Raw genomic sequence first — 57,288 nt, forward strand, 5'->3', positions numbered from 1 at the left:
GCCCGGCAACCACCACCATCACCGTCGCCGGCCACAACGTTTACCGCCCGGCAACCACCACCATCACCGCCGCCGGCCACAACGTTTACCGCCCGGCAACCGCCATCGCCGCCGCCGGCCACAAAGTTTACCGACCGGCAACCGCCAAGGAGGCGGGCGCCGGAGCACTCAGCGGGCACGCGGGGGCGGTGAAACGCTCCGCGCAACTGCCCCCACCGTGGAATCCACCGCCCTCTGCTGCTCCGTCCTCCTCAGCTGCTCCACCTCCTGCCTCAGCAGGCGGACAGCCTTGGCCTGGGCGCCCTCCCCGTCGGACACCTGGGCCTGACCGCCGGCAGAAGGAGGGCACAAAAGCGGGGTTGGAGTCGCCATGAAAGTTGGACCGTTTGCCGCGGACGTCAGTGCCTCTCAACGGATGACGAGTCGCTCAAGATGAAGCGGAACCGACGATATCGACTTGCTACTCCTTCGACCGAGGACGAATGCTGACGAGCGGGCGAGCGAGCGGGCGGGTGAGCGGTGATAATGACAATTCCCTGGCTCCCGCCCTGAGTGGATGATAGCAGCGCCAACAGCCAATCAGCATCAATCAAACTCAGCCCCACTGAGTGGATGATAGCAGAGCCAACAGCCAATCAGCATCAATCTAACTCAGCCCCACTAAGTGGATGATATCAGAGCCACAGCCAATCAGCATGAATCTAACTCAGCCCCACTGAGTGGATCACAGCAGAGCCACAGCCAATCAGCATCAATCAAACTCAGCCCCACTGAGTGGATGATAGCAGAGCCACAGCCAATCAGCATCAATCAAACTCAGCCCCACTGAGTGGATCACAGCAGAGCCACAGCCAATCAGCATCAATCAAACTCAGCCCCACTGAGTGGATGACAGCAGAGCCACAGCCAATCAGCATCAATCAAACTCAGCCCCACTAATTGGATGATAACAGAGCCACAGCCAATCAGCATCAATCAAACTCAGCCCCACTGAGTGTATGACAACAGAGCCACAGCCAATCAGCATCAATCAAACTCAGCCCCACTGATTGGATGATAGCAGCGCCAACAGCCAATCAGCATGAATCTAACTCAGCCCACGAAGTGGATCACAGCAGAGCCCAACAGCCAATCAGCATCAATCAAACGCAGCCCCACTGATTGGATGATAGCAGTGCCAACAGCCAATCAGCATCAATCAAACTCAGCCCCACTGAGTCGATCACAGCAGAGCCACAGCCAATCAGCATCAATGAAACTCAGCCCCACTGATTGGATGATAGCAGTGCCAACAGCCAATCAGCATCGATCAAACTCAGCCCCACTGAGTGGATGACAACAGAGCCACAGCCAATCAGCATCAATCAAACTCAGCCCCACTGATTGGATGATAGCAGCGCCAACAGCCAATCAGCATCAATCAAACTCAGCCCCACTAAGTGGATGAAAACAGAGCCACAGCCAATCAGCATGAATCTAACTCAGCCCACTAAGTGGATCACAGCAGAGCCAACAGCCAATCAGCATCAATCAAACTCAGCCCCAATGAGTGGATGATAGCAGCGCCAACAGCCAATCAGCATCAATCAAACTCAGCCCCACTGATTGGATGATAGCAGCGCCAACAGCCAATCAGCATCAATCAAACTCAGCCCCACTGAGTGGATTACAGCAGAGCCACAGCCAATCAGCATCAATCAAACTCAGCCCCACTGAGTGGATGATAGCAGAGCCAACAGCCAATCAGCATTAATCAAACTCAGCCCCACTGAGTGGATGATAACAGAGCCACAGCCAATCAGCATCAATCAAACTCAGCCCCACTCTCTCACTATCTCTCTCTCTCACTTGCTCGCTCACTCTCTCGCTCCCTCACTATCTCACTCACTCCCTCATTCTCTCTCTAACACTCTCGCTCCCTCACTATCTCACTCTCTCACTCGCTCGCTCGCTCGCTCTCTCGCTCACTCGCTCACTCACTCGCTCATTCGCCCACTCGCTCACTCGCTATCTCACTCTCTCACTCACTATCTCACTCTCTCACTTGCTCGCTCGCTCACTCGCTCTCTCTCTCTCACTCTCTCTCGCTCACTCTCTCGCTCACTCACTCCCTCACTATCTCACTCTCTCACTTGCTCGCTCGCACTCTCGCTCTCTCGCTCACTCGCTCCCTCACTATCTCACTCTCTCACTCTCTCGCTCACTCACCCGCTCATTCGCCCACTCGCTCACTCCCTCGCTCGCTCACTCCCTCGCTCGCTCACTCTCCGTCCCCGCACCTTGAGGGCCTCCACCTGGGCCTGCGCGAGCTCCAGGTCACGGGAGACGCGGGACAGATCCTCCCTCTGCCCGCATCCCCTCTCCCGCCGGAGCTCCTCCGCCTCCGCAACCGCCTCCACCGCCTCCTGCTCCCGGCGGGCGAGCTCCTCCACGCGCCGCTGAACGGAGGCCTCCCTCTGCCGCACCAGAGACTCACGATCGTCCAGCTCCTCCTCGTGCCTTCGGAGGAAAGCTTCAAGTTCACTCAGCTCCTCTCTGCTCCGCTGGACCGCAGCTTCCTGCTCCTTTACCGAAGACTCCCGGCCTTTCAACTCCTCTCTGCTCCGCTGGACCGCAGCTTCCTGTTCCTGTAGCGAAGATTCCCGGTCTCTTAGCTCCTCTCTGCTCCGCTGGATCGCAGCTTCCCGCTCCTTTACCGAAGACTCCCGGCCTCTCAACTCCTCTCTGCTCCGCTGAACCGAAGCTTCCTGTTCCTGTAGCGAAGATTCCCGGTCTCTTAGCTCCTCTCTGCTCCGCTGAATCGAAGCTTCCCGCTCCTTTACCGAAGATTCCCGGTCTCTCAACTCCTCTCTGCTCCGCTGAACCGAAGCTTCCTGTTCCTTCACTGAAGACTCCCGGCCTCTCAGCTCCTCTCTGCTCCGCTGGACCGAAGCTTCCTGCTGCTGTAGCGAAGATTCCCGGCTTCTGAGCTCCTCTCTGCTCCGCTGAACCGAAGCTTCCTGCTGCTGTAGCGAAGATTCCCGGTCTCTCAGCTCATCTCTGTTCCGCTGAACCAAAGCTTCCTGTTCCTGTAGCGAAGACTCCCGGTCTCTTAGCTCCTCTCTGCTCCGATGAACCAAAGCCTCCTGTTCTTTCACTGAAGATTCCCGGTCTCTCAGCTCCTCTCTGCTCCGCTGAATCAAGGGATCCAGTTCTTTCACCGAAGACTCCCGGCCTCTCAACTCCTCTCTGCTCCGCTGAATCGAAGCTTCCTGCTCCTTTACCGAAGACTCCCGGTCTCTCAACTCCTCTCTGCTCCGCTGAACCGAAGCTTCCTGTTCCTTTACCGAAGACTCCCGGTCTCTCAGCTCCTCTCTGCTCCGATGAACCAAAGCTTCCTGTTCCTTTACTGAAGATTCCCGGTCCCTTAGCTCCTCTCTGCTCCGCTGGACCGAAGCTTCCTGTTCCTGTAGCGAAGACTCCCGGTCTCTTAGCTCCGCTCTTCTCCTCTGAACCAAAACTTCCTGTTCTTTCACTGAAGACTCCCGGTCTCTTAGCTCCTCTCTCTGTTGCTGAATCAAGGGATCCAGTTCCTTCACCGAAGACTCCCGGTCTCTCAGCTCCTCTCTGCTCCGCTGGACCAAAGCTTCCTGCTGCTGTAGCGAAGACTCCCGGTCTCTCAGCTCCTCTCTGCTCCGCTGGACCGAAGCTTCCTGTTCCTGTAGCCAGGATTCCCGGTCTCTTAGCTCCTCTCTGCTCCGCTGGACCGAAGCTTCCCGCTCCTTCACAAAAGATTCCCGGTCTCTTAGCTCCTCTCTTCTCCTCTGAACCAAAGCTTCCTGTTCCTGTAGCCAAGATTCCCGGTCTCTCAGCTCCTCTCTGCTCCGCTGGACCAAAGCTTCCTGCTGCTGCTGCGCTGAAGAGTCCCGGTCTCTTAGCTCCTCTCTTCTCCTCTGAACCAAAACTTCCAGTTCTTTCACTGAAGACTCCCGGTCTCTCAGCTCTTCTCTGCTCCGCTGGACCGAAGCTTCCTGTTCTTTCACTGAAGATTCCCGGTCTCTCAGCTCCTCTCTGCTCCGCTGGACCAAAGCTTCCTGTTCTTTCACTGAAGACTCCCGGTCTCTTAGCTCCTCTCTGCTCCGCTGGACCAAAGCTTCCTGCTGCTGCTGCTGCTGCGCTGAAGACTCCCGGCTTCTCGGCCCTTCCGCGCGACGCCCGACAGAAGCCTCCCGCTCCCCCATCTCGCCAATGCGCCGCCCACGCCGCCGCCGGTGCTGCTGCTGCTGCGTCGAAGATCCCTGCTCATCCTCATCCTCATCCTCCTCCTGCTGCTGCTGCTGCTGCTGCTGCTCGGAATCGCCGCTTTTGCATTTCGAAGACGCCTCCCTCCGTGAGAGCGACGCTCCTCCATGTGTCGGCTCCGCCTGCCGTGCTCCAGGCTCCTCCCATGCTTGCTGTAGCTCCTCCTCCTCATGCTCCTGCGCCACTGTCCTCGAGGCAGCGAGCTGAGGGCAGGAAGGCAAGCGATATTTATTTAGATTTTTATTCAAGGCTTTCGTGACTGCAGCGAGTCACACTCTTGGTTCTTTGGGTAAAGCCACGTGGGGTGGACGAGAAAATAAAATGAGCATTTACATTATGAGACCTCCTTTGCCAGTAACAAGATATAGGAATAGGTTTTACCCTTTTTAACTGGCACAAAAACTGACACCTTTATTCAAGGCATCATGTTTGCAATAACCACAGCACAAGCAGTCAAAATGCAAACAAAAAAAGACAACTCTGATAATAATTATTATAATTATAATTATAATAATTATTATTATTAATTATAATTATAATAATTATTATTAATTATAATTATTATTAACTATAATAATTATTATTAATTATTATCAGAGTTGTCTTTTGTTTTATTATCAGAGTTGTCTCTTTTGTTTGCATTTTGATAATAATTATTATTAATTATAATAATCATACATTATTATCAGAGTTGTCTTTGTGTTTTATTATCAGAGTTGTCTCTTTTGTTTGCATTTTGACTGCTTGTGCTGTGGTTATTGCAAACACGATGCCTTGAATAAAGGTGTCAGTTTTTGTGCCAGTTAAAAAGGGTAAAACCTACTCCTAAAATAAAATGAATCGCTGTTCAGCTGTTCCGCTGATTGATTATAAAAAAAAATGTTGTCCTGCCTGCAGACGACCGCCATGATTTATTTTAGTTTATACCCACGTGACTTTGCCACAAGAACCCATGAGTATCGTGATTTTTATTTTTTTATTTTGATTTAAAACCGCACCTGATGATGACTGCTTGCTTGTGTTGCAGTCGAAACGTCGTGAGAATTCCATTGTTTTATATTTTTATTATTTTATTGTTTCCCTTCTACGCGGTGGTGACTTTACCGAAAGAACCAAGAATGTGATATTTATTTATATTTCACACGCACACAGGCAAAGGTCCCCCAGGTAGCCTTTAACAGGCTGTAGGGGCAAGTACTTTTAGTAGCGAGTAGCAGCATCTATAACACACACACAGACAAAGATCCCCCGGGTAGCTTCTAACTGGCTGTAGGGGCAAGTGCTGTTAGTAGCTAGTAGCAGCATTTATAACACACACAGACAAAGATCCCCTGGGTAGCCTCTAACTGGCTGTAGGGGCAAGTGCTTTTAGCAGCGAGTAGCAGCATCCATAACACACACACACAGACAAAGATCCCCCAGGTAGCCTCTAACAGGCTGTAGGGGCAAGTGCTGTTAGCAGCGAGTAGCAGCATCTATAATACACACACACAAACAAAGATCCCCCGGGTAGCCTCTAACTGGCTGTAGGGCAAGTGCAGTTAGTAGCGAGTAGCAGCATCTATAACACACACAGACAAAGATCCCCCGGGTAGCTTCTAACTGGCAGTAGGGGCAAGTGCTGTTAGCAGCGAGTAGCAGCATCTATAACACACGGACAAAGATCCTCCGGGTAGCCTCTAGCAGGCTGTAGGGGCAAGTGCTTTTAGTAGCGAGTAGCATCTATAATACACACAGGCAAAGGTCCCCCGGGTAGCCTATAACTGGCTGTAGGGGCAAGTGCTGTTAGCAGCGAGTAGCAGCATCTATAACACACACACAGACAAAGATCCCCCGGGTAGCCTCTAACTGGCTGTAGGGGCAAGTGCTTTTAGTAGCGAGTAGCAGCATCTAAAACACACACACAGACAAAGATCCCCCGGGTAGCTTCTAACTGGCTGTAGGGGCAAGTGCTTTTAGCAGCGAGTAGCAGCATCTATAACACACACACACAGACAAAGATCCCCCGGGTAGCCTCTAACTGGCTGTAGGGGCAAGTGCTGTTAGCAGCGAGTAGCAGCATCTATAATACACACACAGACAAAGATCCCCCGGGTAGCCTTTAACAGGCTGTAGGGGCAAGTGCTTTTAGTAGCAAGTAGCAGCATCTATAACACACACACACAGACAAATATCCCCCGGGTAGCCTCTAACAGGCTGTAGGGGCAAGTGTTTTAGTAGCGAGTAGCAGCATCTATAACACACACAGACAAAGATCCCCCGGATAGCCTCTAACTGGCTGTAGGGGCAAGTGCTTTTAGTAGCGAGTAGCAGCATCTATAACACACACAGGCAAAGATCCCCCGGGTAGCCTCTAACTGGCTGTAGGGGCAAGTGCTTTTAATAGCGAGTAGCAGCATCTATAACACAACACACAGACAAAGATCCCCCGGGTAGCCTCTAACAGGCTGTAGGGGCAAGTGCTTTTAGTAGCGAGTAGCAGCATCTATAACACACACACAGACAAAGATCCCCCGGGTAGCCTCTAACTGGCTGTAGGGGCAAGTGCTGTTAGCAGCTAGTAGCAGCATCTATAACACACACACAGGCAAAGGTCCCCCGGGTAGCCTCTAACTGGCTTTAGGGGCAAGTGCTGTTAGCAGCGAGTAGCAGCATCTATAACACACACACAGGCAAAGGTCCCCCGGGTAGCCTCTAACTGGCTGTAGGGGCAAGTGCTGTTAGCAGCGAGTAGCAGCATCTATAACACACACACAGGCAAAGATCCCCCGGGTAGCCTCTAACTGGCTGTAGGGGCAAGTGCTTTTAGTAACTAGTAGCAGCATTTATAACAGACACAGGCAAAGGTCCCCCGGGTAGCCTCTAACTGGCTGTAGGGGCAAGTGCTTTTAGCAGCGAGTAGCAGCATCTATAACACACACACAGACAAAGATCCCCCGGGTAGCCTCTAACTGGCTGTAGGGGCAAGTGCTGTTAGCAGCGAGTAGCAGCATCTATAACACACACAGACAAAGATCCCCCGGGTAGCCTCTAACAGGCTGTAGGGGCAAGTGCTTTTAGTAGCGAGTAGCAGCATCTATAACACACACACAGACAAAGATCCCCCGGGTAGCCTCTAACTGGCTGTAGGGGCAAGTGCTTTAGTAGCGAATAGCAGCATCTATAACACACACACAGACAAAGATCCCCCGGGTAGCCTCTAACTGGCTGTAGGGGCAAGTGCTTGAGCAGCGAGTAGCAGCATCTATAACACACACACAGGCAAAGATCCCCCGGGTAGCCTTTAACAGGCTGTAGGGGCAAGTGCTGTTAGCAGCGAGTAGCAGCATCTATAACACACACACAGACAAAAATCCCCCAGGTAGCCTCTAACTGGCTGTAGGGGCAAGTGCTGTTAGCAGCGAGTAGCAGCATCTATAACACACACAGACAAAGGTTTTCCAGGTAGCCTTTAACAAGCTGTAGGGGCAAGTGCTTTTAGCAGCGAGTAGCAGCACCTATAGCACACACACAGACAAAGATCCCCCGGGTAGCCTCTAACAGGCTGTAGGGGCAAGTGCTGTTAGCAGCGAGTAGCAGCACCTATAACACACACACAGACAAAGGTCCCCCAGGTAGACTCTAACAGGCTGTAGGGGCAAGTGCTGTTAGCAGCGAGTAGCAGCATCTATAACACACACAGACAAAGGTCCCCCGGGTAGCTTCTAACCTGCTGTAGGGGCAAGTGCTGTTAGCAGCGAGTAGCAGCATCTATAACACACACACAGACAAAGATCCCCCAGGTAGCCTCTAACAGGCTGTAGGGGCAAGTGCTGTTAGCAGCGAGTAGCAGCATCTATAACACACACAGACAAAGGTCCCCTGGGTAGCCTCTAACAGGCTGTAGGGGCAAGTGCTTTTAGTAGCGAGTAGCAGCATCTATAACAAAGACAGACAAAGATCCCCCGGGTAGCCTCTAACTGGCTGTAGGGGCAAGTGCTTTTAGCAGCGAGTAGCAGCATCTATAACACACACACAGACAAAGATCCCCCGGGTAGCCTCTAACTGGCTGTAGGGGCAAGTGCTTTTAGTAGCGAGTAGCAGCATCTATAACACACACACAGACAATGATCCCCCGGGTAGCCTTTAACAGGCTGTAGGGGCAAGTGCTTTTAGTAGCGGTTAGCAGTATCTATAACACACACACACACAGGCAAAGATCCCCCGGGTAGCCTTTAACAGGCTGTAGGGGCAAGTGCTATTAGTAGCGAGTAGCAGCATTTATAACAGACAGACAAAGGTCCCCCGGGTAGCCTCTAACTGGATGTAGGGGCAAGTGCTTTTAGTAGCGAGTAGCAGCATCTATAACACAACACACGGACAAAGATCCCCCGGGTAGCCTCTAACAGGCTGTAGGGGCAAGTGCTTTTAGTAGCAAGTAGCAGCATCTATAACACACACACAGACAAAGATCCCCCGGGTAGCCTCTAACTGGCTGTAGGGGCAAGTGCTGGTAGTAGCTAGTACCAGCATCTATAACACACAGACAAAGGTCCCCCAGGTAGCCTTTAACAGGCTGTAGGGGCAAGTGCTGTTAGCAGCGAATAGCAGCAACTATAACACACACAGACAAAGATCCCCCGGGTAGCCTCCAACAGGCTGTAGGGGCAAGTGCTGTTAGCAGCGAGTAGCAGCATCTATAACACACACACAGACAAAGATCCCCCAGGTAGCCTCTAACAGGCTGTAGGGGCAAGTGCTGTTAGCAGCGAGTAGCAGCATCTATACCACACACACAGAGACAGACAAAGGTCCCCCGGGTAGCCTCTAACTGGCTGTAGGGGCAAGTGCTGTTAGCAGCGAGTAGCAGCATCTATACCACACACACAGAGACAGACAAAGGTCCCCCGGGTAGCCTCTAACTGGCTGTAGGGGCAAGTGCTGTTAGCAGCGAGTAGCAGCATCTATAACACACACAGACAAAGATCCCCCGGGTAGCCTCTAACTGGCTGTAGGGGCAAGTGTCGTTAGCAGCGAGTAGCAGCATCTGCTACACACACAGACAAAGATCCCCCGGGTAGCCTCTAACTGGCTTTTGGGGCAAGTGCTGTTAGCAGCGAGTAGCAGCATCTATAACACACACACAGACAAAGATCCCCCGGGTAGCCTCTAACAGGCTGTAGGGGCAAGTGCTGTTAGCAGTGAGTAGCAGCATCTATAACACACACACACAAAGGTCCCCCAGGTAGCCTCTAACAGGCTGTAGGGGCAAGTGCTGTTAGCAGCGAGTAGCAGCATCTATAACACATACACACAGACAAAGATCCCCCAGGTAGCCTCTAACAGGCTGTAGGGGCAAGTGCTTTTAGTAGCGAGTAGCAGCATCTATAACACACAGACAAAGGTCCCCCGGGTAGCCTCTAACTGGCTGTAGGGGCAAGTGCTTTTAGTAGCGAGTAGCAGCATCTATAACACACACACAGACAAAGGTCCCCCGGGTAGCCTCTAACAGGCTGTAGGGGCAAGTGCTTTTAGCAGCGAATAGCAGCATCTATAACACACGCACACAGACAAAGATCCCCCGGGTAGCCTCTCACAGGCTGTAGGGGCAAGTGCTGTTAGCAGGTAGGTGCACCTTATGGAGACCAGCAGAGCGCGTGGGGTGGGTGCTGTGTGGAGACCCACGCCCCCCTCCCCCACGCCCGGCCGCCTTTGTCTCCCGACCTCCGATGTTTTATAACAACGGAAGGAACTCAAATTGTCGCGTTATCATCCCTACGTCCCGTCTCCGCTCCCCCCTTCACTGGAATCGAACTTCCACTGCGGCTCATGAAGCCAGTCAGAGTCACCATCACAGCCCGCTTCAGGACAACCCCCATCGCTTTTGCCCAAGTCAATCATCATCCTCCTCCTGCTGCTACTCCCTGCGCCTGCCTCTCAGCTATGAGCAGCCAAATTGACAACCCCCATCACTACCCCCATCACTACCCCAAACCCTATCACTACCCCTAACACTACTCCTAACACTACCCCTATCACAACCCCTATCACTACCCCTAACACTACCCTTATCACTACTCCTAACACTACCCCTATCACTACCCCAAACCCTATCACTACTCCTAACACTACTATCACTACCCCTATCATTACCCCTATCACTACTCCTATCACTACCCCAAACCCTATCACTACCCCTATCACTACCTCTATCACTACCCCTATCACTACCCGTATCACTACCCCTATCACTACCTCTATCACTACCCCTATCACTATCACTACCCCTATCACTACCACTATCACTACCCCTATCACTACCCCTATCACTACCCCTATCACTACCCCTATGACTACTTCTATCACTACCCCTATCACTACTCCTAACACTACCCCTATCACTACCCCTATCACTATCCCAAACCCTATCACTACTCCTAACACTACCCCTATCACTACCCCTATCACTACCCCTATCACTACCCCTATCACTACCCCTATCACTACCCCTATCACTACCCCTATCACTACCCCAAACCCTATCACTACCCCTAACACTACCCCTATCACTACCCCTATCACTACCCCTATCACTACCCCTATCACTACCCCTATCACTACCCCTATCACTACCCCTAACACTACCCCTATCACTACCCCTATCACTACCCCTATCACTACCCCTATCACTACCCCTATCACTACCCCTAACACTACCCCTATCACTACCCCTATCACTACCCCTATCACTACTCCTATCACTACCCCTATCACTACCCCTATCACTACCCCTATCACTACCCCTATCACTACCCCATCACTACCCCTATCACTACCCCTATCACTACCCCTATCACTACCCCTATCACTACCCCTAACACTACTCCTAACACTACCCCTATCACTACCCCTATCACTACCCCTATCACTACCCCAAACCCTATCACTACCCCTAACACTACCCCTATCACTACCCCTATCACTACCCCTATCATTACCCCTATCATTACCCCTATCACTACTCCTATCACTACCCCTATCACTACCCCTATCACTACCCCTATCACTACCCCTATCACTACCCCCATCACTACCCCTATCACTACCCCTATCACTACCCCCTATCACTACCCCTATCACTACCCCTATCACTACCCCTATCACTACCCCTATCACTCGTCGTCATCGAGAGCCACAAATTAATTCCTTCAGAACTGCTTCTTCTTCTTCTTCTTGCTGCCACTGCTGTTGCTGTCTCAAGATCGGCCTCTGTGGATGAGGAGGATGAGGAGGAGGAGGACCCTGCAGGACGCTGCTGCTGGCAAGCTGGAGGCGGTCTCCCTCCGGAAAATAGCAGAGCGCCGGGCGGATTAAACGCAGCGAACTGAAAACGGATTTCGTTTCGGGCGTCATTTCGTGTTCACCGTTTGTCGCCCCGTCACTGTCCACGTGGCCAGCACGATCCGGCTACATGCGGTGCCGACGAAGTCCACCAGCGCGCGGAGCGCACGGTCCCAACGGCCTCTCCTCTCACCTTCGAGCCCGCGCCCTCTCCCCCAAGGCCACCTCCGACGCTGTGCCCTCCCAGCCACGCCTCCCCCTCTCCCCGCCGCTCCTCCCGCCCGCTGCCGTGACCCAGGGTCCTCGTCGCCCCCCTCCTGCCCCCGGCCTCGCCGTCCGAGCGTGGACCCCCACACTGCGGAAAAAGCGGTCGACTCCCCAACGTGGCCTCCTCTGCCTCCTCTGCCTCCTCCTCCTCCTCCTCCGCCTCCACCCCCTCCGCCTCCTCCTCGCTCCGCCACGCGCGGCATTCTCCGTGACCGCGGCGGAAATGCCGCTGCCGATGCAGATCCTCCTGCTGCCGCCGCTGCTGCTGCTGCTGCTGCTGTTGCTGATGATGCTGCTGCTGCTGCTGATGCTGATGATGATGATCGTCGGACCTCTGCTGGTGCCGACTCAGATCGTCCTGCCGCTGGACCTCCGGGAGGCTCTTCTGCCTCCGCTCGTTGAAGAGTGGCGCGGCGCTGGGCAGGCTCCGGGTTCGCCGGAGCGGGAGGGCCGGCGGCGGGCGACGCGGCGAGGAGGCGGCCGGGCCCCCGAACCGCTCCACGAGCCGCGCCACGGAGCCCTGCGATGGCGCCGGCCGCCGCCGGCGGCGCGTCGCAGTCGCCGGGTCTCCGACGCCACCAACGCCTCCAAATCCACCACCGTCTTCAACTCCATCAACTCCACCAACTCCACCAAATCCACCAACTCCACCAAATCCACCACCGTCTTCAACTCCATCAACTCCACCACTGTCTCCAACTCCATCAACTCCACCAAATCCACCCAATCCACCAACGCCTCCAAATCCACCACCGTCTTCAACTCCATCAACTCCACCACCGTCTCCAACTCCATAAACTCCACCAACGTCTCCAACTCCATCAACTCCACCAACGTCTCCAACTCCATCAACTCCACCAAATCCACCAACGTCTAAAACTCCACCAAATCCACCACCGTCTTCAACTCCACCAACTCCACCAAATCCACCAACTCCACCAAAGTCTCCAACTCCACCAAATTGAACACCGTCTTCAACTCCACCAACTCCACCAAATCCACCAACGCCTCCAACAGCTCCTCCAACTCCTCCACAAACTCCTCCGGCGCCTCTGCTCGCACTCCTCCCGCCTTCGCCGCGTCCTCGGCCGTCGTCGTCAGCGTCGCCGCCGCCGCCGCCGCCGTGCCTCACAGCGGAGGCTCCCCTCGTGTGGAGCCCTTCGAGAGACCGCGAGACTGAAGAGCACAGAATCCTGCTCTCTTCCTCATCATCATCATCATCATCCTCCTCCTCACCCGCCCTAGACTCCTGATTGAACGCACGCCGCCTCCACGATTCTTCCCTAGATCTCCTCCTCCTCCTCCTCATCATCCTTACTTTCGACTGCTGCTGCTCCTGCTGCTCCTGCTGCTGCTGCTCCTGCTGCTCCTGCTGCTGCTGCTGCAATCGGAGCCCCGGGTCGTTCTCGACGGAGTGGCCGTTCGCGTTCCAAAACGCCGTCGGCCCCTCCCGGCCCCCGGTCGTCTTCTCGCGCGGCAATTCCCGGTGGCCGGTCTCCAGCGGGCGGCCGAAGCCGGCTCGGTAGAATTCCCGGGATCCCGGCGTCCGGTAGAGGCCGGTGAGGGGATCCATGCTCCCTCGGGCCCAGTCAACGGCGGAGCCTGGGAACGGGCATTCCCCAACTCCTGAAAAATGGCAGCCTCCCCTCAGCACCGCGCGCCTTTTAAATGGCCGCCCCAGCTGGCGCCGCCCCCTTTTAAAATGGCCACCGCCCCTCCCCCCCCCCCTCAGCGCCGCCCCCTTTTAAACGGCCATCCCCCATTGGTGCCGCCCTCTTTAAAATGGCGTCCCCCATTGGCGCCGCCCCCTTAAAAATGGCAGCCCCCCAACCTCCCTTGGTGCCGCACCCTTCAAAATGGCCGCCTCCCCCCCCCCCTTGGTGCCGCCCCCTTCAAAATGGCCGCCCGCCCTCGGCGCCGCCCCCTTGAAAATGGCCGCTCCCCCCTTGGTGCCGCCCCCTTTAAAATGGCCGCTCCCCCCCCTCTTGGTGCCGCCCCCTTTAAAATGGCCGCCCGCCCTCGGCGCCGCGCCCTTTAAAATGGCCGCTCCCCCCCCTTGGCGCCGCCCCCTTTAAAATGGCCGCCCGCCCTCGGCGCCGCCCCCTTTAAAATGGCCGCTCCCCCCCCTCCCCCTTGGCGCCGCCCCCTTTAAAATGGCCGCCGTCGTTGCTGTTTGCGGCGAAAGTGAATTTACCCGCGGAGCGAACGCAGTGGACCAATGAGGGCCTTCCGCTTGCGACACCGCATCCCAGGAGAGCCCAGAGCGCCCCCAGCGTGCCCAATCTTACCTTACACCTTATTTAGATGTGTGTGTGTGTGTTCATGTCGCCTTGGTGCAAGGCCCTTTGGCAGCAAATTACGGAATCGTATTTTGAGATGACAGTGGTTGAGGTTTTAAAGGGTGGGGTCGTTGTGAATAAAAGCGGTGCCGCCGCAGCTACGGTGACATTGAGAAGAGCCGGCAGAGTTTTGATTGAAAGCTTTCGGTAAAGTCACCACCGCGTAGAAGGGAAACAATAAAATAATAAAAATATAAAACAATAAAATTATTGTAAAACATTACAATTATTATTCTTGGTTCTTTCGGTAAAGTCACCACCGCGTAGAAGGGAAACAATAAAATAATAAAAATATAAAACAATAAAATTATTGTAAAACAATGAAATTATTATTCTTGGTTCTTTCGGTAAAGTCACCACGTAGAAGGGAAACAATAAAATAATAAAGAGTTACATTTTCTTGCTGTGGTTTTCACCAGCTGACGATGATAGCTGCCTGGTGCCGCAGTCGAAACGTCGTGAGAATTGTACTCTTTTATATTTGTTATTATTTTATTGTTTCCCTTCTACGTGGTGACTTTACCGAAAGAACCAGGAATGTGTTTTATTTGTTATTATTTTATTGTTTCCCTTCTACGTGGTGACTTTACCGAAAGAACCAGGAATGTGTTTTATTTGTTATTATTTTATTGTTTCCCTTCTACGTGGTGACTTTACCGAAAGAACCAGGAATAATAATTTTATTGTTTTACAATAATTGTATTGTTTTATATTTGTATTATTTTATTGTTTCCCTTCTACGCGGTGGTGACTTTACCGAAAGAACCAAGAATAATAATTTCATTGTTTTACAATAATTGTATTGTTTTATATTTTTATTATTTTATTGTTTCCCTTCTACGTGGTGACTTCACCGAAAGAACCAAGAATAATAATTGTATTGTTTTACAATAATTTTATTGTTTTATATTTTTATTATTTTATTGTATCCCTTCTACGTGGTGACTTTACCGAAAGAACCAAGAATAATAATTGTATTGTTTTACAATAATTTTATTGTTTTATATTTTTATTATTTTATTGTTTCCCTTCTACGTGGTGACTTTACCGAAAGAACCAAGAATAATAATTTCATTGTTTTACAATAATTTTATTGTTTTATATTTTTATTATTTTATTGTTTCCCTTCTACGTGATGACTTCACCGAAAGAACCAAGAATAATAATTGTATTGTTTTACAATAATTTTATTGTTTTATATTTTTATAATTGTATTGTTTCCCTTCAACGCGGTGGTGACTTTACCGAAAGAACCAAGGATAATAATTTCATTGTTTTACAATAATTTTTTGGTTTTATATTTTTTTTATTTTATTGTTTCCCTTCTATGCGGTGGTGACTTTACCGAAAGAACCAAGAATAATAATTTCATTGTTTTACAATAATTTTATTTTTTATATTTTTATTATTTTATTGTTTCCCTTCTACATGGTGACTTTACCGAAAGAACCAAGAATAATAATTTTATTGTTTTATATTTTTATCATTTTATTGTTTCCCTTCTACGCGGTGGTGACTTTACCGAAAGAACCAAGAATAATAATTTCATTGTTTTACAATAATTTTATTGTTTTATATTTTTATTATTTTATTGTTTCCCTTCCACATATACAAGCACAGAGACAATTTCAACCGAGAAGATGGATTCTATCTTAGCAATCATTGGAAAGATTTGATAAATCATTTCAGTTCTTGATTGATTGTTCACGCTTACAGTGGCTTTCAGACAGCATACATTATAAAAAATTTCGTCTCCCCCCTCCTCTTTAAAAAAAAAAATAGATGGACTAGTCCTGGGCAAACTGCCAATCGCTGCGCGTGACGCCAACGTTTTTTTATAAATAAATAAATGTACCTTTTAAAGGTAAATTTATGCAAACCGACACACCTGATGATGACCGTTTGAGTTATGGTCGAAACGTCGTGAAAATGTTTTATTGTTTTATATATTTTGTTATTTTGTTGTTTCTCTTCAACGTGACTTTACCGAAAAAACTAAGAATATAATAATTTTATTGTTTTATATTTTTTATCATTTTATTGTTTCCCTTCTACGCGGTGGTGACTTTACCGAAAGAACCAAGAATAATAATTTCATTGTTTTATATTTTTATTATTTTATTGTTTCCCTTCTACGTGGTGGTGACTTTACCGAAAGAACCAAGGATAACAGCCGGCGTGTAAAGCATCGCCTCCACCAGGCAGGCAAAGGCAGGCGGGCATGGCCACAGCGCCGGCCTACAGCGGTGCCACTCGCCACTAACAACACTTGCCCCTACAGCCGGGTGAAGGCTACCTGGAGTAGGGGAGGGCCTTTATCTCTTGCGTGGGCGACTCTGTAACTGGATTTTCCTCCTGCCGCTACCGGTTGTTGCCTCCACCTTTAGAGTAAATGTGGGCGCAATAAATGTCCACATGATGGTGTCAGCCACTGGATTGAGCTGCTATGGTGGCCACTTTGCTTCTGATGGAAGAGCCACGTGGCTCGGTGGCGTCTCAGACCGGGTAACATGAACAGTGTTCAGTTTTACAATTGGTCTCTACGAGCATGGGACTCTGTGGGTCTCTATGGGTCTCTATGAGTATGAGTCTCTGCGGGTATCTGTGGGTTTGTATGGGTCGCTATGGTCAAACACTGGCTAGTGAGACACTGGGTAGTGAAACACTGGCTATTGAGACACTGGGTAGTGAGACACTGGCTAGTGAGACACTGGGTAGTGAGACACTGCTAGTGAGACACTGGGTAGTGAGACACTGCTAGTGAGACACTGCTAGTGAGACACTGGGTAGTGAGACACTGGGTAGTGAGACACTGGCTAGTGAGACACTGGGTAGTGAGACACTGCTAGTGAGACACTGGGTAGTGAGACACTGGGTAGTGAGACACTGGGTAGTGAGACACTGGCTAGTGAGACACTGGGTAGTGAGACACTGGGTAGTGAGACACTGCTAGTGAGACACTGGGTAGTGAGACACTGCTAGTGAGACACTGGGTAGTGAGACACTGCTAGTGAGACACTGCTAGTGAGACACTGGGTAGTGAGACACTGGGTAGTGAGACACTGGGTAGTGAGACACTGCTAGTGAGACACCGCTAGTGAGACACTGGGTAGTGAGACACTGGGTAGTGAGACACTGGGTAGTGAGACACAGGGTAGTGAGACACTGGGTAGTGAGACACTGGGTAGTGAGACACTTGGTAGTGAGACACTGGGTAGTGAGACACTGCTAGTGAGACACTGGGTAGTGAGACACTGGGTAGTGAGACACTGGGTAGTGAGACACTGCTAGTGAGACACTGAGTAGTGAGACACTGCTAGTGAGACACTGGGCAGTGAGACACTGCTAGTGAGACACTGGGTAGTGAGACACTGGGTAGTGAGACACAGGGTAGTGAGACACTGGGCAATGAGACACTGGGTAGTGAGACACTGGGCAATGAGATACTGCTAGTGAGACACTGGGTAGTGAGACACTGGGTAGTGAGACACTGCTAGTGAGACACTGGGTAGTGAGACACTGCTAGTGAGACACTGGGTAGCGAGACACTGGGTAGTGAGACACTGGGTGGTGAGACACTGGGTAGTGAGACACTGCTAGTTAGACACTGGGTAGTGAGACACTGGGCAGTGAGACACTGGGTAGTGAGACACTGGGTAGTGAGACACTGCTAGTGAGACATGGGGTAGTGAGACACTGGGTAGTCAGACACGGGGTAGTGAGACACTGCTAGTGAGACACTGGGTAGTGAGACACTGCTAGTGAGACACTGGTGGTGAGACACTGGGTAGTGAGACACTGCTAGTGAGACACTGGGTAGTGAGACACTGAGTAGTGAGACACTGGGTAGTGAGACACCGCTAGTGTGCCTAGGCCATCAGGAAGACTGCTACCTCTGGTGTAGGCTAATTAGTTTCAAAGAAAACTCAAGAAGATGATATATAATCATTATTGGAGCAGGTTTGTTTGGATGTTTTTGTACAAGTACTGTGTGTGGTTAATGCAGTACTTGATGCCGTGCAAAAGCTGGGATCAATTTGTTGCTTGAACATCTGAACGCGTCCATAATAGAGGTTTTTGTGGAGTTAGATCGCCTAAATATATAAATGTGCCGTTAACACCCGCCACCACCCGGCACAGCCAACTATTAAGGGTTGTCACGTGAACAGAGCGTGCCAATTCGTCACTAGTACAGCACTAGTGTGTAGTGTATAGTGTAGTGTATAGTAGTGTATAGTGTATAGTAGTGTAGTGTATAGTGTAGTGTATAGTGTAGTATATAGTGTAGTGTATAGTGTAATGTATAGTAGTGTATCGTGTAGTGTATAGTGTTGTGTATAGTAGCGTAGTGTATAGTGTAGTGTATAGTAGTGTATCGTGTAGTGTATAGTGTAGTGTATAGTAGCGTAGTTTATAGTGTAGTATATAGTGTCATGCATAGTAGTGGATAGTGTAGTGTATAGTGTAGTGTATAGTGTAGTGTATAGTGTAGTATATAGTGTAGTGTATAGTGTAATGTATAGTAGTGTATAGTGTAGTGTATAGTAGTGTATAGTGTCATGTATAGTAGTGTATAGTGTAGTGTATGGTAGCGTAGTGTATAGTGTAGTGTATAGTGTAGTGTATAGTGTATTGTATAGTCGTGTATAGTGTAGTGTATAGTGTAGTGTATAGTAGTGTATCGTGTAGTGTATAGTGTAGTGTATAGTAGCGTAGTGTATAGTGTAGTGTATAGTCGTGTATAGTGTATTGTATAGTAGTGTATAGTGTAGTGTATAGTAGTGTATAGTGTAGTGTATAGTAGTGTATAGTAGTGTATAGCGTAGTGTATAGTGTAGTGTATAGTAGCGTAGTTTATAGTGTAGTGTACCAGTGCAGCACACCGGTGCGTTGGAGATCCAAGCCACAACATTCACAATCCGAGTACGACGTTTCGCCCCGCAATCGCAACCAGCTTCGTCAGGCGACGGCCAGATTCGCGTGCTGTTAAAGTGAAGAGTTGGCACGTTCAGTTTACGTGACAGCCCTTTACCGGCCGGCTGTGTAGGCTGGTCGCGGTTTTGACGTCACATTTTTTTTTATATTAACGCGACCTAAAACCACAAAAAATAAAACCTCCGTCATATGGATGGCATTGGTCGCGCGAGCCTTCGTGCCAAGCCAACCCATCTGGCGCCTGAACATCTGCACGCGGCCGCTGTTTTCATCGGCGGAGAGGGCAGAGGGGGGCCCTCACCTGGGCCTACTGCAGGCTTCTCGGCGTCGCTGAGCACCACGCACGCCTCGCCCCGCACGCCGCGGATGCTCACGTTGACCCCGTAGGACGGCGGCGGCGGCGGCGGCGGCGGCGGCGGCGCCGCTGAACTCTGGCGGGCCCCCGGCCTCGGCCCGACGGGCCCGGTCTCGCCCCGTCGGGCCAGGCCATCGATGAAGCGGATCTGTAGGCCTTGGCCCCGCGGCTCCCGGGACGACATGCCTGGGGGAGCGGGCGGGCGGGCGGGCGGGAGGGCGTCTATGTAACACGAGGTCTATGTAACACGAGGTCTATGTAACACGGCTTTAGCGGGGTCTATGTAACACGAGGTCTATGTAACACGGCTTTAGCGGGGTCTATGTAACACGAGGTCTATGTATCACGAGGTCTATGTAACACGGGCTTAGCAGGGTCTATGTAACACGAGGTCTATGTAACACGAGGTCTATGTAACACGGCTTTAGCGGGGTCTATGTAACACGAGGTCTATGTAACACGAGGTCTATGTAACACGAGGTCTATGTAACACGAGGTCTGTGTAACACGGGTTTAGCAGGGTCTATGTAACACGAGGTCTATGTAACACGGGCTTAGCAGGGTCTATGTAACACGAGGTCTATGTAACACAGGTTTAGCAGATGTCTATGTAACACGAGGTCTATGTAACACGAGGTCTATGTAACACGGGTTTAGCAGATGTCTATGTAACACGAGGTCTATGTAACACGAGGTCTATGTAACACGAGGTCTATGTAACACGGGTTTTAGCGGTGTCTATAGAACACGAGGTCTATGTAACATGGGTTTAGCAGATGTCTATGTAACACGAGGTCTATGTAACACGAGGTCTATAGAACACGAGGTCTATGTAACACGGGTTTAGCAGGGTCTATGTAACACGGGGTCTACGTAACACGGGTTTAGCAGGTGTCTATGTAACATGAGGTCTATGTAACACGAGGCCTATGTAACACGAGGTCTATGTAACACGGGTATAGCAGATGTCTATGTAACACGAGGTCTATGTAACACGGGTTTAGCAGATGTCTATGTAACACGAGGTCTATGTAACACGAGGTCTATGTAACACGGGTTTAGCAGATGTCTATGTAACACGAGGTCTATGTAACACGAGGTCTATGTAACACGGGTTTAGCGGTGTCTATAAAACACGAGGTCTATGTAACATGAGGTCTATGTAACACGAGGTCTATGTAACACGAGGTCTATGTAACACGGGTTTAGCGGGGTCTATGTAACACGAGGTCTATGTAACACGAGGTCTATGTAACACGAGGTCTATGTAACACGAGGTCTATGTAACACGGGTTTAGCAGGGTCTATGTAACACGAGGTCTATGTAACATGGGCTTAGCAGGGTCTATGTAACACGAGGTCTATGTAACACAGGTTTAGCAGATGTCTATGTAACACGAGGTCTATGTAACACGAGGTCTATGTAACACGGGTTTAGCAGATGTCTATGTAACACGAGGTCTATGTAACACGAGGTCTATGTAACACGGGTTTTAGCGGTGTCTATAGAACACGAGGTCTATGTAACATCGGTTTAGCAGATGTCTCTGTAACACGAGGTCTATGTAACACGAGGTCTATAGAACACGAGGTCTATGTAACACGGGTTTAGCAGGGTCTATGTAACACGGGGTCTACGTAACACGGGTTTAGCAGGTGTCTATGTAACATGAGGTCTACGTAACACGAGGCCTATGTAACACGAGGTCTATGTAACACGGGTATAGCAGATGTCTATGTAACACGAGGTCTATGTAACACGGGTTTAGCAGATGTCTATGTAACACGAGGTCTATGTAACACGAGGTCTATGTAACACGGGTTTAGCAGATGTCTATGTAACACGAGGTCTATGTAACACGAGGTCTATGTAACACGGGTTTAGCGGTGTCTATAAAACACGAGGTCTATGTAACACGAGGTCTATGTAACACGAGGTCTATGTAACACGAGGTCTATGTAACACGGGTTTAGCGGGGTCTACGTAACACGAGGTCTATGTAACCCGGGTTTAGCAGGGTCTATGTAACACGAGGTCTATGTAACACGAGGTCTATGTAACACGAGGTCTATGTAACACGAGGTCTATGTAACACGAGGTCGATGTAACCCGGGTTTAGCGAGGTCTATGTACCATGAGGTCTATGTAACACGGGTTTAGCGGTGTCTATGTAACACGGGGTCTATGTAACACGGGTTTAGTGGGGTCTATGTAACACGAGGTCTATGTAACACGGGCTTACTGGTGTCTATGTAACACGAGGTCTATGTAACACGGGCTTAGCGGGGTCTATGTAACACCAGGTCTATGTAACACGGGTTTAGAAGGGGTCTATAAAACACAAGGTCTATGTAACACGGGTTTAGCAGGATCTATGTAACACGAGGTCTATGTAACACGAGGTCTATGTAACACGAGGTCTATGTAACACGGGTTTAGCAGGGGTCTATGTAACACGAGGTATATGTAACACGAGGTCTATGTAACACGGGTTTAGCAGGGGTCTATGTAACACGAGGTCTATGTAACACAAGGTCTATGTAACACGGGTTTAGCAGATGTCTATGTATCACGAGGTCTATGTAACACGAGGTCTATGTAACACGAGGTCTATGCAACACGAGGTCTATGTAACACGAGGTCTATGTAACACGAGGTCTATGTAACCCGGGTTTAGCAGGGGTCTATGTAACACGAGGTCTATGTAACACGAGGTCTATGTAACACAAGGTCTATGCAACACGGGTTTAGCAGGGGTCTATGTAACACGAGGTCTATGTAACACGAGGTCTATGTAACACGAGGTCTATGTAACCCGGGTTTAGCAGGGGTCTATGTAACACAAGGTCTATGTAACACGGGTTTAGCAGGGTCTATGTAACACGAGGTCTTTGTAACACGGGTTTAGCAGGGTCTATGTAACACGAGGTCTATGTAACACGGGTTTAGCTGGGTCTATGTAACACGAGGTCTATGTAACACGAGGTCTATGTAACACGAGGTCTATGTAACACGAGGTCTATGTAACACGGGTTTAGCTGGGTCTACGTAACACGAGGTCTATGTAACACGAGGTCTATGTAACACGGGCTTAGCAGGGTCTATGTACCATGAGGTCTATGTAACACGAGGTCTATGTAACACGAGGTCTATGTAACACGAGGTCTATGTAACACGAGGTCTATGTAACACGAGTTTAGCTGGGTCTATGTATCACGAGGTCTATGTAACACGAGGTCTATGTAACACGAGGTCTATGTAACACGGGTTTAGCTGGGTCTATGTAACACGAGGTCTATGTAACACGGGTTTTAGCGGTGTCTATAAAACACGAGGTAAATGTAACACGAGGTGTATGTAACACGAGGTCTATGTAACACGGGTTTAGCTGGGTCTATGTATCACGAGGTCTATGTAACACGAGGTCTATGTAACACGAGGTCTATGTAACACGGGTTTAGCAGGGGTCTATGTAACACGAGGTCTATGTAACACGAGGTCTATGTAACACGAGGTCTATGTAACCCGGGTTTAGCAGGGGTCTATGTAACACAAGGTCTATGTAACACGGGTTTAGCAGGGTCTATGTAACACGAGGTCTTTGTAACACGGGTTTAGCAGGGTCTATGTAACACGAGGTCTATGTAACACGGGTTTAGCAGGGTCTATGTAACACGAGGTCTGTGTAACACGAGGTCTATGTAACACGAGGTCTATGTAACACGGGCTTAGCAAGGTCTATGTAACACGAGGTCTATGTAACACGGGCTTAGCTGGGTCTATGTATCACGAGGTTTATGTAACACGAGGTCTATGTAACACGAGGTCTATGTAACACGAGGTCTATGTAACACGAGGTCTATGTAACACGAGGTCTATGTAACACGGGTTTAGCGGGGTCTATGTAACACGAGGTCTATGTAACATGAGGTCTATGTAACACGAGGTCTATGTAACACGAGGTCTATGTAACACGAGGTCTATGTATCACGAGGTCTATGTAACACGAGGTCTATGTAACACGAGGTCTATGTAACACGAGGTCTATGTAACACGGGCTTAGCGGTGTCGCTAGAACAACTTACCCTCCCCGTGTGAGTGTGCCGAGTGAGTCCGAGGGCTCGCCTCTGCCAGCCACTGCGACAGCCACTCCCTTCACCTCGAGGCGAGGGTTATTCTTAGCATCGGCCATGACACACATACACCTACACACACACACGTCTATACATTACACACACGTGTATATACACACATACCAAGACAATTATTCCCCGCGGAATTACTCACCACACCACACTCACCACGCAAGACACGATTAAAGGTGCCCTGCGTAGCCTCAGCAGACTTCAAGGGCAAGTGCTGTTAGTGGGTAGCACCTATAACATCTACACACAGACACAGCCAAAGATTCCTCGCGTAGCCTTGACATACGTTCGGGGCAAGTGATGTTAAGCGAGTAGCAGCACCTACAACACGTGCACACAAAGATAAAGCTCCCCCGCATAGCCTGAGCAGACTTCAGGGGCAAGTGCTGTGAGCGAGTAGCACCCATACCGACAACCGCCATTCACCACTTAGTGACGGTGACGTCACCACAGCGCCTGTGCCAGGCTAGGTGCACTTTGAGGCCACGTGAAGTGTCAAAAAACTCGCTGACAGGAGGTCATGGGGCAGACGCAGCAGGTGCCATGGGTTGTCTGACTGAGATGAGTGGTCGATACACCACCTGTACCCCCTACTGTGCCAGGCTAGGTGCAGGAGGTCACGGGACAGGCCCAGCAGGTGCCACGGGTCGACTGACTGAGATGACTGGCTGATACACCACCTGTGCCCCCTACTGTGCCAACTTGCTGTGCTTTAGCCACCCGGCGCTCCGCTCGTTGTTGTGAGCGTCGCTCCTCCGCCCTCCGCTGTTGTTGGAGGGCGACTGCCTCCAACTGCCCCGTAGCCTCACGGTGCACCTAGCCTGGCACTGCCCAGTAGCAGCGTACTTCACGAGCCTTCTCCTCAACAGAGGCCGATCTTGACACCGCTGGTACCACTCATCGGCAAGTCCACTCAGCTCCACGTCCTCCTGTACAACATCACTCCATCTCTTCTCTAGCCCGTGCCACTCACCCATCACTCCATCTCTTCTCTAGCCCGTGTCACCCACCCACCCACTCACTCACCCACCCACACACCCACCCACTCACCCATCGCTCCATCTCTTCTCTAGCCCGTGTCACCCACCCACTCACCCACCCACCCACTCACCCACCCACCCACTCACCCACCCACTCACCCACCCACCCACTCATCCACTCCATCTCTTCTCTAACCCGTGCCGTGCCCGTAACACACACACACAGACAAAGATCCCCCGCATAGCCTTACTATTAATTAGGGGCAAGTGCTGTTAGCGAGTAGCAGCGCCTATAACACACAGACAAAGCTCCCCTGTATAGCCTTCACCGACCTCTAGGGGCAAGTGCTGTTAGCGAGTAGCAGCACCTATAACACACACAGACAAAGCTCCCCCTTATAGCCTGCACCGACCTCTAGGGGCAAGTGCTGTTAGCGAGTAGCAGCACCTATAATACACACAGACAAAGCTCCCCCTTATAGCCTGAGCCGACCTCTAGGGGCAAGTGCTGTTAGCGAGTAGCAGCGCCCATAACACACACAGACAAAGCTGCCCCGTATAGCCTTCACCGACCTCTAGGGGCAAGTGCTGTTAGCGAGTAGCAGCACCTATATCACACACAGACAAAGCTCCCCCTTATAGCCTGCACCGACCTCTAGGGGCAAGTGCTGTTAGCGAGTAGCAGCGCCTATAACCCACACACAGACAAAGCTCCCCCTTATAGCCTGAGCCGACCTCTAGGGGCAAGTGCTGTTAGCGAGTAGCAGCACCTATAACACACACAGACAAAGCTCCCCCGTATAGCCTTCACCGACCTCTAGGGGCAAGTGCTGTTAGCGAGTAGCAGCACCTATAACACACACACAGACAAAGCTCCCCCTTATAGCCTGAGCCGACCTCTAGGGGCAAGTGCTGTTAGCGAGAAGCAGCGCCCATAACACACACAGACAAAGCTCCCCGGTATAGCCTGAGCCGACCTCTAGGGGCAAGTGCTGTTAGCGAGTAGCAGCGTCCATAACACACACAGACAAAGCTCCCCGGTATAGCCCAAGCCGACCTCTAGGGGCAAGTGCTGTTAGGAATGTTCCAAATCGGCTACCTCCACAGTCAGAGGTTTAACCGGATTGACCGGAAAGGAGGGGCGGGGTGGGGCAGGGGGTGACCCACCCCGCCCCTCTCCCCAACCCCTCCCCCCAACCCTTCCAACCTCCACTCACCCCTCCCTAACCCCTCCCCCTCCCTAACCCCTCCCCTCTCCCCAACCCCTCCCCCCAACCCTTTCATCCTCCCTAACCCCTCCCCCCTCCCTAACCCCTCCCCCTCCCTAACCCCTCCCCTCTCCCCAACCCCTCCCCCCAACCCTTCCATCCTCCCTAACCCCTCCCCCTCCCTAACCCCTCCCCCCTTCCTAACCCCCCCCTCCCTAACCCCTCCCTAACCCCTCCCCCCTTCCTAACCCCTCCCTAACCCCTCCCCCTCTCTAACCCCTCCCCCTCCCTAACCCCTCCCAAACTCCTCCCCCTCCCTAACCCCTCCCCCTCCCTAATCCTTCCCCCTCCCTAACCCCTCTCCCCTCCCAAACTCCTCCCCCTCCCTAACCCCTCCCCCCTCCCTAACCCCTCCCCCTCCCAAACCCCTCCCTCTCCCTAACCCCTCCCTAACCTCTCCCCCCTCTCTAACCCCTCCCCCCTCCCTAACCCCTCCCTAACCCCTCCCCCCTTCCTAACCCCTCCCTAACCCCTCCCTAACCCCTCCCCCCTTCCTAACCCCTCCCCCTCCCTAACCCCTCCCCCTCTCTAACCCCTCCCCCTCCCTAACCCCTCCCAAACTCCTCCCCCTCCCTAACCCCTCCCCCCTCCCTAACCCCTCCCCCTCCCAAACCCCTCCCTCTCCCTAACCCCTCCCTAACCTCTCCCCCCTCTCTAACCCCTCCCCCCTCCCTAACCCCTCCCCCCTCTCTAACCCCTCCCTAACCCCTACCTAACCCCTCCCTAACCCCTCCCCTTCACACCACTCCCCCCTCCCTAACCCCTCCCCCTTCTCTAACCCCTTCTCTAACCCCTCCCCCCTTCCCTAACCCCTCCCCCTTCACACCGCTCCCCCCTCCCTAACCCCTCCCCCCTCTATAACCCCTCCCCCCCCTCTCTAACCCCTCCCCCCCTCTCTAACCCATCCCCCTTCTCTAACCCCTCCCCCTTCACACCGCTCCCCCCCTCTCTAACCCATCCCCCTTCTCTAACCCCTCCCCCTCTAACCCCTCCCCCTCCCTCTCTAACCCCTCCCCCTTCACACCGCTCCCCCCCGCCCCCTCCCCCCTACGAAGCCGAACGGCCATTTTGTAAGAAGCGTCTCGCGCCTTCATCACCCCTCGCGCGCGCAGAGAACGCGGCTCTACCACCAACACAACTTTAAAACAACAACAACCACAGCAGCCATGAAGATCTTCATCGGCAACGTGCCCTCGCAGGCGACGAGCGAGACGCTGCAGGAGCTGTTCGAGAAGTTCGGCGCCGTGATCGAGTGCGAGAAAATCAAAGACTACGCCTTCGTCCACATGCCCAGCGAGGACGAAGCTCAGGCTGCCATTAGGTTAGTAGGCCTCGGGAGACAAAGGCCCCCCACTACCACCACCCCCGTGTAGCCTGTAGCAGACTTGCGCGGCGGGGGGCGAGTGCTGTTAGCGAGCAGCAGCAGCTGCACGTAAAGGCCTGGGTATCCAGCACCACGCCCGGCCGCCTTTGTCTTCTTTCCCCTCGGGAAAGCTTAGCGATGGTTCGCTGCACTGCAACGGCAGTTACTCGTTTGAGGCCGAGTCGACCTAGGGGAGGCCCAGGTAACCGGTTCGGACCGGCGTCAGCGGTGGTTGTTGTTGGCCGGGTTCGTAGCGCGGCGCCTCCATTTGAAGTAGGCCTCGGGGACCAGACGCAATCGATTCCGACGACTCGTACGTCTAACGGATGTGGAATCGATGCGGAATGAACGATTTGTTGTGTTTTTTAAACGGTTGGTTAAAGATGAGGGGTGTTTGTGAGTGTGGGTTTCCGAGGCGATTGCGATGAAACCTCGGCCGCAAAAGCGTTTGATGAGTTAGGGCGAGGAAATGTTTTATTTTGTTTGTTAAAAAGTTAGTGGTTGGGTCGATTCGATTCCCGGTGAACTCGCTCACGTAGGAATCGATTTCGCGCGCTTAGGCCCCTTCCACAGCCTAGGCCTTGGCTGGAAACTCGTAAAGGAAACAAAATTAATAATAATACTCTATAAATTCTGTATGATACATGTGTATATTATGTAATGTGTATAATCATTTATACAATGTATCTAATATTAATATGTATAATTGTGTATAAGGAAAATGTGTGTTAGGTCCATCGGCAGCCTTGTAAATAAATGTTATAATAATGTATTATATATGTTTATATGTAATATGTATAAACATATACAATATGTGTATAATCATATGTAAGTACAATTGTGTGTAATATGGGATATATCTTGTGCGCTAGGTCCCTTATAAGCCTGGGCCTTGACTGGAAACGCGAGATGGAAACTAAAATAACATTTATAATATTTATTAAATTATACATTTGTATATAATGTATTAAAGCATATAGGTAGTACATGTATATAATGATATGTATAATTATATGTGTGTATAATATGGAATCTATTTCGTAAGGTAAGGTCCCTGATAAGCCTGGGCCTTGACTGGAAACGCGAGATGGAAACTAAAATAACATTTGTAATATTTATTAAAGTATACATTTGTATATAATGTATTAAAGCATATAGGTAGTACATGTATATAATGATATGTATAATTATATGTGTGTAGAATATGGAATCTATTTTGTAAGCTAAGCTCCCTGATAAGCCTGGGCCTTGACTGGAAACGCGAGATGGAAACTAAAATAACATTTATAATATTTATTAAAGTATAGATTTCTATATAATGTATTAAAGCATATAGGTAGTACATGTATATAATGATGTGTATAATTATGTGTGTAGAATATGGAATCTATTTTGTAAGCTAAGCTCCCTGATAAGCCTGGGCCTTGACTGGAAACGCGAGATGGAAGCTAAAAATTTTAAAACAATACAAATGTAAAATGTGTTGTAGATCATTAACTAAATGAACGCCGCTAATTTTATTGCAATCATTATTATAACAGTGGTGTTAGAGTCGACTCGCTAACGTCGAGTGTGTGAGAGGAGCCTTAAATAAAATGTTTATAATGTTATACAAGTGTGTATATAATAGTATATAAGATACACGTATGTATTATATGTAATAGTATATAGACATGTGTAAATATAATATACACATATAGTTTATAATATACACGTATTATACTATTAATTATATTAATATACAGAATGGGTGCGACTCAATTATTAAACAATAGAAACGCCCCTAATCTCCATTTTATATAAAAGGCACAGTTGTGATTTCGTGTCTGTTCAAAATGTTTAGCCTACTTCCCAACGTGCAACAAACTTGAAATTTGCCATGTGGCTACTTTCCAGACTGTACACCATGCAAACATTATAAAAATACATGTTTAGTTTTTTATTGGAGGGGGGGAGCTCAATAATGCAACAAAATTTTGCACGGCAAGTGAGCTGTGACGTCATATCTGTCACGTGACCCGCGCATGTGGAAGCGTAACGCAGTGTAGTGTAGTGGTTAGCGCGCTGTCTGTGTGGGTGTGTGTGACTGTGTGTGTGTCTGTGTGTGTATTTGTATGTGTGTGTGTCTGTGTGTGTGGGGGGAGCGGTAGTGTAGTGGTTAGCGCGCTGTGTGTGTGTCTGTGTGGTTCTGTCTGTGTGTGTGACTGTGTATCTGTGTGTGTGTGTCTGTGTATCTGTGTGTGTGTTAGACTGTGTGTATCTGTGTGTGTGTGTGTGTGGGGGGAGCGGTAGTGTAGTGGTTAGCGCGCTGTCTGTGTGGGGGTGTGTGTGTGTCTGTATCTGTGTGTCTGTGTATCTGTGTGTGTGTCTGTGTGTGTGTCTGTGTATCTGTGTGTGTGTGTCTGTGTATCTGTGTGTGTGTCTGTGTATCTGTGTGGGGAGGGAGCGGTAGTGTAGCGGTTAGCGCTACGCCGCGCTACGAACCCGGCGACCCGAGTTCGATTCCCACTCACGGCCACCGCCGGTGACGATTATTTCTACCGGTCCTGGGCCTCCCCTAGGTCGACTCGGCCTCAAACGAGTAACTGGTGTGGTGTGTGAACATCGCCACTGGGGTGACGAAGTCCCGGGCGAAGCCGGGTAGGTAGTACAGCTAGTTTAATAATAATAATAAAAACTATAATTATAACGAGGAGAAGGTCGGCACTGTTCACGTGTCCTTAAATATATCCATATATATACACACACACGTGTGTGTATATATATTAATATACACGTGTATATATTATATACATGTATATATTATATACACGTGTATGTTAATATGTATATAACATGTAAATGTATTAATATATTGTGTAGGTGCGACTCGGTTGATAACGCTACGCCTGAGGGGGGGAACATTTCTAAGGCGTTGAACAAAAACGGGTTAATAAATATTTCGTAAAAGTTACTAAATAATGATGATGATAGTTGTCATTTCTGTAACGAGGGGAAAGTCGACTCGCTAACGCCGATCGTGCGCGTGTCCTTAAAGATGATATCAACGGCCAGGCTTGATAATTATCACGTGTGATTACGTATACATACGTGTGTGTATATTTATCTTGATTTGAGGCTTTCGTAACTGCAGGAAGCCATACTCTTTGGTTCTTTCGGTAAAGTCATCGCGTAGTGGGTAGAAAAAATTAATGAATCGCGGCGTTTCGGGCGCAACCCACCTGATGATGGACGAAACGTCGTGATTTATTTTATTTTATACCCGCGTGATGACTTTGCCGAAAGATCCAAAGAGTATTTGGATTTATCGTAGACTAGCGGGAAGTGCCCGGCGTTGCCTGGGTCAAAAAAACTATTTCAAACCTCCTCTTAAAAATCTAACAGCAGTGCATATCGTGGTGGTAGCTGCTATGATTACAGCAGTGCATACCGACTGTGGTGGTAGCTGATATTACTACAGCAGTGCATACTGACTGTGGTGGTAGCTGCTATCACTACAGCAGTGCATACTGACTGTGGTGGTAGCTGATATTACTACAGCAGTGCATACTGACTGTGGTGGTAGCTGCTATTACTACAGCAGTGCATACTGACTGTGGTGGTAGCTGATATTACTACAGCAGTGCATACTGACTGTGGTGGTAGCTGCTATCACTACAGCAGTGCATACTGACTGTGGTGGTAGCTGCTATTACTACAGCACTGCATACTGACTGTGATGGTAGCTACTATGATTACAGCAGTGCATACTGACTGGTGGTAGCTGCTATGATTACAGCAGTGCACACTGGTGGTACCTGCTATGATTACAGCAGTGCATACTGACTGGTGGTACCTGCTATCACTAAGGTAGTACATGCTGACTGTGGTGGTACCTGCTATGATTACAGCAGTGCATACTGACTGGTGGTACCTGCTATCACTACGGTAGTACATGCTGACTGTGGTGGTACCTGCTATGATTACAGCAGTGCATACTGACTGGTGGTACCTGCTATCACTACGGTAGTACATGCTGACTGTGGTGGTACCTGCTATGATTACAGCAGTGCATACTGACTGGTGGTACCTGCTATCACTACGGTAGTACATGCTGACTGTGGTGGTACCTGCTATGACTACAGCAGTGCATACTGACGTACCTGCTATGATTACAGCAGCCCATACCGACTGGTGGTACCTGCTATGATTACAGCAGTGCATACCGACTGTGGTGGTAGCTGCTATGACTACAGCAGTGCATATTGACTGTGGTGGTACCTGCTATGATTACAGCAGTGCATACCGACTGTGGTGGTACCTGCTATGACTACAGCAGTGCATACTGACGTACCTGCTATGATTACAGCAGCCCATACCGACTGGTGGTACCTGCTATGATTACAGCAGTGCATACCGACTGTGGTGGTAGCTGCTATGATTACAGCAGTGCATATTGACTGTGGTGGTACCTGCTATGATTACAGCAGTGCATACCGACTGTGGTGGTACCTGCTATCACTACGGTAGTACATGCTGACTGTGGTGGTACCTGCTATGATTACAGCAGTGCATACTGACTGTGGTGGTAGCTGCTATGATTTCAGCAGTGCATATTGACTGTGGTGGTACCTGCTATGATTACAGCAGTGCATACTGACTGTGGAGGTAGCTGCTATGATTACACCAGTGCATACTTGACTGGTGGTAGCTGCTGTGATTACACCAGTGCATATTGACTGTGGTGGTGCCTGCTATGATTACAGCAGTGCATACCGACTGTGGTGGTACCTGCTATCACTACAGTAGTACATGCTGACTCCATCTATAGCGGTATTTATGGTGCCCAGGAATGGGAGATCTTGAGTTCAGTCGATGGCAAAGCAAAGCCTCAACATTACACCACTACACCATCCCCCCCCCACCTTCCTCACCACCTGCCTCCTCCTTCCCCCCCCCACTCCCTTCTCCCCCACCTCCTTCCCCCCACCTCCTTCCCCCTTCCCCCCCACCCCCTTCTCCACCCCCTCCTTCCCCCCACAACCTCCTTCCCCCCACCCCCTTCTCCACCCCCTCCTTCCCCCCACCTCCTTCCCCCCACCCCCTTCTCCACCCCTCCTTCCCCACTCCTCCTTCCCCCCACAACCTCCTTCCCCCCACCCCCTTCACCCCCTCCTTCCCCCCTCCTTCCCCCCACCTCCTTCCCCCCACCCCCTTCTCCACCCTCTCCTTCCCCACTCCTCCTTTCCCCCACAACCTCCTCCCCCCCACCCCCTTCTCCACCCCCTCCTTCCCCCCACCTCCTTCGCTCCACCACCTCCTTCCCCTCTTTCTCCTGCTCCCTCCTCCTTCCCCCCACCCCCTTCCCCCCACCTCCTTCCCCACTCCTCCTTACCCCCTTCCCCCCCTCCTCCTTCCCCACTCCTCCTTCCCCCCACCTCCTCCTCTTCCTCCACCACCTCCTCCACCCCTACCTCCACCCCTACCTCCACCACCCCTACCTCCACACCCCCAGGGGCCTGAACCGCCACGTCCTGCACGGGGTGCAGATCAACGTGGAGGCGTCTCGAGGGGGCGGCCCGCGAGGCGGCGGCGGCGCCTCGTCGCTGGGCGGCCTGGGCCGCGTGAGCCTGGCGGGCGCCACCAAGATCTACGTGGGCAATGTGAGCGCCGACTGCACCAACCTGGAGCTGCGCGCCAAGTTCGAGGAGTACGGCCCCGTCGCCGAGTGCGACATCGTCAAGGTGAGGGCGGGGGACGATGGAGGCGATGTGTCTTGGTGTCGTCGCGCGCGTGATAGCGTGTGCGTGATAGCGTGTGCGTGATAGCGTGTGCGTGATAGCGTGTGCGTGATAGCGTGTGCGTGATAGCGTGTGCGTGATAGCGTGTGCGTGATAGCGCGTGTGTGAGTCTATGACGTCTACGACGTCTCCTGGCCAAACCCCAATTGGCGGAGCCAGGAGATTGAATCTCTACCCTCGGGGCTACTCCAGAAGCAACGAAGAGCCACTACGGGTGGCCACGTGGAATGTCCGAACGCTCACCGCGGAGGAGAGGCTGCCACTCCTCTGTCGGGAGCTGGACCGGTACCGCCTGGAGCTATGCGGCATTCAGGAGGGTCCGGTGGACCGGCTCTGGCTCCTGCCACCATGAGGGGTGGACAGTCCTCTACTCGGGGCAGCAGACTGCCAAACAACAGGGTGTGGCTCTTCTTTTGAACAAAAGAATGAAGGGGGCGTGGGAGCGTGGCGGTGAGGTGTGAGAAGCTGTAAGCCCCAGGCTACTTTGGGCTCGCCTTCCCATCAGCCGGAGGCGAGGAATGGTGGTCGTGGTTACTTATGCCCCCACCGAAGATGAACATCCGTGGAGGGATGCAGGCGAAGCCGATGAGTCAGATGCCTTCTATGACCTGTCACAGGTGCTGGCTAAAGTGGCCCCTCGGGATAGAGTCATCATGTTGGGTGACTTCAATGCCCGAGTTGGTCATGATACTGGCACCTAGTCTGGAGTGATTGGAGGGCATGGGCCAGATCAGCTCAATAACAACGGTAGGAGGCTGCTAGATTTTTGTACAGCCCATGGGCTTGTAATTACCAACACACTGTTCCGGCATCGGCGCATCCACACAACATCATGGATGCATGCCGGGTCCAAGCAAGAACATCTGCTGGACTACATAGTGACGGACCAGCGGATGCGAGCCCATGTCCTTGACACCAGGACCTACCGTGGAGCTGATCTGCCCTCTGACCATCGACTAGTCATCTGTAAGATGCGCCTGCCATTCTTCCACTCTTGTGGTGGGTGTACACCCAGGACCCCATTCCGACCTAAAGTGGCCTGGTCTCAGTTATCTGATGAAAGTTGCAAGCGAGAATTTCATCACCGCTTGCGGCTGGGATTGGCATCGTCCCCGACTCCTCCTGATGTCGAGGGTAAATGGGCGAGGTTTAGGACTGTGACTCATGCAGCTGCAATGGCTGCTTTGGGTACGCGGTCCAGACCTCCCCAGAGACCCTGGCTGACAGAGGAGGTGTTCAGGATGGTTGAGAAAAAGCGACAGGCCCACTGCCATCGGCTACAGAATCCCACGTCAGAGAATGAGGAGGCTTACCGTAGCCTTCGCTCGGAGGTTCGGAGAGCCGTGAGGCGCTGCAAGGATGGGTGGTGGTCGTGGGTTGCTGAGGAGATGGAGTCTGCCTCAGTAGCCCACCATCACAAATCTCTATTTAACTCCATCAAAAAGTAACCTGCAGCGCCACACCTATTACCATCATTAGGGGAAAAAATGGTGATCCAATCTCCGACCCCCAGGAACAGGTTCGCAGATTTGCTGAGCATTTCTGTGAGGTCCTGGGGGAGGGAAAATCCCTCAGCCAGGAAAACATCGTGGCACAAAGTGAGGATGACCCTGCTGAGGCTGCGGTGCCTCAAATATTGGAAGAAGTCACCCCCTGTGAGTGGCTGGCTGAGGTGCCATCTGCTGACGAAGTATTGAAGGCGATCCGGAGTCTTAGACCAGGAAAGGCAGCGGGCAGACATGATCTCCCAAGCGAAATGCTGAGGGAGGGTGGCGTTTGTGCACAGACTGCCCTATATGACATCATAACAACAGTCTGGACCACTGGATGGGTTCCGCAGGATTGGAAGGATGCCCTGGTGGTCCCCCTTTTTAAGAAGGGGGACCGCACAGACTGTAACAACTACAGGGGCATCTCACTCCTCAGTGTGCCGGGAAAGGTCCTGGCAAGGATTATTCAGCATCGCCTTACCAGGCACGCTGAGGAGAGGCTTGCGGAGCCCCAATGCGGTTTCAGGATAGGGCGGTCCTGCACAGATGCCATATTTTCTGTCCCTCTGCTACAGCAGAAGTGTAGGGAATTCCAACAAGACCTACATCTCTGCTTTATTGACCTGGTCAAGGCCTATAATTCCATCAGTAGGCCTGGGCTCTGGGTTGTTCTTCGTGCTTTTGGAGTACCTGACCCTCTGCTCAAGATCATTAAGAACCTTCATGATGGTGAGCGGGCCCGGGTAAAACTACGTGGCTGGGAGTCAGAGCCATTCCCTGTACACCTTGGGGTGCGACAGGGATGTCCTCTGGCACCCACATTAATTAGCATCTATTTTGACCACGTAGTTCGTGAAGCCTTCAATAGCTGTACCAGGGGAATCTCCATATGGTACAGATATAATGGGAGGCTGATCGATGCCCGGGTGTGGTCAAGGGATGGCTCCCTATTGCTCAACCACGTTATGTATGCTGATGATTTGGTAATAGCTGCTCAGTCAGAGGAGTTGGAGACGCTGCTGCTGAGACTGGAGCGTGCCACTAAGAGGTGGGGCCTTACCATCAGCCCCACCAAAACTAAGCACCTGCCTGGGTATTTTGTACCATCGGACACTCCACCCCCACAACTCCCGATCGGTGATGGGGCAGTTGTGGAGAGAGTGGAGAGTTTCCCATACCTGGGCAGTGTGCTTATGACTGGCTCCAGTTTAACAGCAGAGGTCTCACTCCGAATCAGTCGAGCGGCAATATCTTTTCATCGGTTGCGTAACGCTGTGTGGAAGCTACCTGGTCTGTCGCTCCGCACTAAGCTTCAGGTCTTCTCGGCCACGGTCATTCCCTCCCTTCTCAACGCTTGTGAAACGTGGACCCCCCTAATGGAACATCTTCGCCGGTTAGAAACATTTAGGCTGGCCTGCCTACGATCCATCCTGGGTTTAACCAGACTGGATTGTGTGAGGAGCTCACAAATCCTTGAAAGATCTGGGCAAGGTCCCATCGGTGAGCTCCTCCGGCGGGCAAGGCTGCGATGGCTGGGTCATGTAGCCCGCATGTCCAGCCACCGCATGCCGAAACAGCTTTTGTTCGGCCGGATTGAGGGGGCAAAGCGGGCGCGGCACGGGCTAGAGAAGAGATGGAGTGATGTGGTACAGGAGGACGTGGAGCTGAGTGGACTTGCCGATGACTGGTACCAGCGGTGTCAAGATCGACCTCTGTGGAGGAGGCTCGTGAAGGATGCTACTGGGCAGTTGGAGGGAGTCGCCCTCCAACAACAACGGAGGGCGGAGGAGCGACGCTCACAACAACGAGCGGAGCGCCGGGTGGCTAAAGCACAGCGGGTTAGCACAGTAGGGGGCACAGGTGGTGCATCAGCCAGTCATCTCAGTCAGTCGACCCGTGGCACCTGGGTCTGCCCCGTGACCTCCTGCCAGCGGGCGTTCGACACTTCACGTGGCCTCAGGGTGCACATAGCCTGGCACAAGCGTTGTGGTGACGTCACCGCCACTTAGTGGCGAATGGCGGTTGTTGTTGTTGTGTGACTGTGTGTGTGACAGCGTGTGTGTGTGACAGCGTGTGTGTGTGATAGCGCGTGTGTGTGAGCGCGTGTGTGTGATAGCGCGTGTGTGACCGCGTGCGTGTCTTCAGTCTTCAGTTTTCATTTATTTCCGTGCCGCTGTGTGCGGCAGCGTCGTGGGCCGTGTGCCGACGTGCCTCTCAGCGACGTGCCTCTCAGCGACGTCTCGGCGACGTCGCTCGTCCCCCATTCGTGTGCCCCCCCCCTCCCCCGTCATTTACATCTCTTCCCTCCCCCCCCCCTTTTTTTTGCGCTCCTCCCACCCCACCCCCCCCTCCCGCTTCTACGTCACTCCCAAAGAACTCTCGCTCCCAGGACTACGCATTTGTGCACATGGACAAGGAGGAGGATGCCTTGGAGGCCATCAGAGGCCTCGACGAGACCGAGTTTAAGGGCCGCCGGATCTCGGTGCAGCTGTCGCGTAGCCGCCTCCGCACCCAGCCGGGGATGGGGGGCCGCACGGTCTGTTTCCGCTGCGGCTCTGAGGGGCACTGGTCCAAGGACTGTCCCAAGGTGTGCGAGTCGATGGGTCTCTATGTGAGTCTACGGTTCCGTGCGCGAGTCCACAAGTCTGCGTGTGGTGACGAGTCGATGGGTGTCTGTGTGAGTCTACGTGTGTCTGTGTGAGTCTACAAGTCTGCGTGTGGTGATGGGTGTCTGTGTGAGTCTACGGGTGTCTGTGAGTCTACGGGTGCCTGTGAGTCTGTGTCTGTGCACGAGTCTACAAGTCTGCGTGTGGTGATGGGTCGATGGGTGTCTGTGTGAGTCTACGGGTGTCTGTGAGTCTGCGTGTGGTGATGAGTCTACGGGTGTCTGTGAGTCTGTGTCTGTGCACAAGTCTACACGTCTGCGTGTGGTGATGGGTGTGTGTGCGAGTCTACAGGTCTGTGCTTGAGTCCACAAGTCTGCGTGTGGTGATGAGTCTACGTGTGTCTGTGTGAGTCTACGGGTGTCTGTGTGTCTGTGCGAGAGTCCACAAGTCTGCGTGTGGTGATGGGTGTCTGTGTGAGTCTACGGGTGCCTGTGAGTCTGTGTCTGTGCACGAGTCTACAAGTCTGCGTGTGGTGATGAGTCTACGGGTGTCTATGAGTCTACGTGTCTGTGTGAGTCTATGTGTCTGTGCGAGGGTCTACAAGTCTGTGTGTGGTGATGGGTGTCTGTGTGAGTCTGCATGTCTGTGCGTGAGTCTACAAGTCTGCGTGTGGTGATGGGTGTCTGCGTGAGTCTACAAGTCTGTGTGTGGTGATGAGTCTACAGGTGTCTGTGTGAGTCTACAAGTCTGCGTGTGGTGATGGGTGTCTGCGTGAGTCTACGTGTCTGTGTGTGAGTCTACAAGTCTGTGTGTGGTGATGAGTCTACAGGTGTCTGTGTGAGTCTACAAGTCTGCGTGTGGTGATGGGTGTCTGTGTAAGTCTACAAGTCTGTGTGAGTCTACGGGTGTCTGTGAGTCTGTGTCTGTGCACGAGTCTACAAGTCTGCGTGTGGTGATGAGTCTACGGGTGTCTATGAGTCTACGTGTCTGTGTGAGTCTATGTGTCTGTGCGAGGGTCTACAAGTCTGTGTGTGGTGATGGGTGTCTGTGTGAGTCTGCATGTCTGTGCGTGAGTCTACAAGTCTGCGTGTGGTGATGGGTGTCTGCGTGAGTCTACAAGTCTGTGTGTGGTGATGAGTCTACAGGTGTCTGTGTGAGTCTACAAGTCTGCGTGTGGTGATGGGTGTCTGCGTGAGTCTACGTGTCTGTGTGTGAGTCTACAAGTCTGTGTGTGGTGATGAGTCTACAGGTGTCTGTGTGAGTCTACAAGTCTGCGTGTGGTGATGGGTGTCTGTGTGAGTCTACGTGTCTGTGTGTGAGTCTACAAGTCTGTGTGTGAGTCTACAAGTCTGTGTGTGGTGATGGGTGTCTGTGTGAGTCTACGTGTCTGTGTGTGAGTCTACAAGTCTGTGTGTGGTGATGAGTCTACAGGTGTCTGTGTGAGTCTACAAGTCTGCGTGTGGTGATGGGTGTCTGCGTGAGTCCACAAGTCTGCGTGTGGTGACGAGTCGATGGGTGTCTGTGTGAGTCTGCGTGTCTGTGCTTGAGTCTACAAGTCTGCGTGTGGTGATGGGTGTCTGCGTGAGTCCACAAGTCTGCGTGTGGTGACGAGTCGATGGGTGTCTGTGTGAGTCTGCGTGTGTGTGCGTGTGTGTGCCGTGCAGGCTGAGTGCGTGTGGTGCAGGCTATGTGTGTGGTGGAGCGGTAGTGTAGCGGTTAGCGCTACGCTGCGCTGTGAACCTGGCGACCCGGGTTCGATTCCCGCTGACGGTCAACGCCGGTGACGATTATTTGAACCGTTCCCGGGCCTCCCCTAGGTCGACTCGGCCTCAAATGAGTACCTGGTGCGGTGTGTAGTAAACATCGCTTGCACTGGGGAGACAAAGGCGGTCGGGCGTGGTGCTGGCCACCCACCCCCTCGTGCGCCGTGCCGGCCTTCATAGGTGCTGCTCGCTAACAGCACTTGCCCCTACAGTCTGTTACAGGCTACACGGGGGATCTTTGTGTTGGTGTGAGTAGTGGGGGTTGTGTGTGGAGATAGAGATCGGTGCGTGTGGGGGGCTGGTTAACCCCCCCGTCCACCTGGCACTAAATAAGCGCCGTGCTAGACACCAAGGGGAAACGGGGCCTTACCATGATGATGCCTCGTGGCCAAACTCCACCTGGCAGATCCGTTAACAGAAATGAGTTTAATATTGCAAAAAAAAAAAAAAAAATACTTTTTTTTTAAAAAAGCACACTTGGCGATGGCAGAACTCCGACTCCAGGAAGTGGCCGCGAAGCTTGCCACAGCGTAAGGGGAACCGTGGCGATGTACAGCCAACGTCAGCTGAGCGTGGACAGTTAAGACCCAAGCCGAAACAACGTGTATAATAAAAAAGTAATGTTTAAAAAAATATATATTTTTTTAATGATAGAATGTAGTATTGTCATCAGTGTGACACAAGTGATAGCGAGTTTTCAGTCGATACCACATTGGCAAGTGGGTTAACATTGAGTTTCAACATTTGAGGATTCAACAACAACAGAGTTAATAAAAAGCGTCTAAAAAGATTATTTAAAAATTTATTTTTAATGATAGAATCTAGTATTGGCATCAGTGTGACACAGTGATAGCAAGTTTTCAGTCGATACCACATTGGGAAGTGGGTTAACATTGAGTTTCAACATTTGAGGATTCAACAACAACAACAGACAGTGAGTTAATAAAAAGCGTGTAAAAAGATTGTTTACAAATCTATTTTTAATGATAGAATCTAGTATTGTCATCAGTGTGACAAGCATAGCAAGTTTTCAGTCGATACCACATTGGCAAGTGGGTTAACATTGAGTTTCAACATTTGAGGATTCAACAACAACAACAGACAGAGTGAGTTAATAAAAAGCGTGTAAAAAGATTGTTTAAAATTTTATTTTTAATGATAGAATCCAGTTTTGTCATCAGTGTGACACAAGTGATAGCAAGTTTTCAGTCGATACCACATTGGCAAGTGGGTTAACATTGAGTTTCAACATTTGAGGATTCAACAACAAAAGACAGACAAGAGTGAGTTAATTGAAAGCGTGTAAAAAGATTGTTTAAAAATCTATTTTTATTTTTAATGATAGATTCTAGTACTGTCATCAGTGTGACACAAGTGATAGCAAGTTTACAGTCGATACCACATTGGCAAGTGGGTTAACATTGAGTTTCAACATTTGAGGATTCAACAACAACAACAGACAATAGTGAGTTAATTGAAAGCGTGTAAAAAGATTGTTTAAAAATCTATTTTAATGATAGAATCTAGTTTTGTCATCAGTGTGACACAAGTGATAGCAAGTTTACAGTCGATACCACATTGGCAAGTGGGTTAACATTGAGTTTCAACATTGAGGATTCAACAACAGACAGAGTGAGTTAATAGAAAGCGTGTAAAAAGATTGTTTAAAAATCTATTTTTAATGATAGAATCTAGTTTTGTCATCAGTGTGACACAGTGATAGCAAGTTTTCAGTCGATACCACATTGGCAAGTGGGTTAACATTGAGTTTCAACATTTGAGGATTCAACAACAACAGAGTTAATAGAAAGCGTGTAAAAGATTGTTTAAAAATTTATTTTTAATGATAGAATGTAGTTTTGTCATCAGTGTGACATAAGTATAGCAAGTTTTCAGTCGATACCACATTGGCAAGTGGGTTAACATTGAGTTTCAACATTTGAGGATTCAACAACAGACAAGAGTGAGTTAATTGAAAGCGTGTAAAAAGATTGTTTAAAAATTTATTTTTAATGATAGAATCTAGTTTTGTCATCAGTGTGACACAAGTGATAGCAAGTTTTCAGTCGATACCACATTGGCAAGTGGGTTAACATTGAGTTTCAACATTTGAGGATTCAACAACAACAACAGACAGAGTTAATAAAAAGCGTGTAAAAAGATTGTTTAAAAATCTATTTTTAATGATAGAATCTAGTTTTGTCATCAGTGTGACACAGTGATAGCAAGTTTTCAGTCGATACCACATTGGGAAGTGGGTTAACATTGAGTTTCAACATTTGAGGATTCAACAACAGACAAGAGTGAGTTAATTGAAAGCGTGTAAAAAGATTGTTTAAAAATCTATTTTTAATGATAGAATCTAGTATTGTCATCAGTGTGACACAAGTGATAGCAAGTTTTCAGTCGATACCACATTGGCAAGTGGGTTAACATTGAGTTTCAACATTTGAGGATTCAACAACAACAGAGTTAATAGAAAGCGTCTAAAAAGATTGTTTAAAAATTTATTTTTAATGATAGAATGTAGTTTTGTCATCAGTGTGACATAAGTATAGCAAGTTTACAGTCGATACCACATTGGCAAGTGGGTTAAAATTGAGTTTCAACATTTGAGGATTCAACAACAACAGAGTTAATAAAACGCGTCTAAAAAGAATGTTTAAAAATCCATTTTTAATGATAGAATCTAGTTTTGTCATCAGTGTGACATAAGTATAGCAAGTTTACAGTCGATACCACATTGGCAAGTGGGTTAAAATTGAGTTTCAACATTTGAGGATTCAACAACAACAGAGTTAATAAAAAGCGTCTAAAAAGATTGTTTAAAAATCAATTTTTAATGATAGAATCTAGTTTTGTCATCAGTGTGACATAAGTATAGCAAGTTTACAGTCGATACCACATTGGCAAGTGGGTTAACATTGAGTTTCAACATTTGAGGATTCAACAACAACAACAGACAAGAGTGAGTTAATTGAAAGCGTGTAAAACGATTGTTTAAAAATTTATTTTTAATGATAGAATCTAGTTTTGTCATCAATGTGACATAAGTGATAGCAAGTTTTCAGTCGATACCACATTGGCAAGTGGGTTAACAATTGAGTTTCAACATTTGAGGATTCAACAACAACAACAGACAGTTAATAAAAAGCGTGTAAAAAGATTGTTTAAAAATCTATTTTTAATGATAGAATCTAGTATTGTCATCAGTGTGACATAAGTATAGCAAGTTTTCAGTCGATACCACATTGGCAAGTGGGTTAACATTGAGTTTCAACATTTGAGGATTCAACAACAAAAGACAGAGTTAATAAAAAGCGTGTAAAAAGATTGTTTAAAAATCAATTTTTAATGACAGAATCTAGTTTTGTCATCGGTGTGACACAAGTGATAGCAAGTTTTCAGTCGATACCACATTGGCAAGTGGGTTAACATTGAGTTTCAACATTTGAGGATTCAACAACAACAGACAAGAGTTAATTGAAAGCGTGCAACAAACGGCTTTTGAGATTTGGCCACGTGGAACATTCTCCGGGGCTCTCGTTGCGGAGGAGAGGCTGCCGCTCCTCTTGTCGGGAGGTGGACCGGTAAACCGTCTGGACCTTTGCGGAATGCGGGAGGTGGTCCGGTGGACCGGTTCTGGCTCCTCCCCCCCCCAAGTCACATCATGAGCGGGTGGACAGTTCTCCGCTTGGGGCAGGAAACCACCAAAACAGCAGAGGAGGTGGCACTTATTCATAGTTTTTTCGGTAAAGTCACGTTGAAGAGAAACAACAAAATAATATAATATATATAAAACAATAAAAATTCTCACGACGTTTCGACCATAACTCAAACGGTCATCTTCAACACACCATCTTCAACACACAAGATGACCGTTTGAGTTATGGTCGAAACGTCGTGAGAATTTTTATTGTTATATATTATATTATTTTGTTGTTTCTCTTCAACGTGACTTTACCGAAAAACTAAGAATATGAATTACTGCAGTCACGAAAGCTTTAAATCAGAGGTGGCACTTGTTTCGAACGGGATAATGTGAAGGGGGTTTGATGGTGGTGTCCGATGCGGCGAGCCCCCAGGCTACTGTGGGCCTTGGCCTTGCCCGTCGACAAGAGAGGCGAGGGAATGTGGTGGCGGTTGCTCACGACCCCACCGAAGATGAACCGTCAGTGGAGGGAGCCTCCATCCTGTTTGGGCGACTTTAATGCCCGGGCGGTTATTGACGTCGCCTAACAGGAGTGATCGGAAGGCATGGGCCGGATCAGCTCGGTAATAACGGATGGAGGCAGCTAGACTTCTGTACAGCCCCATGGGCTTGTTATCACGAACACGCTGGTCCGGCATCGGCGCATCCACGCAACATCATGGATGCACGCCCAGGTCCAGGCAAGAACATCTGCTGGACTACATAGTGACGGACCAGGACCTACCGTTAGAGCTGATCTGCCCATCGGCTTGTCATCCGCAAGACGCGCCTGCCATTCTTCCACTCCGGTGGTGGGTGTACACCCAGGACCCCATTCCAACCTAAAGTGGCCTGGTCTCAGTTATCTGATGAAAGTTGCAAGCGAGAATTTCATCATCGCTTGCGGCTGGGGTTGGCATCGTCCCCCACTCCTTCTGATGTCGAGGGTAAATGGGCGAGGTTTAGGACTGTGGCTCATGCAGCTGCAATGGCTGCTTTGGGTACGCGGTCCAGACCTCCCCAGAGACCCTGGCTGACAGAGGAGGTGTTCAGGATGGTTGAGAAAAAAGCGACAGGCCCACTGTCATCGGCTACAGAATCCCACGTCGGAGAATGAGGAGGCTTACCGCAGCCTTCGCTCGGAGGTTCGGAGAGCCGTGAGGCGCTGCAAGGATGGGTGGTGGTCGCGGGTTGCTGAGGAGATGGAGTCTGCCTCAGTAGCCCACCATCACAAATCGCTATTTAATTCCATCTACAGAGTAACATGATGTGGAGCTGAGTGGACTGGCCGATGACTGGTACCAGCGGTGTCAAGATCGGCCTCTGTGGAGGAGGCTCGTGAAGGACGCTACTGGGCAGTTGGAGGTAGTCGCCCTCCAACAACAACGGAGGGCGGAGGAGCGACGCTCACAACAACGAGCGGAGCATCGGGCGGCTAAAATGCAGCAAGTTGGCACAGTAGGGAAGTCATCTCAGTCGACCCATGGCACCTGCTGGGTCTGTCCCATGGCACCTGCTGGGTCTGTCCCATGGCCTGCACCTAGCCTGGCACAGTAGAGGGCACAGCTGGTGGTGCATCTGGTGGTCGAGTGGGGGTGAGTGGGGTAGGTGGGTGAATGGGGTAGGTGGGTGAGTGGGGTAGGTGGGTGTGGGCCGGTGGGATGGGTGTGTGTGGGGTAGGTGTGGGGTGGGTGTATGTGGTGTGTGGTAGGTGGGGTTGGTGTGGTGAGTGTGGTGTGTGACGAGGGGTGAGTGTGGTGTGTGTGGTGTGTGTGGTGTGAGTGTGGTGTGGTGAGTGTGGTGACTGGTGTGGTGAGTGTGGTGTGTGTGTGGTGTGTGTGTGGTGTGTGTGTGGTGTGTGTGTGGTGAGTGTGGTGTGTGTGGTGTGTGTGTGGTGAGTGTGTGGCGAGTGTGGTGAGTGTGGTGTGGTGAGTGTGGTGTGTGACGAGGGGTGAGTGTGGTGTGTGTGGTGTGTGTGGTGTGAGTGTGGTGTGGTGAGTGTGGTGACTGGTGTGGTGAGTGTGTGGTGTGTGTGTGTGTGTGTGGTGAGTGTGGTGAGTGTGGTGTGTGTGTGGTGTGTGTGTGGTGTGTGTGTGGTGAGTGTGGTGTGGTGAGTGTGTGGTGAGTGTGGTGTGTGTGGTGAGTGTGGTGAGTGTGTGGCGAGTGTGGTGAGTGTGGTGTGGTGAGTGTGGTGTGTGACGAGGGGTGAGTGGGAGAACCTCCCCCACCCATGAGACTAAAAGTTTCCCCACTGAGTCTAAATCCTGCCGCCCCCCCCCCCCCACCTTCGCGCCCTCCTCCCCCACCCCCGACCTCCCCCCCCACCTCCCTCCCCCCCACTACCACCACCACCTCCCCCCCCACCTCCCTCCCCTCCTCCCCCCCACTACCACCACCTCCTCCCCCCCACTACCACCACCTCCTCCCCCCACACCACCTCCCACACCACCACCTCCCCCTTCTTCCCCCACCTCCCCCCTTCTACCCCCTCCCCACCCACCACCTCCCCCCCCACCACCTCCCCCCCCACCACCTCCCTCCCCACCTCCCCCCCCCACCCCCTCCCCTCCCCACCCCCCCCCCCTTCCCCAGGACAACGGCGGCCCTCGCAACCAGCAGGACCGCTACCGCAACGGCGCCGACGGCGGCGTCGCCGGCGCCCTGGGGAGCGTCGGGGCCCTGGGCGGCGCCGACTTCGGCGCGGCGGCGGCGGCGGCGGCCGGCGCCTACGGCGCCGCGGGCGCCTACGGCAGCGCGGCGGCGGCGGCCGCGGCCGCGGCGGCCTACGGCGGCGGCTACCACCACCACCACCACGCCCCGCCGCCGGGGCCGTACCCTCCGCCGATGGGGCCCCCGCCCCCGATGGCGGCCCACATGGGGCAGGCGATGGCCGGGGCGGCCGGCGTGGGCGGGGCGTACGGCGGGGGCGGCGGGGGCGGCGCGTACGGCGCCGTGGGGGCGTACGGAGCCGGCGTGGGCGGGGCGTACGGCGCCGGCGGGGCGTACGGCGCCGCCGCGGCGGGGGCCTACGGCGGCGGCGGCGGCGCCGGCGGCGCGTACGGCGCCGCCGGCGGCGGCGGCGGCGGGGGCGGCGGCGGCGCGTACGGCGACCAGCGCGACGCCCGGGCGGCCGCGGCGGCCGCGGCGGCTTACGGCAGCTACGTGGACTACTACGAGCGCTACCGCCCCGCGTACTCGGCGGCCGTGGCGGCCGCGGCCGCGGCGGCCTCGTCGTCGGCCGCGGCCGCCGCCTACCCGCAGGGGGCCGGCGGCGGCGGCGGCGCGGGCGGCGCCGGCGGCGGCGGCGGCGGCGGCGGCGCCGGGGACCTGGACTACCTGCAGCAGCAGCGGCTGTCGTCGGCCGCGGCGGCCGCGGCGGCCGCCACGGTGCCCCCCGGCACGGGCCCCCCGGGGACCGGGTCGGCGTCGGCGTTCGGGTACGGTCGCGACCGGAGCCCCGTGAGCCGCGGCGGGGCCGGCGTGGCCGCCGCGGGGCCCGGTTCGTACGGATACGAGCGCTCCCGGGTGTCGCCCACGCGAAGCAGGTACGGCGGGGCCGGGGGGGGAGGGTCGTGGCGGGTTTCTGGGAGGTGCCGGGGCGTGAACCCGTGGCCGATGAGCGGCGTTGGAGGCGGCGGACGTTGTGGCGCCTGAGCCCGGCTCTTGCCGCTCTTGCCGCTGTGTCGGGGTCGACTCGGGCGCGGCATGAGAGAGTGGAGAGTTTCCCATACCTGGGCAGTGTGCTTATGACCGGCTCCAGTTTAACAGCAGAGGTCTCGCTCCGAATCAGTCGAGCGGCAATATCTTTTCATCGGTTGCGTAACGCTGTGTGGAAGCTACCTGGTCTGTCGCTCCGCACTAAGCTTCAGGTCTTCTCGGCCACGGTCATTCCCTCCCTTCTCTACGCTTGCGAAACGTGGACCCCCCTAATGGAACATCTTCGCTGGTTAAAAACATTTAGGCTGGCCTGCCTACGATCCATCCTGGGTTTGACCAGACTGGATTGTGCGAGGAGCTCACAAATCCTTGAAAGATCTGGGCAGGGTCCCATCGGTGAGCTCCTCCGGCGGGCAAGGCTGCGTTGGCTGGGTCACGTAGCCCGCGTGCCCAGCCACCGCGTGCCCGAAACCGCTTTTGTTTGGCCGGATTGAGGGGGCTAAGCGGGCACGGCACCGGGGGCTAGAGGAGAGACGGAGTGACGTTTGGTACGGGAGGACGTGGAGCCGAGTGGACTTGCCGATGACCGGTGCCGGCGGCGTCAAGGTCGGCCTCTGTGGAGGAGGCTCGTGAGGGACGATGCTGCTGGGCAAGTTGGAGGCAACTCACTGGTTTTTCCGGTAAAGTCAAGTATGTAGGAATGCAATAATTCTATTGTAAATACAATAATTTTATTGTAAGTACAATAATTTTATTGTAAGTACAATAATTTTATTGTAAGTACAATAATTGTGTTGTCTTCCTACATACGCGACTTTACCGGGGAAAAAAAAAACCTGATGAGTATTTTTATGCAGTCACGAAAAGCTTTTTAAGACTTTAAGTTGGAGGCAGTCGCCCTCCCAAAACAACAAAGCGGAGCTCCGTGCGGGGGGCGGGTTAACGTGCTCGGCAGTCGGATCGGCGTTCCGGTGAGGACCCTCGTGGGGGGCCCTCATCGCAGCTCGAGAGGGAGGGAGGGAGGGAGGCCATCCAAAGATGCGTGGCAGCGACAACAAACGGAAAATGAATCTACCCGTGAAACGGCAAAACGAGAACCGGCTTCTAGAGGTGCCGATAGCGAGGGAATGGGGTTGCCAGTCCGGCTCTATTTCTGAGGGTGTTAGGCAGCGCGGGGTGTGGAGGAGGAGGAGCAGGAGGAGGAATTTGTCCACCCTCTCTACATCCGCCCCGGTGGTTGGGAAGAGAGCGGGGAGATCGAAACGGAAAAAAATATTTATTAAAAAAACCCTTTACATGTAAGGCCGTCACAACCATAGCTCGACCCAAGTAGCTGGATATCATCGTCATCATCACGCGGGCATTTCTAGCAGTCAGATTCTCTGTAAACGTCGATGGGTCTCTATGTAATGACTATGCGATGAGGCTATGGGTCTCTGCTATGAGGCTATGGGTCTCTGCGTGATGAGGCTATGGGTCTCTGCGTGATGAATGTGGGTTTCTATGTAATGACTATGCGTCTCTGTGATGAGGCTATGGGTCTCTGCTCTGCGTGATGAATGTGGGTTGCTATGTAATGACTCTGCGTCTCTGTGATGAGGCTATGGGTCTCTGCGTGATGAGGCTATGGGTCTCTGTGTGATGAGGCTATGGGTCTCTGTGTAATGAGGCTATGGGTCTCTATGTGATGAGGCTATGGGTCTCTGTGTGATGAGGCTATGGGTCTCTGTGTAATGAGGCTATGGGTCTCTGTGTGATGAGGCTATGGGTCTCTAATGAGGCTATGGGTCTCTGTGTGATGAATATGGGTCTCTATGTTATGGCTATGCGTCTCTATGTGATGAGTCTATGGGTCTCTCTGCAATGACTCTATGCGCCTCTGCAATTCGGTTATACACTTAAACTAAACCATGTTGACGTTTTTGGCGGGTGTAAGGCCCCCAGCTGAGCTGCTACATGAGTAGCTCTGTTGTCAGAAATGACCTGGCCATCACAAACGAGAGCTGATGTCTTATTCTTTGGGTCCTTCGCAGGCAAAGTCCCCGCAGATGGTTAACAAAAAATAAGAAAAACTGCGGATTTTGTTGTTGCTTTGTAACCAATCTAGCTGACGTTACCGAAGGGCCCGAAAAAATATTAATTCCTGCAGTCACGAAAACTTTAAGGTTGATATCGTCACGTGGACAATTCAGTAGTCACTCACCAGACTCACGTTGTAGTGAGTAGTCACTCACTAGACTCACGTGGTAGTGAGTCACTCACCAGACTCACGTATTGAGTAGTCACTCACCAGACTCACGTTGTAGTGAGTAGTCACTCACCAGACTCACGTGGTAGTGAGTAGTCACTCACCAGACTCACGTTGTAGTGAGTAGTCACTCACCAGACTCACGTTGTAGTGAGTAGTCACTCACTAGACTCACGTGGTAGTGAGTAGTCACTCACCAGACTCACGTGGTAGTGAGTAGTCACTCACCAGACTCACGTGGTAGTGAGTAGTCACTCACCAGACTCACGTGGTAGTGAGTAGTCACTCACCAGACTCAGGTTGTAGTGAGTAGTCACTAGACTCACGTGATAGTGAGTAGTCACTCACCAGACTCAGGTTGTAGTGAGTAGTCACTCACCAGACTCACGTTGTAGTGAGTAGTCACTCACCAGACTCACGTGGTAGTGAGTAGTCACTCACTAGACTCACGTTGTAGTGAGTAGTCACTCACCAGACTCACGTGGTAGTGAGTAGTCACTCACCAGACTCACGTTGTAGTGAGTAGTCACTCACTAGACTCACGTTGTAGTGAGTAGTCACTCACCAGACTCACGTGGTAGTGAGTAGTCACTCACCAGACTCACGTGGTAGTGAGTAGTCACTCACCAGACTCACGTGGTAGTGAGTAGTCACTCACCAGACTCACGTGGTAGTGAGTAGTCACTCACTAGACTCACGTGGTAGTGAGTAGTCACTCACCAGACTCACGTTGTAGTGAGTAGTCACTCACCAGACTCACGTTGTAGTGAGTAGTCGCTCACCAGACTCACGTTGTAGTGAGTAGTCACTCACCAGACTCACGTTGTAGTGAGTAGTCACTCACTAGACTCACGTGGTAGTGAGTAGTCACTCACCAGACTCAGGTTGCAGTGAGTAGTCACTAGACTCACGTGGTAGTGAGTAGTCACTCACCAGACTCACGTTGTAGTGAGTAGTCACTCACCAGACTCAGGTTGTAGTGAGTAGTCACTCACCAGACTCACGTTGTAGTGAGTAGTCACTCACCAGACTCAGGTTGTAGTGAGTAGTCACTAGACTCACGTTGTAGTGAGTAGTCACTCACCAGACTCACGTGGTAGTGAGTAGTCACTCACTGGACTCACGTGGTAGTGAGTAGTCACCAGACTCACGTTGTAGTGAGTAGTCACTCACCAGACTCACGTGGTAGTGAGTAGTCACTCACCAGACTCACGTTGTAGTGAGTAGTCACTCACCAGACTCACGTTGTAGTGAGTAGTCGCTCACCAGACTCACGTTGTAGTGAGTAGTCACTCACCAGACTCACGTTGTAGTGAGTAGTCACTCACTAGACTCACGTGGTAGTGAGTAGTCACTCACCAGACTCAGGTTGCAGTGAGTAGTCACTAGACTCACGTGGTAGTGAGTAGTCACTCACCAGACTCACGTTGTAGTGAGTAGTCACTCACCAGACTCAGGTTGTAGTGAGTAGTCACTCACCAGACTCACGTTGTAGTGAGTAGTCACTCACCAGACTCAGGTTGTAGTGAGTAGTCACTAGACTCACGTTGTAGTGAGTAGTCACTCACCAGACTCACGTGGTAGTGAGTAGTCACTCACTGGACTCACGTGGTAGTGAGTAGTCACTCACCAGACTCACGTTGTAGTGAGTAGTCACTCACTAGACTCACGTGGTAGTGAGTAGTCACTCACCAGACTCACGTGGTAGTGAGTAGTCACTCACCAGACTCACGTGGTAGTGAGTAGTCACTCACCAGACTCACGTGGTAGTGAGTAGTCACTCACTAGACTCACGTGGTAGTGAGTAGTCACTCACCAGACTCACGTTGTAGTGAGTAGTCACTCACCAGACTCACGTGGTAGTGAGTAGTCACCAGACTCACGTTGTAGTGAGTAGTCACTCACCAGACTCACGTGGTAGTGAGTAGTCACTCACCAGACTCACGTTGTAGTGAGTAGTCACTCACCAGACTCACGTTGTAGTGAGTAGTCGCTCACCAGACTCACGTTGTAGTGAGTAGTCACTCACCAGACTCACGTTGTAGTGAGTAGTCACTCACCAGACTCACGTTGTAGTGAGTAGTCCGTCACGTGGGTTGGGTGGATATCTGGGGGGTTCCTGCCTTGTACGTAGGAGTGGGTGGGTTGGTGGGGGTGTCTGTGGGTAGCTGTGTGTGTGTCTGTGGGTAGCTGTGTCTGTGTGTAGCTGTGTCTGTGGGTAGCTGTGTGTGTCTGTGGGTAGCTGTGTCTGTGGGTAGCTGTGTGTGTAGCTGTGTGTGTGTAGCTGTGTGACTGTGTGTGTAGCTGTGTGTGTGTCTGTGTGTGTGTCTGTGTGTAGCTGTGTGTGTGTCTGTGTGTGTGTGTAGCTGTGTGTGTGTGTGTAGCTGTGTGTCTGTGTGACTGTGTGTGTAGCTGTGTGTGTAGCTGTGTGTGTAGCTGTGTGTCTCTGTGTGTAGCTGTGTGTGTGTCTGTGTGTGTGTGTGTGTAGCTGTGTGTGTGTGTGTGTCTGTGTGTGTGTGTGTAGCTGTGTGTGTGTGTGTGTAGCTGTGTGTGTGTAGCTGTGTGTGTGTAGCTGTGTGTCTGTGTGTAGCTGTGTGTGTGACTGTGTGTGTGTCTCTGTGTGTGTGTAGCTGTGTGTGTGACTGTGTGTGTGACTGTGTGTGTGTGTCTGTGGGTCCCCTGCGTGTCTCACCGCCTGGCTCTGTGCGTTGCGTTGCAGGTATCAGTACGAGTATTACCAACAGTGAGCGTTCGACTACGGCACAGTTAAAACCTTCGTGAGAGCCCCCCACGGTGAACCCACAAAACAAACCCCCCCCCTCCACCCTACACCCTCCATACACCCTCCCTACACCCTCCCTACACCCCTCCTTACACCCCTACCTACACCCCCACCCTACCCCACCCCTACACCCTCCCTACACCCTCCCTACACCCCTCCTTACACCACCACCCCTACACCCCCACCCTACCCCACCCCTACACCCCCACCCACCCTACACCACCACCCCCACCCACCCTACCCCACCCCTACACCCCCACCCACCCTACACCACCACCCCACCCACCCTACCCCACCCACCTCTACACCCCCACCCTACCCCACCCCTACACCCCCACCCACCCTACACTACCACCCCACACACCCTACCCCTACACCCCCACCCTACCCCACCTACACCCCCACCCACCCCCCCACCCACGTGTACATACTCCGCGTCGCCGCGCGTCGCCGCCCTCCTCCTCCTCCTCGTCGTCGCTCTCACGCCGGAGATCGTCGTTGCGACCGCCGTCGCAGTCGTCGTGGCAACCGTCGTCGTCGTGGCGACCGTCGCTGCGGACGTCGTCGTCGTGGCAACCGTCGCTGCGGACGTCGTCGTCGTGGCGACCGTCGCTGCGGACGTCGTCGTCGTGGCGACCGTCGTCGTCGTGGCAACCGTCGCTGCGGACGTCGTCGTCGTGGCAACCGTCGCTGCGGACTTCGTCGTGGCGACCATCGCGGCCGTCGTCGTGGCAACCGTCGTCGTCGTCGTGGCGACCGTCGTCGTCGTCGTGGCAACCGTCGCGGCAGCCACCGCGGTGTCCTGGCCCGCCGCACCCCCACCACATTACCACCACCCACAACACACAACACACAGATAAACACACATACATACACATACACACACATACACACACATACACAGCACACACACACACAGACACACACACAGACACACACAACACAGCACACACACACACATGTACACACATACAGATACACATACACACACATACACACAGATACACAGATACACACACACAGATACACATATACACAGATACACATACACACAGATACACATATACACAGATACACATACACACAGATACACACACATACACAGCACACACACACAGTCATACATACACACACAGACACACACCACACACACATACACACACACAGTCACACACACATACACAGCACACAGTCACACACACATACACACAGACACACACACATACACAGCACACACACAGCACGCACACATAAACACACAGCAACAACACACAGTCACACAACACATACACAGCACACACACAGCAACAACACAGACACAACACACAGGTATACACAACAACACAGACACATACACGCACACATACACAGACACATACACGCACACACAACACACAACAACACATACACTAACACACAGACACACACATACACACAGACACATACATACACAACAACACACACCACACACACATACGCTAACACACACAGACACATACATACACAAGAACACACACAGACACACACATACACTAACACACAGACACACACAGACACTAACACACAGACACACACAGACACTAACACACACAGACACACACACAGACACATACACTAACACACACAGACACACACACTAACACACACAGACACACACATACACTAACACACGTACACTAACACATACATGCACACACAGCACACAACAACATACACTAACACACACAGACACACACACTAACACACACAGACACACACATACACGCACACACAACAACACATACACTGACACACATACACTAACACATACATGCACACACAGCACACAACAACATACACACAACAACACATACACTAACACACATACACTAACACATACATGCACACACAGCACACAACAACATACATACACACAACAACACATACACTAACACACACAGACACACACTAACACACACATACACTAACATACACAGACACACACACACATACATGCACACACAGCACACAACAACACATACACTAACACACACAACAACACATACACTAACACACACATACACACAACAACACACGCACACCACACCCAGACGTTTGCTTCACGTTACTTGCTCGCAACGTTGCGGTGTTCCGCCTGTGACGGTGTTGTCTGTTGTTACTCCTGTTGTTGTTACTCCTGTTGTTGTTGTTGTTGCTGTACCGCGGGCTGTTGCCACGAGCGTCCCAGGCTGATCCGCCACCACCCAGCCGTGCCGCGGGGATCACCGGGGATTGATTGCAGGCGCAGTGGCCAATGAAGTCTATGGGTGGTGTGAGTCTATGGGTGGTGTGAGTCTATGGGTAGTGTGAATCTATGGGTAGTGTTAGTCTACGGGTAGTGTGAGTCTATGGGTAGTGTTAGTCTATGGGTAGTGTGAGTCTATGGGTAGTGTTAGTCTATGGGTAGTGTTAGTCTATGGGTAGTGTTAGTCTACGGGCAGTGTTAGTCTACGGGCAGTGTTAGTGTATGTGTAGTGTTAGTCTATGGGCAGTGTTAGTCTATGGGTAGTGTTAGTCTATGGGTAGTGTTAGTGTATGGGTAGTGTTAGTGTATGGGTAGTGTTAGTCTGTGGGTAGTGTTAGTGTATGGGCAGTGTTAGTGTATGGGTAGTGTTAGTCTGTGGGTAGTGTTAGTCTATGGGTAGTGTTAGTGTATGGGTAGTGTTAGTGTATGGGTAGTGTTAGTCTATGGGTAGTGTGAGTCTATGGGCAGTGCGGTCAAATGAGAGGTTTTTTTATTTTCCACGCAGGCCTTCAGGCCCCCACCCCACCCTGCTTGCGAGGTCCGACGTTTCGCTCCCAGCGCCTGCCGCGTTTAACGCCGTGCCGATTGACCTCCGTTGGCCGTGCGCCGAATTTGGACAGCCGATGGCCCCCCCTCCCAACTCCGTTGAAAAAGTTAAGGGGGAGGCAGAGCGCCGGTTGGAGGGGATTTCGGAAGTAGCTCTGTCATAGCCACTTCCTCGGGCGGGGGTGGTGGTGGTGGGGGGGGGGCCCCGTTCTGTGTGAAACGGAGGTGGCGATGATGGAACGTTGTATCCCCACGGCCTCGCTGGGTGGTGGTGGTGGTGGTGGTGATGGCACGGTGTAGCCTTGCTCGGTGATGGCGATGATGGAACGTTGTATCCCCGACGGGCCTCGCTGGGTGGTGGTGGTGGTGATGACACGATAATGGCATCGCTTGGACGGTGGTGGTGATGGCACGGTGTAGCCTTGCTCGGTGATGGTGGCGACGATGATGATGATGGAACGATGTATCCCTTGATTGATGGTGGTGGTGGTGATGGCATCGCTCGATTGATGGTGGCGGCGATGACGACGATGATGAAACGACGCATCCCGACGGGCCTCGCCTGCTCCTTCCTTGAGTACGGCTTTTTGTGTTTAAGTTTCTTGGCCCACGCCTCCCCTCCTCCCTCCCCTCCCTCCCCTCCTCCCACCCACCCCACACCCACCCCGCACGTCCGATTTAGCGCGCGGTTGGCTACGAACCTCGGCGCGAGAGAAGTTTGGACGTGGGACGCTCGCGACACGCGAGGAGTTTGCGTTGGTCGCGTTCCGAGTGCGCGCCTCTCCGCCATTGGGAGACTCGCTTGGGGTGGATGGATGGATGGGGGTTTTGTGTTTTTATATAAAAGTGAAAAAAATAAGTGAACTGTTTGAACAACAGCTGTAGTGCAGTAGCCTTCCTCCTCCTCTTCCACCCCTCCCCCGGATGATCATTAGTGTGGTGTTTTTTTTTTATTGCGATAAGATTTCGCACCACATTTAGCTTCTCCCTTACTCTATACCCACGCCACCCCTCTCCTCCTCCTCTTAACCTGTCCCAATCGAACCTTGTCAAATAAACATGGGTGGAGAACGGGGGTCAACAAACACAAATTATAATCAACTCTTGTTTAAGCGCGGTGTGTGGTTTATTTTTTAGTCGATTTTGTATCGTGGAGCCTACGGGGCGGGGATGACTTGAGGGTGGAGGGTATCAGCAGACCTGCTCATCCACCACCTCGTTCATTCACTCAATGTATTTTATTTTTAAATAAAAACTCTCTCCCACCCCACCTCCCGCTACGAAAGAGGGCTTCCCAATATTTACAGGAAGCTAGTCCCACATAAATGTCAAGACGCTTGTAAAAAAAAATCGGTTGAACGTGTGCAGGCTTTGGCGATCAATATTCATAACGAATGTTTTTTTTTTTGGGGGGGGTTCGATCGCCCAAGTATAAATGTGTAGTTAAGACTGGAAGCGGGTGGGTGGCTTCACTAGTCTGGTAAATCGCCCGATGATGCTGGATGCCATGATCAGCGAAACGTCGTACTCAAAAATAGTGTACAGATTCACTCTTCAATACACCGGTGGGCTCAAGTAGTAACTACACCACTACTATACACTACACTACTATACACCAGTATACACTACACCAGTATACACTACTATACACCACTACTATACACTACACCAGTGTAGTGTTGTAAGGACGAGCAGACTTTAGGAGGCACACTCTGTTTATTGTATTTCCTTATACAACGCTTAACATATTCGGTCCCCTCACCCGATACCCTAGGGAGGTACAGCCTCCGGACCTGGCGGGACTCTCACGTCTACCGCTAACCTCCTTGATACCTAAGGAGGTACAACCTCCGGACTTGGCGGGACTCACACGTCTACCGCTATCCTAGTCCTCCGGCTAGGACCTAGGGGAGGCTATCTGACCCACCGCTGGCCCGGTGGGTCCTGACCACTGGGTATGCCGAGCCTTAGCCCTTAGAAGGGCTGAAAGGCTGGTCCAGGGTCCTAGCTAGGCTTCAGCCCAGTCTTCTATCTTCGTGCAGGGAGAGAACTCCCCGAGGTCCGTTGGGTCACCCGTCTTATACCCCTTCGTGGCCAGGTAGAACCAATCATACATTCCCACGTGGAACCGTCTGATTGGTTCGCACCAAACCCTGGCCACGATCCGTTTCACCTCGACTGACCCCAACCGTTGTACCCAGGGGTAATGCTGCACTGCCCTGGTGGCAACGCAGGTTACGCAACAGCGCGTAGTTAACACCTCTATATCACCCCCTCCTTCGGAAGCTCCAGCCGTCCCGGCTGCAACAATGGGAAACTCCGAAATTACCAACGGTAGAAGAATTGTGAGTGTGCCTCACGAACAAGAACAATTAAACCCCTATAAATACCCCCCTTAACAACATAACGTATGTACAAGGCACTAGACATGCCAAAAAAACATAACCGGCGAGATTTCGCGCGCGTGCGTTTCGCGGGACCATCGTAGGGGATGGCAGGCTTTGTCGGCGGCACAAGGGAAGGAGGAGGATGAGCCAGAGCATCCGGTGGGCCTTTAGGCATCTCCACGGGGACACCTGCTGCTCCACGGTTTATTGAGGCCGAACGTGGCCTGCATGGAGCCGTCACTCCCGCGTCATCTGCAGGAGGAATGACACGCCTTCGCTGTGGGTTAGGCACCAACGGGGCAACATCCGGCTCGTCGGACGTGTCGCACACTCGGCCCCCATGTGTGTGTTGTGGAGGGACGCGTGGCGTGAAGAAGGGTTTCAACCGAGAGGGGTGAATGCACCAGTGACGCCGTCCCCAGCTAATTTTAACACATTGGGGACGCAGGACTTCCACTACCTCAACCGGGCCTCGCCATGGTCTGAGGAGTTTGGCCGACGTGGACACCGGCACCTGGGGGCAGTGGAGCCATGCCCTGTCTCCCGGTGCCCACCGATGCGTGTACGACCAAGGGTCCCGCAGTCGCAAATTCGCCTGTTGGCGGGAAGCCGAATTTTCAATGGCGGCCTCCCGTGCCTCGGCCAACTTACGGAGGTTGAATCGCAAGTGGTCAACGAGCTTTGACTTTTGCGGTGGCTGTTCGATTTCCAGCCGAACGTCGGCGGGAGGAAAGGCATCCCTGCCGTACATTAGAAAGAACGGGGAAAATCCCGTCGCCGCGTGAGGTGCCATACGGTAT

At 51.6% G+C, this 57,288-nt stretch overlaps 3 protein-coding genes across 8 annotated transcripts in view; 1 reads left to right on the forward strand and 2 right to left on the reverse strand.

Annotated features, from left to right (window-relative positions):
- The window catches only part of LOC116937456 (uncharacterized), a 45,611-nt gene extending 41,041 nt beyond the window's left edge, over positions 1 to 4,570 (reverse strand). The window contains exons 1-2 of the mRNA XM_076057008.1: positions 2,280 to 4,570; positions 217 to 324 (exon numbers count right to left, since the gene is read on the reverse strand). Coding sequence (XP_075913123.1) covers positions 217 to 324; positions 2,280 to 4,220 — 2,049 coding nt within the window. The 5' untranslated portion in view covers positions 4,221 to 4,570. The remainder of the gene's footprint in view (positions 1 to 216; positions 325 to 2,279) is intronic.
- A 7,128-nt stretch (positions 4,571 to 11,698) lies between these two features.
- Positions 11,699 to 24,676, reverse strand: LOC142907514 (uncharacterized). Its single transcript, XM_076057104.1, has 3 exons — positions 23,584 to 24,676; positions 19,444 to 19,683; positions 11,699 to 13,470 (listed from the first exon to the last, which is right to left on the reverse strand). Exons 2-3 carry the CDS (start codon positions 19,679 to 19,681, stop codon positions 11,699 to 11,701), a joined length of 2,010 nt encoding a protein of 669 aa, XP_075913219.1. The 5' UTR covers positions 19,682 to 19,683; positions 23,584 to 24,676.
- Positions 24,677 to 26,912: 2,236 nt separating this feature from the next.
- On the forward strand, positions 26,913 to 55,213 carry LOC116937457 (uncharacterized). Of its 6 annotated transcripts, none has more exons than XM_076057009.1 (5): positions 26,913 to 27,212; positions 32,749 to 32,977; positions 36,899 to 37,135; positions 45,177 to 46,129; positions 51,209 to 55,213. In XM_076057009.1, exons 1-5 carry the CDS (start codon positions 27,058 to 27,060, stop codon positions 51,234 to 51,236), a joined length of 1,602 nt encoding a protein of 533 aa, XP_075913124.1. In that variant the 5' UTR covers positions 26,913 to 27,057; the 3' UTR covers positions 51,237 to 55,213. The 6 variants fall into 6 exon arrangements, with proteins under 6 accessions (XP_075913124.1, XP_075913126.1, XP_075913127.1 ...); XM_076057011.1 differs by having other exon boundaries at positions 45,201 to 46,129; XM_076057012.1 differs by having other exon boundaries at positions 45,204 to 46,129.
- The last annotated feature ends 2,075 nt before the right edge of the window (positions 55,214 to 57,288 follow it).

Source organism: Petromyzon marinus, chromosome 79, assembly GCF_048934315.1.
Source record: "Petromyzon marinus isolate PM22_M1 ecotype Great Lakes invasive population chromosome 79, UKy_Petmar_22M1.pri1.0, whole genome shotgun sequence".
Classification (NCBI taxonomy): Eukaryota; Metazoa; Chordata; class Hyperoartia; order Petromyzontiformes; family Petromyzontidae; genus Petromyzon; species Petromyzon marinus.

What these genes read in the sequence shown, in the direction of transcription:
- LOC142907514 (XM_076057104.1), bottom strand. Translation starts at nt 19,681, where the DNA reads ATGTCGTCCCGGGAGCCGCGGGGCCAAGGCCTACAGATCCGCTTCATC. An exon ending in GAAGCCTGCAGTAGGCCCAG is followed by an intron (nt 13,471 to 19,443) that starts GTGAGGGCCCCC and finishes GCCCGTTCCCAG; the next exon opens with GCTCCGCCGTTGACTGGGCC.
- LOC116937457 (XM_076057009.1), top strand. Translation starts at nt 27,058, where the DNA reads ATGAAGATCTTCATCGGCAACGTGCCCTCGCAGGCGACGAGCGAGACG. An exon ending in GAAGCTCAGGCTGCCATTAG is followed by an intron (nt 27,213 to 32,748) that starts GTTAGTAGGCCT and finishes CCACACCCCCAG; the next exon opens with GGGCCTGAACCGCCACGTCC. An exon ending in CCGAGTGCGACATCGTCAAG is followed by an intron (nt 32,978 to 36,898) that starts GTGAGGGCGGGG and finishes TCACTCCCAAAG; the next exon opens with AACTCTCGCTCCCAGGACTA.